Here is a 72,089-nt window from a genome sequence, read left to right as displayed (position 1 = left end):
TGTTTCCGGAATCCATGTTGATGCCTACAGAGTAGATTCTGGGTCTCCAGAAACGACATGATACGCGAGCAAAAAGCATGTTCTAAAATTCTATAACAGATGACCCTTCTTGAAGACTGGGACTACCTGTGCTCTTTTCCAATCATTTGGAACCTTCCGTTCCTCTAGAGACTTGCGGTACACGGCTGTTAGAAGGGGGCAAGTACTCTGTGTAGAATCGAGTTGGTATACCGTGCCTTCCTTCACACACGTCACCGGGACACACTACGACGCCACCGGCAACTCCAACGACACGTCCGAAACTTTCTCGCGGCCAAGAAACGCCGGGACTGGCGACAGACATACACCCGTCTTAATGCTACCCTACCTATCAACTCGTCTAAGTGCTGGTCAGCCTTCCGCCGCCTTACCGGATCTAACCACACTCCCCTACTACCCTCTCCTTCATGATAACCACACCTTTCCTGTTAACCTTAGTAAGGCCTACCATTTTGCTTCTTACCTCTCCGATATCTTTATCCTCCCTGACGATCCCCAGTTCAATTACTCCCTCTTTCCTGATGTCTGTGATCGAACTGACACCTCTGCCCCTCCCCTCGCCGCTGGCTTCCAGTACTTGGACAACATTACACACACCGAACTCAATGCCCCGATCACTACTCAAGATATCATATCTGCACTCAACACGAAACGCAACACCGCTCGTGGTCACGACCGTGTTACCTATCGTCACCTCCGTGAAGCTCTAGCCTCCTTCCTCTCCACCGTGGCCAAAGTATATAATGTGTTCTTGTCCACCGGCTTCTACCCCGACTTGCGGAAAAACTCCCAGATCCTGATGTTCCTCAAACCCGAAAAACCGCCATCCGTTGTCTCTTCCTACCGTCCCATCAGCCTTACCTCGGTCTAAAGCAAGGTCCTGGAATACATCCTCACCTGACGCATCCACCAGCATCTCCACCAGCACCGCCTCCTTCCTGCTGCCCAGTGTGACTTTCGGCTGTCCTTCTCTGCCGATGACCTTCTCCTTCACCTCACTCACCGCCTCTCTGAACAAATCAACTCCTGTCGCTCTGCCATCTTCCTCTCCCTCGACCTTGAATGTGCCTACGACCGTGTATGGCATTCCGGTCTCCTCTTCAAGCTCCACACCTTTGCCCTTCCAATTAACTACGTCCGTCTGATGGCCTCCTTTCTTTCCCACCGCCCTTCCTATGTCACAATTCATAACACGGATTCCTACACCTTCTACCCCTCCGCCTCTGTGCCCCAAGGTTCCGTCCTCTCCCCTCTTCTCTACCTTCTTTACATGGCGGACATGCCGCCGCCTTCACCTCCCTTACACCTTCTCTAGTACGCCGATGACACTGCCTTCCTTGCCTTCGCGCCCAACCTGCAACGCTCCCAGCACCTTCTCCAATCCCGTCTTGACCAGTTCACCACTTGGTGTAACCAGTGGCTGCTCAAGGTCAATCCTTCCAAGACCCAGGTGATCATTGTAGGCAAAACCACCCCATTATTCCATCTCTTCGATTTCTGTCTCACTATCTATGACCATCCTATCAACCTCTACCCCACCCTCAAGTACCTTGGCGTCACCCTTGACCATCACCTCTCCTGGACCCGCCATCTTCAGATGATCCAAGCCAAGGCACGCTCCCGACTTGGCCTCCACAAGCTTCTTTCTGACCGCACATGGGCTCTGGACCCCTCCACCATCCACCACACATGTAAATCCCTCATCTGCCCTATCCTCTGTTATACCCATCCTGCCTGAATCGCCACCCCTCCTACCTTCTACAAACCCCTTCAAATACTGGAACACCATGTGCTCCGCCTCGCCTATCGCATCCACCTCCCCTCCCCCACGCAGATCCTCTATAACTTAATTCCGTTCCCACACCTCCTCCTTTTCGTTGAATGGATACGGATCCTTTACACCTCCTGCAAACTTGATCCCCCTCACCCACTTGTCTCACCCATCCTTTCCCACCCCTGTCCGCTGCCACGCCTATACTTCCACATCCCTCCCGCTCTCCATCTCTCCACACTCCATACCCTTGCCCAAGGTGGCTTCCGCCAACTTCCCCTCCCTGATGATGCTTTCATCCCCTCCATCTACTCCTCCTACCAACCCTAATCCTCCCCTTCCTCCCCCTGTGTTTCTCCTCCAGGGCACCCTCTTTCCCTCCTCTCCCTCCTCTCCTGCTCCCTCCCACCCCTCCACCATCCCCAGGCTTCCACACACCCCCTACCCTCTCCCCTCCCCCCTTCTCCTCTCCCACTGTCATCAACCCTCTCCCCCTCTCCCTCCAACCCTCACCTCGTCCCTCTGGCAGGCCCCCGGCTTTTTCGTGTGAACGGTGCATCTTCGTACGCCAGAGATCGTCGCCAATGCTCGTGTTTGTCTTAGCGTCGGTGCTTCAGTGTCTCTCCGTTTGTGCTCCTCCGTTCACGTGTGTAAACTCTGTATTCTCCGTGGTGTACAGTGTTGAACGTTTTTATCCAAACAGTGCGCCCATGAACGACTGCATTTATTTTACTTTGTCTGTCTTCCGTTTTTATGCACCATGTTTGTTTGTTTTTATGTCTTTCTGTTTACTGTATGTGTTCTCTAGGGCCGAAGAGCGGCGAAGATAGGCAGCTGCCGGCTTACCTTTATTTTAAAGGTTTCAAAATAACAATAAAGAAAAAAAATATTGTCGACAGTCTTGTGACTCACTCTGAGGAAGGCCGGGCGATACGGTGCCGAAATATCAGTGGAGGAAATTTTATTTGCACTGCTGCAAGCCCGACATTTATTGGACTATCATATAGGTTATTTTGTATTTCTGTGTGTACAACATCAGTGTGGGACTTCAGTCTCTGAAACAACCGCATTAACTTGCAAACTTGGGCTGTGAATGGTTCATAAGGTGCAAACACGAATAATCGTATACAGTGAGTTTGATTTGACCTTAGTGGCGCTGTCGGCACAAACAACACCAGCCCCAACGACGGGCAGCTACACTCCTGGAAATGGAAAAAAGAACACATTGACACCGGTGTGTCAGACCCACCATACTTGCTCCGGACACTGCGAGAGGGCTGTACAAGCAATGATCACACGCACGGCACAGCGGACACACCAGGAACCGCGGTGTTGGCCGTCGAATGGCGCTAACTGCGCAGCATTTGTGCACCGCCGCCGTCAGTGTCAGCCAGTTTGCCGTGGCATACGGAGCTCCATCGCAGTCTTTAACACTGGTAGCATGCCGCGACAGCGTGGACGTGAACCGTATGTGCAGTTGACGGACTTTGAGCGAAGGCGTATAGTGGGCATGCGGGAGGCCGGGTGGACGTACCGCTGAATTGCTCAACACGTGGGGCGTGAGGTCTCCACAGTACATCGATGTTGTCGCCAGTGGTCGGCGGAAGGTGCACGTGCCCGTCGACCTGGGACCGGACCGCAGCGACGCACGGATGCACGCCAAGACCGTAGGATCCTACGCAGTGCCGTAGGGGACCGCACCGCCACTTCCCAGCAAATTAGGGACACTGTTGCTCCTGGGGTATCGGCGAGGACCATTCGCAACCGTCTCCATGAAGCTGGGCTACGGTCCCGCACACCGTTAGGCCGTCTTCCGCTCACGCCCCAACATCGTGCAGCCCGCCTCCAGTGGTGTCGCGACAGGCGTGAATGGAGGGACGAATGGAGACGTGTCGTCTTCAGCGATGAGAGTCGCTTCTGCCTTGGTGCCAATGATGGTCGTATGCGTGTTTGGCGCCGTGCAGGTGAGCGCCACAATCAGGACTGCATACGTCCGAGGCACACAGGGCCAACACCCGGCATCATGGTGTGGGGAGCGATCTCCTACACTGGCCGTACACCACTGGTGATCGTCGAGGGGACACTGAATAGTGCACGGTACATCCAAACCGTCATCGAACCCATCGTTCTACCATTCCTAGACCGGCAAGGGAACTTGCTGTTCCAACAGGACAATGCACGTCCGCATGTATCCCGTGCCACCCAACGTGCTCTAGAAGGTGTAAGTCAACTACCCTGGCCAGCAAGATCTCCGGATCTGTCCCCCATTGAGCATGTTTGGGACTGGATGAAGCGTCGTCTCACGCGGTCTGCACGTCCAGCACGAACGCTGGTCCAACTGAGGCGCCAGGTGGAAATGGCATGGCAAGCCGTTCCACAGGACTACATCCAGCATCTCTACGATCGTCTCCATGGGAGAATAGCAGCCTGCATTGCTGCGAAAGGTGGATATACACTGTACTAGTGCTGACATTGTGCATGCTCTGTTGCCTGTGTCTATGTGCCTGTGGTTCTGTCAGTGTGATCATGTGATGTATCTGACCCCAGGAATGTGTCAATAAAGTTTCCCCTTCCTGGGACAATGAATTCACGGTGTTCTTATTTCAATTTCCAGGAGTGTATATAAAGGCCGCTACCAGGCAACAGATCATCCGTCACCACACAGTCAGGTTCCGTGTACGTACTGTGCCGCCGATTGTATACTGTGCTACGAGTACTGGACTCTCTCTCTCTCTCTCGTGGATACTCGCTCTGGACATGCTTATTTTCAGGCATATTATGATCGTGCTTTGAATTGGTATCGCTACTCGTGTTTGAACTGTGTTTGTTGTATTGATTTATAATAGTTAAGGGACAACGCTAGCAAGGTAACTCATTCACCTGCTCGCTCTTGACCGGGTAACTTGAATATTGCGAGATTAGTGTGCGAATATTCTGGGAAATATCGCAATCATTGCAGCCAAAACAATTGTACCGTGAGAACACTGGAAGAAATTATTGTGGAAAGGTCGGACAAAATTATTGCTTTCCCTGTTTCTTTGATGAATATCACGCCGGTACATGTAATTGATCAATTGCAAAGAATGGAAGTATCGATTTACAGACACGACGTTCCCGTGTAAGCGTTAATTACAATCCCTTTTTAAATGTTTGCAGTCCCGCATTTCATCCTATGCCTATGGTTTTTGTGCTTACATAAATTAATAAAATAGCCTCTATGATGCTGCGGTTAATTGTGATGTCAGTAGTGTACGCTTTGCCAAGGAGCACAAAAACGTATGCCCCTGGGCGGTGACGAACCTGCGACCCTTTCAACGCACATCCGATCTCTTACCGCTGAGCCAAACATCGCTTTCCAAACACAATCTCGCAGGGACAATTAATGAGGTGGACATGATGATAGATGCGTATCAAACTTCCTTTTATTTCCTAAACGCTTTCCCATCTTGAGTTTCCACTTGGGGCACTTTCTTGTCTCGCCACACCCCACATGTACCATAAATTTGGAATAATTCGGCGATGACGAGCAGACGTCCTGTCCTTGTCAGTTAGATTTTGTCTAGAAAGACTTTGCACTTTCTTTACTCTTCGTGAACAAGATGCAAAAACTAGCTGAATCGCTTAAAGAACCTTTATCTACCTATTCATCTACAGATATGCTCTGCAAACCACTCTCAAGTGCATGGCAGACGGTACGTCCAATTGTACCAGTTATTAGGGTTTTCCCCCGTGCCATACACGTATGGAGCGCGGAAAGAATGATTGTTTAAATGCCCCGTAAGTGCTCTAATTAATCTAATCTTGTCCCCAAGATCCCTACGGAAGCCATAGGTAGAGGGATGTAGTATAGTCCAAGAGTTATCACTTAAAGCCGGTTCTTCAAACACTGAAGTAAGCGTTCTCGGGATAGCAGAGGTTGAAAATACTGCTTCAAATGTAAGGTTTTTTATACTTAACACACCATCGGTTCGGGCTCTTATATGCTCATCATCAGGTGTTATACTGAAAATAAACAAGAGACCGGAGCTAATAATAGTTTTTACACGCGGTAGAACACACAAAAAAGCAGAAATGGAAGTTCCGTATAACATTTTTAGAAACCATTGGTCGGGATAGGTGCGGTAAAACTCAATTCAATGGCAAAGTGACACCAGACAGTACTATGGACGGCTGCCTCGGTAAAGAAATATACAATGAACACCAGGACACTTACACTTTGTGTTCTGACCCCAAGCGCCGCGGTGGACGAGTTCAGGACGAGGTGTATCACCAGCGAGCGCAGAGTACGGAGTACGTAGACGAAGGGGGAAGCGAACTGGTAAATCAGAGTGGCAAAAGTAGTGCCATCTATTGACGGGAAGAAGAACGCGGGGACAACTAGCCCGGTCGTTCACTATTTAAATTATTGATTTACATTCAAAAAGAAAAATAGCATAACATAGAAAGTTACATGAAAAGCGTTAAAAGTACATTATGAGTGGTAAAGGAACATATTGAACAGGGGTAGTACAGAACTGTAGTGAATCTAACTGAAAGCCGGCGACCTAAAATTTATGTATATACCGTAAAACACAAGGAAATTTTTTCTCAATTCCGCGAGTGGCATACAAGTTTTTAATTTAGTGGGGATATATATGACGACGTGGAACAACGCGCCACCACCATGAGATAAAAGGACATACACATACGCCATTCCTATTAGAAAGCATCTCGCTACTGAACAAAATGGAAGGTAGCAAATCCTTACCGTCTAAACTGTTAAAACTATATAACAGTTAATAGCTAGCAGCAATAGCACTAAAGGGACACATTAAAAGTGGGATCAATTTAAAACCTGCTAACTAAAAGCGGACGACTAAATGATGCTTACATAAGATAAGACCTGAGACTTTCTATGTAACTTTTTTTTCGTTTTAAATATTAATCATTAATTCAAATTTTAAACGGATGGGCTAGTTGGCCCCGCGTTCTTCTTCCCCTTCAATAGATGACAATATTTTTGCTACTCTGATTTACCAGTTTGTTTCCCCCTTCGTTTACGCAACTCCGTGCTCTGCTATGGCAGGTGATACACCGCGTTCTGTACTCGTCCCCCGCGGCACACGGTGCCACAGCACGAAGTGTAAGTGTCCTGGTGTTCACTGCATGTTTCTTTACTCACACCTGGTGATGTGCATATAAGAGCCAGAAACCGATGATATTTCAAATATAGAACCTCTGCTATAATGCTCAGTTGCTGATGTTCTTCCAACAGAACTGTTTCTTGGGATAGTTTACATCTATCTACAAGAGTCTGACAGTTCAGTTTCTTCAACATCTCTGTGACACTCTCCCACGGGTCAAAAAAGTGTGACAATTCGTGCTTCCCTTCTCTGTATACGTTCAGTACCCTTTGTTAGTCCTTCTTCGTACAGGTCCCGCACACTTGAGCAATATTCTAGGATGGATCGCACGAAAGATTTTTAAGTTATCTACTTTGTAGACTGACTGCATTTCCCCAGTATTCCACCAATGAACCGAAATCTACCACCTCATTTACCCACGACTGAGTGTGGTATCAATCACTATTAAATATCCGCACCGAGGAGCGGCGCACTCCGTTACTCGCGGCAAGAAACGCAGCGTTGGCCGCATTTCTCCGTGCTCAGCTCGCTGGTAACATCGCAGGCCGCTTCAAAACACAGCGATTGGCCACCCATAACACTCAGTGACTCGCCGCCCAGAATTGACTGCGACCACTGCCGTCGGCTCCAATAACTATGGAGCGTCATTTAACGCCGCTACTGAGGTGTACAAGTTAGTTCTCATCGTGCTATGTTCTACTCCACAGCTCGGAAGTGCTACGCTGCGGTGGATCTGCTGTTCGATTTTGATTTGGCTGCGCTCTGGACTTATAATCCGAATGCTATACTGGAACTCGGACTTCAACATTCACTAGGCTTAGTATGTCAACGAACCTGTGATTTCCGCTGGAATTCTGCGTTTCTCTTGCGCTTCCTGGACATTGGTATAACCACCATAAATTTATATAATTTTCCATAAAGTGTTCATCTCCAACTTGGTGCTTGGTAACAGAATTATTTGTAGCAATGTTGTGTCAATTGCGTGCTTCCTGGTTATAATACAAAAAACGGCGGCGAATCAGCAACCATCTACATTGAAAGATCTACTCACGTAACTTATTCATCAGCAGGACGAGAATCAGGAGCTGCTACTGAACATACTCCAACCACTTCTTCAAAGCTTACTGCAGACGTAAGCAACATAGCAAGCGCCAGCTTCTCCTTCCTTTGATGAGGTTTTAGAGGACTGGGAAGCCTACGAATCGAGATTACTGGAGCATTCCAGATACTAACGCCAGCCTCATGAAATCTTTGTTTTTGCCTTGGACAGTACCTGAAATTTACCGGATACTGTGCAAATTGGCCCCCTTATCTAAGACCCTCCCCCCCCCCCCCCCCCCACTCCCCCATGAACCATGGACCTTGCCGTTGGTGGGGAGGCTTGTGTGCCTCAGCGATACAGATAGCCGTACCGTAGGTGCAACCACAACGGAGGGATATCTGTTGAGAGGCCAGACAAACGTGTGGTTCCTGAAGAGGGGCAGCAGTTTATTCAGTAGTTGCAGGGGCAACAGTCTGGATGACTGACTGATCTGGCCTTGTAACACTAACCAAAACGGCCTTGCTGTGCTGGTACTGCGAACGGCAGAAAGCAAGGGAAACTACAGCCGTAATTTTTCCCGAGGGCATGCAGCTACACTGTATGTTTAAATGATGGTGGCATCATCTTGGGTAAAATATTCCGGAGGTAAAATAGTCCCCCATTCGGATCTACGGCAGGGGACTACTCAGGAGGACGTCGTTATCAGGAGAAAGAAAACTGGCGTTCTACGGATCGGAGCGTGGAATATCAAATCCCTTAATCGTGCATGTAGGTTGGAAAATTTAAAAAGGGAAATGGATAGGTTAAAGTTAGATATAGTGGGAATTAGTGAAGTTCGGTGGCAGGAGGAATAAAACTTCTGGTCAGGTGAATACATGGTTATAAATACAAAATCAAATAGGGATAATGCTGGAGTAGGTATAATAATGAATAAAAAAATAAGAGTGCGGGTAAGCTACTACAAACAGCATAGAGAACGCATTACTGTGGCCAAGATAGACATGAAGCCCACGCCTACCATAGTAGTACAAGTTTATATGCCAACCAGCTCTGCAGATGACGAAGAGATTGATGAAATGTATGACGAGATAAAATAAATTATTCAGATAGTGAAGGGAGACGAAAATTTAATAGTCATTGGTGACTGGAAATCTGATAGTAGGAAATGGAAGAGAAGGAAACGTAGTAGGTGAATATAGATTGGGGGTAAGAAATGAAAGAAGAAGCCGCCTGTTAGAATTTTGCACAGAGCATAACTTAATCATAGCTAACACTTGGTCAAGAATCATGAAAGAAGGTTGTATACATGGAAGAGGCCTGGAGATACTGGAAGGTTTCAGACAGATTATATAATGGTAAGACAGAGATTTAGGAACCAGGTTTTAAATTTTAAGATATTTCCAGGGGCAGATGTTGACTCCGACCAGAATCTATTGGTTATGAACTGTAGATCAAAACTGAAGAAATTGCAAAAAGGTGGGAATTTAAGGAGATAGGACGTGGATAAACTAGACAGAACTAGACAAAACTGACAGAACCAGAGGTTGAAGAGAGTTTCAGAGAGAGCATAAGAGAACGATTGACAGGAATGGGGGAAAGAAATACAGTAGAAGAAGAATGTGTAGCTTTGAGAGATGAAATTGTAAAGGCAGCAGAGGAACAAGTAGGTAAAAAGACGAGGGCTAATAGAAATCCTTGGGTAACAGAAGAAATACTGAATTTAAATGATGAAAGGAGAAAATATAAATATGCAGTAAATGAAGCAGGCAAAGAGGAATACAAACGTCTCAAAAATCAGATCGACAGTAAGTGCAAAATGGCTAAGCAGGGATGGCTAGAGGACAAATCTAAGAATGTAGAGGCATATATCACTAGGGGTAAGATAGATACTGCCTACAGGAAAATTAAAGAGACCTTTGAAAAAAAGAGAATCACTTGTATGAATATCAAGAGCTCAGATGGAAACCCAGTTCTATGCAAAGAAGGGAAAGCAGAAAGGTGGAAGGAGTATATAGAGGGTCTATACAATGGCGATGTACTTGAGGACAATATTATGGAAATGGAAGAGGATGTAGATGAAGATGAAATGGGAGATGTGATACTGCGTCAAGAGTTTCACAGAGCACTGAAAGACCTAAGTCGAAAGAGGGCCCCGAGAGTAGACAACATTCCATTAGCACTACTGACAGTCTTGGGAGAGCCAGCCCTGACAAAACTCTACCATCTGGTGAGCAAGATGTATGAGACAGGCGAAACACCCTCAGATTTCAAGAAGAACATAATAATTCCAGTCCCAAAAAAAGGAGGTGTTGACAGATGTGAAAATTACCGAACTGTCGGTTTAATAAGTCACGGCTGCAAAATACTAACGCGAATTCTTTACAGACAAATGGAACACCTCATAGAAGCCGACCTCGGGGAAGACCAGTTTCGATTGCGTAGAAATATTGGAACACGTGAGGCAATTCTCACCCTACGACTTCTCTTAGAAGATAGATTAAGGTATGGCAAACCTACGTTTCTAGCATTTGTAGACTTAGAGAAAGCTTCAAATTCTGAAGGTGACAGGGGTCAAACACAGAGAGCGAAAGGCTATTTACAATTTGTACAGAAACCACATGGCAGTTATGAGTCGAGGAGCATGAAAGGGAAGCAGTGGTTGGGAAGGGAGTGAGAAAGGGTTGTTGCCTATTCCCAATGTTATTCAATCTGTATATTGAGCACGCAGTAAAGGAAACAAAAGAAAAAATCGGAGTAGATATTAAAATCCATGGAGAAGATATAAAAACTTTGAGGTTCGCCGATGACATTGTAATTTGCAATTCTGTCAGAGATAGCAAAGGGCCTGGAAGAGTTGAACGGAATGGACAGTGTCTTGAAAGGAGGATATAAGATGAACAGCAACAAAAGCAAAACGAGGATAATGGAATGTAGTCGAATGAAATCCGGTGATGCTGAGGGAATTAGATTAGGAAGTGAGACACTTAAAGTAGTAAAAGAGTTTTGCTATTTGGGGAGCAAAATAACTGATGATGGTCGAAGTAGAGAGGATGTAAGAGAGGATGTAAAATGTAGACTGGCAATGGCAAGGAAAGCGTTTCTGAAGAAGAGAAATTTGGTATCATCGAGTATAGATTTAAGTGTCAGGAAGTCGTTTCTGAAAGTATTTGTATGTAGTGTGGCCACATATGGAAGTGAAATATGGGCAAGAAGAGAATAGTAGCTTTCGAAATGTGGTGCTACAGAAGAATGCCGAAGATTAGATGGGTGGATCACATAACTAATGAGGAGATATTGAATAGGATTGGGGAGAAGAGAAATTTGTGGCACAACTTGACTAGAAGAAGGGATCGGTTGGTAGGACACGTTCTGAGGCATCAAGGTATCACTAGTTTAGTATTGGAGCGCAGCGTGGAGAGTAAAAATCGTAGAGGGAGACCAAGAGATGAATACACTAAGCAGATTCAGAAGGATCTAGGTTGCAGTAGGTACTGGGGAATGAAGAAGCTTGCAGAGGATAGAGTAGCATGGAGAGCTGCATCAAACCAGTCTCTGGACTGAAGACCACAACAACAACAACATCTAAACCTTCACATCTTATCTTCTGAAATATTCGTTCGTTGCTGACTAAATATCACCAGCGGAATACCCATGTTATTTCCTCCCAGGTAGCATTTTACCAGTGCAAGAAACAGTCCAACCAGACTCAGAGAGAATAGGCAGCAGAGTTTAAAGGCTTAGAGCGAAAATGCCATTTTGTTACCCCTAAAAGTAAGGAGGCCTATGCTGAAAAAATGATCAGGGACATGATCATCCGGGGTAGTCCAGACATGGATATCCAGCATGAGTCACTTCAACTCGAAAACCCGTCGCTAAACAAGGTTTCTGACTTAGCACAAATCTTCGAAGTGACCCAAGCAGCAGGCAAGAAAATGGAGTTATGGGTCGACATAGCCGCCGTTAATGTAAACACATCCGAGCCAGTTATCAGTGGTCACATTAGAGGCGATTTGGACGTCGTTACAGTACAGACGGGACGCCTTAACATTAACCAGTAACGTACTCCACCCTGCTCGAGCCTATCAAACCGATCTTGGGTACCGAAATGATTGGCATTATGTCTGGTTTCTTTTAAAAATCATCAACGTGAAGACTGTCCTGACAGATGGACCTATTTCCGAAACTCTTCTGCCAACGGACATTTAGCTTCTGTACGTCGTATGTCCCGTCAGGCAAGGCAGCCTCCTTCCTAACAGATGGATGTTAATCTGGTAGCCACTATACACCACCAAGAAGTGAAAATTGCGGAGAAACCAATTCAATTACAAGTAGACACCGACGCAGCTGTAAACATTCTGAAGTACGGTACCTATTTGAAACTTGGAGCTCCTCCCTTGCAAGAAACCAAGAGATGACCAGTGGCGTATCATAAACATACCATCCGAGTACGTGATCAAATCCAACTGCCAACGACATATCATAATGTCATCTGACACATTACTTTCTTAGTCGTTAACAGTGATTCTGCTGAGTACTTGTTTGGACTTGACCCTTTTTCAGAAATTTGGATTTTCAATAGATGATTCTGTGAATTTGGTATCTGAAGATGTTCCGTACTCGGATCTAGAGACACATTGCCAGGATTATGAGGACCTGTTCATTCTGGAACTCGGCATCGCAAAGGATTATGAGGCGCACATCGCACTGAAAGATAATGCTCGGCCTTGGTACTTCCGAGCCCGCGCCGTTCCATTAGTCCTCAGAGACCAAGTAAAGGAAGAATTGGATCGCCTAACTGCAGTTAGAGTTCTAGAACCTATTCCTTCTAGTCAGTGGGTTACCCCATTAGTCAGTGCAAAAGCCATCGGGGAAGATCCGCCTGTGAGACGATTTTAAAGTAACTGTCAATGCCCAATCAGAGATTGAGACATATCCTATTCCGAAGGCGGAAGAATTACTGTCAAAATTAAAAGTGGGAAACTTCTTTAAAACAGACCTAGCGGATGCATACCTTCAACTTCAACTTGATGCAGAATCTCAATAGTTCTTACACAGAACACGCCTCACTGGCTTTATCGTTCTAAACGTCTAATATTTGTTATAGCAAGTGTCCCCGCTATTTTTCAACTGTTTTTGGAACAATTGGTACTCAAACTGGATGGATGCATTAACTATTTAGACGACAACATCACTGTAACAGGGAGAACCACGGAGGAACACCTTCGCAATCTGAAATCTTTATTCAGCATCTTAAGCGAGGCTGGCCTAAAAAGCAGAAAAGAAAAATATTGTTTTTTTCAGCCTGAGATTGAGTAACTCGGCCGCTTCATTTCCAGCTCGGGCATTCATCCTCCGGATAAACATATCGAAACCATAATCGAACTTTCCAGACCATCAACGCTAAGGAACTTCGTTCCTTTCTGGGGAATATTTCGTACTACCGAATTTCTTACCCGCAGCAGCACCAGAAACAGCCCCTTGTGTCAATTATGCAAAAACGGGGTGCCTTCCCAGTGAACACCAGCGTGCGAGCGCGCCTTCCACAGGTTGAAATCCCAGCTGTTGGCAGCCCCTTGCTTCTTACATTTTGATCCAATAAAGCAGATAGTTTGTAACCTCTCCCTCACTTATCGACCTTAATGAAAGTGAAAAATTAAACCGCGTGTACCTAATAGAAATTTGGGAAAAGCAATCGTCACCGAAGTTAATCAAAAAAATGGTTCAAATGGCTCTGAGCACTATGGGACTTAACATCTGAGGTCATCAGTCCCCTAGAACTTAGAACTACGTAAACCTAACTAACCTAAGGACATCACACACATCCATGCCCGAGGCAGGATTCGAACCTGCGACCGTAGCGGTCGCGCGGTCCCAGACTGTAGCGCCTTAGCGCCTAGAACCGCTCGGCCACTCCGCCCGGCCCGAAGTTAGTCTGTCGGTAAAGAGGGAGGAAAGGGTTACATCTAAATGAAAGGAAAAATGCAAATGAAACTGGTGGAAATTAATTTTGAAAAGGGGTAAAGTTAATAAAGAAAGTAAATGTGCGGCCGTTACGTTAACAATTAACTAGCGGTAATTAGATATTTGAGATTTGGGGGAAATTACGGTCGCCAGCCCTATGTACAATTACAATAGTAACTGAAAAAGAAAGGTTATTACACATATAACTAGCAATAAAGCGTGGCACCTGAAGGTTGACACGTGTTGTGTGAAAACTGAATGTTTGTCAGAAGTAATAAATTTCGCTACACTCTGACTTAGTTTAGCAAAAGAATTAATAAAACCGGAAAATTGAAAGTTAATTTAGTGACTGAAATTAATAGTGAAATTTGTTTCTGAAGGACTACGGAATTCAATAAAATAAGGTTAGTCTTGGGCTACCTCAACAATCATTTAAAAAGCTACTTGAATCTACGAAATTTAGAAATAAGAGGTTTAACTTTGAACTTGAATTAAACGATTCTGAACAATTAACAATAGTAAAATTTAGTACGTACCAAGCTGAGCTGCAGTCACAGGTAAGCTAAAATACGGTAACAAAACTCGCACTCATAATTTGTGCTTGTGTAATCTAAATATTGTAGCCAGCTATGAATACCTTAACTGAACTTTGAAATTAAAGCAGTGAAATCGAATGATATTACTTTAATGCTGGCGTCTGAATTTCAACGACACTCGGGTTCATTCCGGAAAAGGAAGGGACCCTGCTTGGTAATGCAATTGGGACAATGAGCAACAAAGGTTCATGCTACGTTGCTGTAATTTAGTGAGAAAAATTTAACCGTTTGAAAAGCTGAGGTCTTCCATACAGTTCTAAAACTTTACGTGCTACCAGTCTTCCTTCTTGGTTGATTGAAGGTTTGAAGTCGTCGGTCGAGGAGGTGGCGACAGTCGCTCATTGTCAGCCGTCGCTGTTGCGGAAGCTGGATGTTGGCGCGCCTTCTTCTCGACACGGTCTCCAGCCGAAACGGGCTCTTGATGTGTGCCAACTAAAGCTTCCCGTCCGTGACACCGTGTCAGAAACTATCATAGCAAGTCGAGCGCAATTACATGCTGCCAAACCCCGAATGCGCGGCAACTCGCGGGAGCGTCACACAACACACCTGCTCCACTGCCCTCCTCCCTCTGCTCTGCCCGCGCTCCACGCGGCAGAGTTAACACTACCAAAGATCCAAACACTTTGGTTCTCCACACGACCTATCGATGTATTCGTTCGACAGCATAGTTTTCCCAAGGCAAGACCCAGCGTAAAATACAAATAATATTTACAAAACAAACCAATTATACATCGACATAGATGCATAAATATATATACAAATAGTAAAACAATCACAATATATAAAGGCACAGAAATGTCATATATTCAGGTAACAAAATAAGGAAAAAATTTATAGTACAATAGATGGAAATAGGAGGATATGAATTTCCGGCGATACAAATTCTTGCAACGGACGCATCTGATGACAGACGCCGTAGCGGTCCTGGCACACAGGGAGGCGGATGGCTCTGAGTCCCCTGTGGCCTATGCATCTGACTGACACCCAACGCAGGTACTCCCAAATAGAAAAAGAAGCACTGGCCATCATCTTCGCATTAAAGAAATTCCACATTTTTTTATGGCACGAAGTTTCACGTCGTCACAGATCGTAAACCGCTGATCTCCTTATTCACTCCGGCAGCAAAGATTCCAGACAGGACTGCTCACCGCCTCCAGCGCTGGGCGTTATTTTTGTCGCGCTACCAGTATGAGATTCACTTCCGCAACACGACTGAGCATGCCAGCGCTGATGCCCTCTCCCACCTTCCATGGAGACCCGATCCAGAGTTCGGTAAAGAAGGAATTCTGTGTTTTCACATCGAGGAGAAGCAGAAACTGCTGCAGATTCTTTTCCTATTACCAGCTCCCAGAAGGCAGACGCCACCGGTAACAACTAGGTACTCCAACAAGTCCAGAGTCACATACTTCATGGATGGCCCGAACGACAACCTCCCAAGGCTTCCGCGGAGTACTATCAGTTCTTTAATGCCCACCATAAGCTCATGTTGATCGATGGAGTAATTCTGCTCGATTGCAACGAGGGACGCCCACGAGTAGTCATTCCTTATTCTTTACGTCAGAACATCCTGCAACTATTTCACCAAGGTCACTGGATAGTATTCAGAACTAAACTCCTGGCTCGCAGGTTCACTTACTGGCCAGGCATGAACCAGGAGATTGAACGAGTCGCTGAGGCATCTCTATCCTGCCAAAGCCAGCACGCAGCCCCAAGACATTTACTTGCTTCTTGGCCACCATGTGCTCGCCCTTGGTGGCGGGCACACATTGATTTTGCCAGGGCGGTTTTTAATGCAATGCTGTTGATAATAGTTGATACATACTCCCGATTTCCGTACAATCTTCAATGCAATGGCACGTCAACCACCAACACCATCACAGCCTTAGAAAAAAATTTGCGACTGAAGGTCTACCAGAAGTGCTCGTAACTGACAATGGTCCCCATTTCCGTATCCAGGAGTTTCATGTTTTCTGTGCCCAGCATGGTATTCGCCACACTCCAACACCCCCGTTCCATCCACAATCTAATGGAGAAGCCGAGAGAATGGTCCATACTTCCAAAACTGAGATAAAACTCAGATGAAGAAATACCTCCAGGATCACTCCACCGATGCATCACTAACTTTTTTTTTAAACTTTTGCAGATCCACACCCATCGGAGACAAAAGTCCTGCGAAACTTCTCCATGGACGGCAGTCCCAGACTCTTTTGAGCCTGCTCATGCCGACGCCATGGCCAGCACCGCCACCACTGCCTGCTTCCAAGTTTCGCCCTGGACCTTGGTGTGGGTGAAAGGATTTGGCCGGCAACCAGCCTGGATTCTGGGAAAAAAACGTCCAGCACCGCTGCCGGAAGGGCTTCGGGGTGCAACTTCTGGACAGGGAGGTTCTGCGATATGCCAACCAACTTTATCCTTGACTAGTTTCTCAACAGCTTTTTCCGTCCCCCTCTCCACACCACCATTACAAGTCAGCTAGTTCCCATTTTACCCCATGCCACCCAGCCAGTGTAACACCAGACTTATACATGCCTTTTGTACGCAGCTGGCTGACCAACACCATACACCGAAAAGAGCGATTTACCCCAGACGTTGCCCAACCCCAGACGTTGCCCTTGCCACATTACGAGATGTCGCTAGGTCACCAACCACGAGTAACTCCGGATGAAGATGTAGACATGCCGCTGGCTCCTCCTGCTCCCCCTGCTCCGCTGCCGAGGTCCACACTGTACAACCTTCGACCCCGGTCGGGGCGTTTTCGTCCATATACTCCTGGGCTCCGAGTCACCAACGCCGCTGAGGACTCGCAGGAGGACCCCGTGGATGTGACGTTCATTCGCAGCAGATGCTTACTCTCTTCCCCAAGGGGGGAGCGGCGCGGTATGCACAACTATTAAATCTCCGCACCGAGCAGGTGCACGCTCCATTACTAACGGCCGAAAAACGCAGCGTTGGCTGCACTTCTCCGTGCGCGGCCCACTGCTAACATTCCAGGCCGCCTCCGCGCGCGCGCGCTACAAACCACAGTGATTGGCCACACATAAAACTCAGCGATTGACCGCCTAGAATATACAGCGACCCCTGCCGCCGGATCCAGTAACGATAGAGACTTATTTAACGCCACTACTGATGTCTACAAGCTAGTTCTCATCGGGCTATGTTCTACTCCACAACTCGGAAGTGCACCGCTGCGGTGAATCTGTTGTTCGATGTTGATATGGCTGTGTTCTGGACTTAGAATCCGAATGCTACACTGGAACTTGGACTTCAACGTTCGCTAGGTTTACAAGGGGAGGCCGCCAATTGTGAAATTCAGATTCGATTCATACAGCGCATAATAAAAGCTCATGGCCAGAGGTGTAATGTGGCAAAGCACCAAGATGCACTTCTCAGCCATTGTCGAGAAAATCGACAGTTAAAAGAAACTGTTGCAGTGAAATACCCTCTACGATTAATAATTTTCCACAGCGTCGTGGCGCAGTGGTAAGCGCTGTGGTTTGTAATCCGAAGGTCGCCGGGTCGAATCTCGCACCATGCAACTTTTTTTTTTTGGTATTTGTTTTTTGTAATTCAAATATATATATATATATATATATATATATATATATATAATGCATAATTGTTGCAACTGATTGCCGAGAAATATATATATATATATATATATATATATATATATATATATATATAATTCCCGACAATCAGTTGAAACAATTATGCATATAATAAGTTGTTGAATGTCGTTTGTCGTGGGAAAACTGGCGACTTCGAACATCATTATGTTTTCCGCAAACAAAGTTGTATTTCACAAATGTTATTAATTGTCTTCATAATGTTAACCACGTATAGTTAACGGAAGACGTAGAAACGATATTCCGAAACGAATACGTATAGCGTAAGTCAAACGTTCGAATTAGAATAGAGACCCCACGAACACAAATTCGCTATGGCAGGTATGAAATATAAACTCCGTTACTCGCTCGTTACACTTGAAGGACAGATGTTGAATGGGCCGAAACGAGCCGCCGCATAACAGCGTAGTTGCCTGCTAACTTCGAAAGAAGGTAGATGCGGTCCCTAGCGCAACTTATAACATCGTCGAAAATCAGTGCGGACGGGAGAGCTTTGGTACACCCTGTTAAAAAAACAGAAAAATGGAGGCGGTACAATTGGAGAGCGATCCGCCTTCACCAACATGCATAAGCAATTCATTAATATATATATATATATATATATATATATATATATATATATATATATATATATATATATATATTTGAATTACAAAAAACTAATAATAAAAAAAATTGCATGGCGCTAGAGTCGATCCGGCGACCTTCGGATTACGAACCCAAGCGCTTACCGCTGCGCCACGACGCTGTGAAAAGTTATTATTCGTAGAGAGTATTTCATCGCAACGGTTTCTTTTAACTGTCGATTTTCTCGACAACGGCTGAGAAGTGCATCTTGGTGCTTTGTCACATTACACCTCTGGCCATGAGCTTTTATTATGCGCAGTATGAATCGAATCTGAATTTCACAATTGGCGGCCTCCCCTTGTTAGTGTGTCAACGAACTTGTGATTTCCGCCGGAATTCTGCATTTCATTTGGACTTCCTGGAGATTGGTATAACCACCATCAACACATATAATTTTCCATGAGTGTTAATCTCCAACTTGGCGCTTGGTAACAGAATTATTTGTATCAGTGTTGTGTCAATAAATGAACGGTGATATATTTATTCTGTTATTCCTGGTTTTAACACTGAGCCTATGTGCTAATTTCAATTCATCTCCGTACAAAATGTTACAACCAGGCATTTGTCTGAGTTAACCGTTTCCATCTACGACTCATTAATATTATTCTTGTGCTCATAGGATACTATGTTCTTGTTAAATCCAGAACTTTACACCTCTGAATATTTAAAACAAGTTGCCAATCTGCACACTACATTGAGATCTTATCAAGATCTGACTGAATATTTATGCAACTTCTTTCAGACAGTGCTCCATTACAAATAACTACATCATTTCAAAAATTTTGAGGTTACTATTAATACTGTTCGCAAAACCATTAATATACAAAATTAACAGTACGGCTCCCAAAACATCTTACTGGGGCACACAAGAAGTTACTTCTGCATCTATTGATCAGCCTCCATTCAATAAACTGTTTGCGTCCTTCCTGCCAAAAAACGCTCAGGCCACTCACAAATTCGCTTTACACCCCATACTGTGCTTTTGATAATAAGTGTAGATGTGGTACTGAGTCAAATGGCTTTTGGAAATCAAGAAATTCTGCATCTACTTGACGGCCTTGATCCAAAGTTTTCAGGGTGTCTTGTGACAGAAGTGCAATTTGCCTTTCACATGATCGATGTTTTCTGCTGGTTGGCAAGGAGGAGGTTATTCTGTTCGAGATACTCACTATGTTTGAACTCAGAATATGTTCTAAGATTCTACTGGACGTTGTGGATACTTCAGACAAAGTTATTTGTCAGAGGCACTATGATGCAGCTGTTGTGAGGAGCCGTCATTCAGGTATACAGACTCTATTGAAAGAACATTTTAGACATGCCTATTTTGTTCAGTGCTATGCTTGTACGTTGTGAATGATTTTGGCCATAGTTTATTTTTTTGGGAAGATATTTAGGCGTCTCTTTTATAAACCTATATGCCTTTCTGTCTGAAGTACATCACTAGTAAAACGCAATGCAATGCAAAATAAGAGACAAAAAAAATAAATAGTTCTTGCTTAGAGTTATTTTCAACTCTAAGGCTTCCACGGCCTGGAGCCGTTTGTGTCGGTCCATGGTTTTTGTCGGTTCTGCAGCGATACAGTCAGCTAATATCGTACGAAATGCAAAACTGTAATTATTCAAGCTATTGAATACGTGGGTTCTGTTCTCATTATCAAAGAAAGTATACGGGCGATCAAAAAGTTTCCGTTTGAGGCCGTTGTTGCAGTGTCTATGCAATGTAGCGCGACTCCGCTGCGGGTATACAGGGTGGGCCATTGATCGTGACCGGGCCAAATATCTCACGAAATAAGCGTCAAACGAAAAAACTACAAAGAACGAAACTTGTCTAGCTTGAAGGGGGGAACCAGATGGCGCTATGGTTGGCCCGCTAGATGGCGCTGCTATAGGTCAAAAGGATATCAACCGCGTTTTTTTAAAATAGGAACTCCCATTTTTATTACATATTAGTATAGTACGTAAAGGAATATGAATGTTTTAGTTGGACCACTTTTTTCGCTTTGTGATAGATGGCACTGTAATAGTCACGAACATATGGCTCACAATTGTAGCCGAACAGTTGGTAACAGGTAGGTTTTTTAAATTAAAATACAGAATGTAGGTATGTTTGAACATTTTATTTCGGTTTTTCCAATGTGATCACGTACCTTTGTGAATTTATCATTTCTGAGAACGCATGCTGTTACAGCGTGATTACCTGTAAATACCACATTAATGCAATAAATGCTCAAAATGATGTCCGTCAGCCTGAATGCATTTGGCAATACGTGTATCGACATTCCTGTCAACAGCGAGTAGTTCGCCTTCCGTAATGTTCGCACATGCATTGACAATGCGCTGACGCATGTTGTCAGGCGTTGTCGGTGGATCCGATAGCAAAGATCCTTCAACTTTCCCCACAGAAAGAAATCCGGGGACATCAGATCCGGTGAACGTGCGGGCCATGGTATGTTGCTTCGACGACCAATCCACCTGTCATGAAATATGCTATTCAATATCGCTTCAAACCGCACGCGAGCTATGTGCCGGACATCCATCATGTTAGAAGTACATCGCCATTCTGTCATGCAGTGAAACATCTTGTAGTAACATCGGTAGAGCATTACGTAGGAAATCAGCACACATTGCACAGTTTAGATCACCATCGATAAAATGGGGGCCAATTATCCTTCCTCCCATAATGCCGCACCATACATTAACCCCCCAAAGGTCGCTGGTGTTCCACTTGTCGCAGTCATCGAGGATTTTCCGTTGCCCAATAGTGCATATTATGCCGGTTTACGTTACCGCTTTTGGTGAATGACGCTTCGTCGCTAAATAGAACGCGTGCAAAAAGCCTGTCATCGTTCCGTAATTTCTCTTGAGCCCAGTGGCAGAACTGTACACGACGTTCAAAGTCGCCGCCATGCAACTCCTGGTGCATTGAAATATGGTACGGGTGCAATCGATGTTGATGTAGCATTCTCAACACCGACGTTTTTGAGATTCCCGATTCTCGCTCAATGTTTCTGCTACTGATGTGCGGATTAGCCGCGACAGTAGCTAAAACACCTACTTGGGTATCATTATTTGTTGCAGGTCGTGGTTGACGTTTAACGTGTGGCTGGACGCTTCCTGTTTCCTTAAATAACATAACTATCCAGTGAACGGCCCGGACACTTGGATGATGTCGTCCAGGATACCGAGCAGCATACATAGCACAAGCCCGTTGGGCATTTTGATCACAAAAGCCATACATCAACACGATATCGACCTTTTCCGCAATTGGTAAACGGTCCATTGTAACACGGGTAATGAATCACGAAGCAAATACCGTCCGCACTGGCGGAATGTTGCGTGATACCCCGTACTTATACGTTTGTGACTATTACAGCGCCATCTATCAAAACGCGAAAAAAGTGGTCCAACTAATACATTGATATTTCCTTACGTACTACACGAATATGTAAAAAAACATGGGGGTTCCTATTTAGAAAAACGTAATTGATATCTGTTTGACCTATGGCAGCGCCATCTAGCGGGCCAACCATAGCGCCATCTGGTTTCCCCCTTCAAGGTAGACGAGTTTCGTTCTTTGTAGTTTTTTAGTTTGCTGCTTATTTCGTGACATATTTGGCCCGGTCACTATCAATGGGCCACCCTGTATAAGCACCGACATGTAGGCAAAAAATTAATGTGGCGTTCGTATCTTTTCGATGTGCATGGAGTAAATGTGGAAACGTGAACTACGGCGACGTTATTACCATATGCATCCAAACAAGACCAACGTGTCGATATTATTTTCTTGGCTGCTGAAGGAGAAACACTGATGGACATCCATTGGAGAATAAAGAATATGTATGGGGAAGCATGTCCGTCGAAAACCACCGTTGTGGAATGGTGTGCGACAAGGGCTGCTGCTGCTTCATGATAACGCACGTCCCTATATCGCAAATGTATCACAGAAGTTACGCCAGCACAAGTGGGAAACACTCGAGCACCCGTCCTATAGCCCTGATCACTCCCCATGTGATTATCACGCCTTTGGCCCCTTAAAAAAGTCTGGAATGGTCGACGATTGTTGTCGGTCGAGAATGTGCAGCTGGCAGTCACCAAATTCTTAACGCAGCAGGACACGGTGTTTTACCAAACGGGTGTATTCAGCCTCTTGCGTCGGTGGGACGATTGCCTCAGTGCTCAAAGTGGTGGACTGTGTGGCCTTCTAACGCAAACTGTTTGATCGCCCGCTTACACTGTAGTAGCGTACGTGGTAATAAATGACGAGCGACTGCACTCCCGAAACTACCTACTTTTTCAGATATGCTGTGGCCTGAGCTGTGAACAAGAATTCTTTATCAGCACGCATAGCTTAAAGAACACTTTCTGCCGATTTCTGACAGAACTAATGTCATTACCATCATTTTAAAAACAGGCAGCTGCCATATACCCTCAGACGTACTAAGACGGTGGTTTACGTCTCAAGGATGAAAAGGAGGGGCTACGTTTTACTGATGATTCCCTCTGGTTTTAGTGTCTCCATTGAATCCATGCACAAAACTCTCTTTCAGTAGACAGTTTCTGTTGACCGCTACCTCTCATTCTGCCCGCTAAGCTGTAACTGTGGAGTCGATGACTGCAGTAATCTTCAGTCATTTTAACGGAACGTCTAGTTACAAATTTCTGCATTATGAATTCCATGTCGTAGCTGGCGCTTGGTTATTCAAGAATACTATGTACGTGTTGAACATTAAATGTAAACAAACGGTGACGGACATGTGTCTATATCTTAAGCACGTCTATACTCTGAAAATCGCTATGAAGTGTACGGTAACGTTTCATTTTACACTATATTAACATTTCTTCTCATGTCATTCACGAGTAGAGCGTGGGAGGAGTAACTACTTCCACACCATTGTGCAAGCTGGTACGACTTTCTCGTGAGAGATGTGTTGATATTCTGCATAATTAGAGGAAACGAAGCTCATCATATCGCACCTATGGTGAGTAGAAGCTAATCATAAAACGTGAATACTGCCCAGCTACTGGGCGGAATTGTTTACGGAAAAATGAGACACTTGTGAACTTCTTTCGAAATTTATATTTTTACTTATGATTTCGAAACATTGTTGATTGTTAATTAATATACAATTATACGGAGATTGTTCTCAGGTGTGCAGTTTTGTCGAATAATTTTTGACTGATAGAACTACGTACGTTGTACCGGGCAGGAACTAAAAATATATGAAAATGTCATCCTGTGTGCCCCAAGGAAAAGTAACAGCTAATGTTATTAGTATACACAAACTATTTATGAGATACTGTCAGCAGCACTCATCGACTGTTCGCTGCCTATGACGTCTATCGGAAATTTTCTTTAGCGGATGATGATGCACAACGAATGAAATAATATTTCCATTTGGTTTACTGAATAACGGTTCTGTTTAAATGTCTATCACGGCAAGGTAATATTAGTAAACTTGAGGAGACGTATCTACGTTTAGGCTCGGCTCGGACACCACAGTACAGCCTGATATCTTCCGTATCACTATTGTACACGGTGTTTCAAAAAAATTCAACCGATTTTAGAAGACAATCTTATCTTTTACATGAATGAAGATAGAAACTTGGAATGAATTATAACTTACACATAGGACTACAAAATGTTTTATTTACAAAAGAACCATCAGTTTTTACAAGAGTATATCTATTAGATGCATGATCGTACAAGTTTGGGATCCATTTCATAATTACATTTAGGATCAATTTGTCATCTGTCTTTCACAAATGTTCAGTCATATATATGTGATCATGTCTCGAGTTATTGCATTCACTGCCGTTATTGGGCGTCGTCGCAATTCACAGAAAGGTTACTGGCAGGGTACCATATAGACGGAGTCTTTCACACACCCCTGCAAAATATAACGCGCTGTGAGATCAGGTGACCCCGGCGACCAATGATGAAATGCGAGATCCGTGCACCACTCACAGCCGTTCGATGGTTGAAGCATGTCATTGTTAAGTGCAGTGGTGCTCCATGCATCCGAAAAATATTTTTGGTATGTTCTCGCAACTGTGGAAAGAGGCAGATCTGCAACATATTCATATCTACATGTGATTTCTGTAACCGTCTTTTCCGAAGTATCAGTATTGATACCTTAGTTTTGGAAAATAGCAGAAGTATTAAAGGAAAGTAATGGAAAAAATGGAAGAAAATCTCTGTAGGTAAATCATTTGAAGAATTTTTTTAAGTTGACCAATAGAAATGTAACACACATTTCTGGAAATTCTAAAACACTGTCTTCTAGAATATAAAATCCAAAGAGAATGGAAAATTGGTTGGTTGGCTGATTCGGGGGAAGGGTTCCAAACACCGAGGTTATCGGACCCATCGTATAAGGGAAGGATGTGGAAGGAAGTCGGCCGTGCCCTTTCAAAGGAACCTGCCCGGCATTTGCTTGAAGCGATTTAAGGAAATCACGGAAAACCTAAATCAGGATGGCCGGACGAGGGTTTGAACCGTCGTCCTCCCTAATGCGAGAATGGAAGGTAGATCTGGTTACTCCCATCTCCAAGAAAACGATGGTAAAACGAGAATTTACTTCGAGAGTTACCAGTGATTTTCGGTTATTATCTTAAAAAGACGTAGGGCTGATTCGCAGTCAACGTTGTCTTTAAGCCCTGCTGATCGCCCAAGACTCGTAAGAGAACTGCCTGGGAATTTAAAACAGGAAGCTGTGTAACGCAGTCTCCAAATAGAGAAGTGGACCAAGGAAGCATTAAGAAAAGTAATTCACTTGCTAGGCAGGGCTCTGGCTTCAAATGCCCTGTCTAACTATAACAAGAAATGAAGCAGGCTGTCAGAGCTACGCGCACGATGGCTTATTGCAGAAGATATGCATTCGACTGAATCTTGGGTAATATCAGTCCCACAGACTTCAAAATCTTGATCGCTGTGAAACGTTCAGGCAGCACGAGAGAAAATAACATATCGTCCACTGTGTTTACACCACCCACAGGCACGGAAATAGTTGCTAAAATTTCAGGTACATTTCAAGATGTACACAACATACAGAGAGCTTCAATATGCTACAGCTGTACTAGTGCAGTTATTAAACGCTGTCAGTAACACACGTGTTTAAGCTGCAGTTCTTTTAAGATGATTAAAAATATCTGTCTAAAAATGTTATGTAGCACACACCACTGAATTTTAGACATCTCGTTTTAAGCATACCAACATAGAGTTTTTAATACCAATTTCAGGATACAAGTGTTCATAGCCGAAGAAATTGAACAGGAAGTAAAATGTCATATTGAAATGGTCCAGTAGAAGCCATTTCATAAATGTTAAGAGGAAGTCTCGTCCTAACATGTGAACAGTATCTGCTTCTCTGTCACGTTTCCGGCCTGCCGCAACGACACAGAGCTCAGGAGAAGGGAAGAGCAATATCTGTTTGTTTATTTACCCGTACACAGCCCGTTTTGTACCTGTTTTTCCTTGTACTTGTCTTGTGTGAATTAATATGGGCATGTCGCATGCGGCGCTAGTGTCGAGTGGGTTGCCTATTCCGTCGGCGGGTAGGGATCCATGGATGAGTGTGTCTGTACAGGGACATTTTTAAAGCGAAGTAAAGCTGCGTGGGTAGCACCGAGGGTGTTATCGAACTGGAGAGACCCTTTGGGGTTTTATTCAAGTGTATGTCAATGTCGCACCCTCTCGTTCATCCGCCACAGGAGGGCGCGAAGAAGGAGGGATGAGGAAGCATTAATTTTTTTTTTTTTTTTTTTTTTGCTTTGGATCACGTTCAATTTTCGTCGAATGGTTTTCAATGCTCCCTAATAGCTATACTATGTATACCAAAGCGCAGATTGCTACCACGCTACACTCCAAAGGGGTAACATCGCGTTAAATGGGGTTGCAGTCGCTTGCTGTCCTTAGAGAAGGGCTGAATCGCCCAGAGCGCGTCAGCAGTGTCAAAGGTTGTCAGGAATGTTGTCCCGTTGAACATCGCCCTGCAAACTGTCGTTTGTGACGGGGTGGTTTCTGTCACACCCTTTGTGACACCTCCTGAGGCCTTTTCAAATCTGTTCTGAGCAACAGTGTGTCAGAAATATTTTCCTCTGCCACCCGTAACAAAACTGCGTGATTTCATCGCTGATGGATGCGTTTCGGACCTCCCGTCTGCCACTGGTGTTTGTTGAGCGCCTCTATAACGAAATCGTCTACAGACGACAACGACCGTGTCCAGGCAATGGAGGAACTCAGTCGCAGCAATCACAGATTTTCCAACGATGAAGACGTTCACACAATGGTTCTCGAATGACGCCATGGCCAAGGAGCGAATTTCTATCGTTGACGAATTGAATTATTGCTAGAACGTTTCGTCCGTTGTTTACAGAGACTTAATTACCATATTGATAAATAGTGCGTAACTTACCAGTTGTAGTCCCCTCGTACACGAGTGCTTTCAAGCAAAATAAAATCCAGGACTTGACAACCAAGTTTTAAGTTACCGATATAGGAGAGTTGACATACAATCGAGTAGTTCATCAGATTACATGAAGAAGCTTTTGGTGTAAGTTCCCAATAATCTCCAAAACTATTGGTAATTGAATCACAGAGTGCTGATATTACCTTCTGGGATCATTGCTAATCTGAATGTAATATGTCCAACTGAGATAAAAGCTTCGTATTTCTTTACGTTCAGTTGCGTTTTCTCGAGTGTGAGGCCGCATGTAGAAAGTTTGGTGGTTTGTGATTAACGATCTACATCTTAAATATCAGTAACCTTCAGTCATATCGTATTCTTTCATAACCCAGCTGCAACCTGCATAACACGCATCAATATATTTCTTGACGATATTGAGGATAAACAGATGACAACTGTAAACTGTTCTTCATACATTACTGATTCTTTTTATGCGCTTTTTATGCACTGCTGCAGTTATGCTGTACGTTCTGATGAGAGTGTAGAACGTTTCATTCATGTATTTTTCTAGCCGAAGCACAACGCAGTGCTTTTAGACTTCCCTGTACTGATGATATTCATAACAATAATGTACTGAAAATCAGTGATCACAGCAAGTCTGTCTCAGAAAACGAGAAAAACTTGAGCAATACGATCTTCTGTTATATTTCATATTGAGAGAGAAAAGAGATGGAGTGAGCTTTCCACTATAGCCGCCTCAAGTCACACTTGCTGCCCGAGGAAACAGAAGCTCGCACAAAATTTTCCTTGTGTTGCTTATGCTTTGTCAAATACCAACAGCATTCTCAAAAAGTACGGAAATGAATGCTTTTTCTTTCGTATACACCACTCAGCTATTTCCGAAGGAAGACGTTGGTAATCATGATAACCTGTCTTAATTTCGTATAAGTGTTCAGTGCGGCGGGCAATGCAATAAGTTGCTATTCACCCAATTAAGACTCGCCACATAGCTTCGACAGAATGTTCCACAGTTTCCAAATTCCAAGTTGAATCAGTCACTTTGGAAACAAGCACTATGCCGTGGCCGCTATATTTTCTTTTTTCTGGGACTGCTAGTACAGGGAGTTGTGCCTAGGGGCAAGATGAGGATCACAAACAACAGCTGACTATAGTTACGGAAGAAAACATAGCTCGTATGGAATATTTAGCGAGAAGTGATACTTAAATAACACATACTGGAATATGTAAAACGCTCTGAGCATTCAATCGCTACAAATTTCGGAAATCTTCTAAGTACATTTCTACGTCTATGCCCGCCCGGGTAGCCGTGCGGCCTAACACACGGCTTTCCGGATTGGGGAGGAGCGCCTGGTCCCCACCACGAATCCGCCCGACGGACTTGTGTCGAGTCTGGTGATCCGGCCAGTCTGTGGATGGCTTTTAGGCGGTTTTCCATCTGCCTCGGCGAATGCGGGCTGGTTCCCCTTATTCCGCCTCAGCTACACTACGTCGGCGATTGCTCTGCAAACAAGTTCTCCATGTACGCGTACACCACCATTACTCTACCACGCAAACATTGGGATTCCAGGGATTCCACTCGTCTGGTGTGAGACGTTCCCTGTGAGAGGGGGGGGGGGGGGGGGGTGTTCACCGGGGGCCGAACCGTACAATAACCCTGAAAGAGTGGTTCGGTGTGGGGCGGCGGAGGGGTGAAGTGGACTGCGGTAGTCGTCGTGGGGTTGTGGACCACTGCAGCTGCGGCGGGGACGGAGCCTCTCCGTCGTTGCTAGACCCCCGGTCAAAATACAATATAATACACTTCTACTTGGTAGCAGCCCCATTATATTGCTGTAATGCAGTAGGGGGAATGGTTGGCGTTGAGAAATCGTTAAAGTTGCATGATCTTCAAACTGTGTTGTTTAAAAGAACTGTCACCTACATATTTATACTACTGAACACAGCAATGCTTCGCAATTACTAAATATGTATGGGTACGGCACTTGAGATATACGTCCTAATATATATCTGCTCCTTCTCTTTGTCCATCACCTCTTCCTCCTTCTCTCTCTCTTTTAACATCTCCTCCTTTGCTCCCACTTCTGTCTCCATCAACTCTTCTTCCTCCCTCTTTCTGTCCATCCCCTTCTAGGCGCTGCAGTCTGGAACCGCGAGACCGCTACGGTCGCAGGTTCGAATCCTGCCTCGGGCATGGATGTGTGTGATGTCTTTAGGTTAGTTAGGTTTAACTAGTTCTAAGCTCTAGGGGACTAATGACCTGAGAAGTTGAGTCCCATAGTGCTCAGAGCCATTTGAACCATTTTTTCCATCCCCTTCTTCCCCATCTCTATGTCCATTTACTTCCCCCCTCCCTGTTGTGTCTAGGAATTCTGCATACTCGGTTCGCTAGACAAACAATTAAATAGCTCGTATTAATAAGTTTTATTACAAATAGACATATACAATACTTAACTTTCATAGATCTGTCGCAAGCAAAGGGCAACGTACAAAATAATCAGTCTTTTCCAGAATAGACAAACACAAGTCTGTGCTACGTAAGGAGTAGTAGTGAAGAGCTACGATGCGTCACCTAACGAAGTGGCTAACGTTGAAGCTGCTATCGAAATGGGCTGACACCAGTCAGGCGCGGCGTTTATGTCCTCTTCGTCTACGGCCCGCTGCTGTCGCATTGTCGTCCTGGAGGGAGGTCGATCAGCGAGCGATTGGCTGACTTGTTCTCGCAGCCATCCCTTCTCTGTCGTTCCCAACTGGCGTGCCGGCACTGACTTTACGCCGTAACACTCCCTGTTCATTTCTTCTTCCCCCTCCCTCTGACACTGAACGCTGTTTTTTTGTTATTGCCAACGAAGCGCTGATTTGGAGCTGAGGTAATTAAAAATGAATGGATAAATCGATTGAGATCATTGTCATACGGGGTATGAGAGACCTCTCCTCCTGATGTATCTGTGAGGGTAGTAGCTTCAATGACAGTATTCCGCATAGTTTCAATCGGCCTAGCTGTCGTAGTTAAAACGGACTGCCAGGAAGAAAACGAAACAGTACATTTTCACACCACAGCATTTTCTTTCTCGTAGTCGTTTTTAACAGATAACTGTCAAGAACTTTTCTAGATGTTTGTTAATACAGTTAAACAACGACTTGCCATTTACGTATAGTAGTACAGATTATCTGTTTCGTAAGATCCCCGTGTCTGTTTTATGTTCATTGAGCGTCTCAGCTACTTTTCTGTTTTTCTATGTGATAAGTAACCTGTTAAAATCCAGTGTCTCAGGAGTTTTGAAATGACGATAACCACATTCTTCCCTTACAGTGTTTGTGATACAATGGTCACCTCGTAAGAATGCAAACCGACTGCCTCAGACTGATACTGCGTTCTACACTGTGGATTTTTTTTCCATATATGGTGAAGAGGAGGATAAAGGCAAGACTCCAGAGCTAGTTGCTGCCTGATGGCTACGTCTCTGTTCACATCGACTTATGGACAGTACAGTTCATCAAGACGTAAGGGGCTGATTTATCCCCCCTTGCCATCTAGATCGGTCTTCTAAATAATTTTCATTTCAAAACTTCATCATAAATGCAGGGATGTAATTTTGTATGTTTAGGCAATGCTGTCGCATGTAAGGTTCACATCTTAAGCAAATATTGCATACATCAGTTCACAGACGGATTTGGAGACAGCAGTTAGGCAAACCGAGTGGCGGAAGTACTTAGCGCAGTTGTACACAAAACATTACGCACCTTCAACAGGCATCAGCTCGCCTGTAGTCTTTACAATGACCTCCTGCGACGAAAAGAGATCCAAGTTTCTTCAGATATACCATATCTATCTGAAGCTACTTTCTGATGATTAGATCTAAATCTACATTTATACTCCGCAAGCCACCCAATGGTGTGTGGTGGAGGGCACTTTACGTGCCACTGTCATTACCTCTCTTTCCTGTTCCAGTCGCGTATGGTTCGCGGGAAGAACGACTGCCGGAAAGCCTCCGTGCGCGCTCGAATCTCTTTAATTTTATATTCGTGATCCCTCGGGAGGTATAAGTAGGGGGAAGCAATATGTTCGATACCTTATCCAGAAACGCACTCTCTCGAAACCTGGACAGCGAGCTACATCGCGATGCAGAGCGCCTCTCTTGCAGAGTCTGCCACTTGAGTTTGCTAAACATCTCCGTAACGCTATCACGCTTACCAAATAACCCTGTGACGAAACGCGCCACTCTTCTTTGGATCTTCTCTATCTCATCTATCAACCCGACCTGGTACGCATCCCACACTGATGAGCAATACTCAAGTATAGCTCGAACGATTGTTTTGCGATCGCGTAGAGCTACGAAACCACAGTGATACTGATTGCTACATTTCACGCGTAGTTCCAAATAATCTCAGACAAATTCTGTTCGATTAAGATGGCTGATATAATGAGCCAATCGAGGCACGCTAAGCTGACTGAGTGTTCGTGAAACCAAGAACGTATGCCTGCAGCGCTGTGAACATGACCGTTACATTGGGATACTTGAGTGCCTATTGCATATTTATCATGAAGGTGTAGAAGAAAGGGCAACACAAAATGTTGAAATAAATATCCTGGTTAATGTTCACGGAAATCGGGAGAAATCAAACGCCACATTAGTCCGTCGAAGGACGTCATTTCTTCGATCATTTGAAACACGCAAAATCACAACTTGTCGGACCACACAACACGGCATCAGTCAGTTAATGTAGCTAGGGGGGTATGTTGGAGTTGAGTAATGATGAATTCCAACTTTTGCAACTGGTAGGTCATTGCTGTCCTCACTGTTGATTATCAGTTATTAGCAAACCGTATTTAGAATCAATAAATATGTTCAACAACGATGCACATCGAGAAGAAATGTGTGAACAAATGAGGACTAAAAGCATGTTTATCACATAGCCCGAAATTTCCGTATTTTAAGATTTTTTTACTTTTGTAATGCATACACTATACAATAAGTAGTATTGCCAAGTAATAATACTCATGGAGGTGAATTAAAGTGTTTCCCACCTTCCTGTTACAGAGCTAGTACTTAGCGTCACTCTACAAACAGAAATATGTGATAATCTTTTACGGCAACCATTCGTAGGCTCTTTCATAGTCCGCTTCATACTACACTTCGACAGATTGTTACGTTGTGTTGCTTTTACCACTGATCTACGTTGCACTAATGCATGATTATACACTGGAGCCCCAAATAAACTGGTATAGGCATGCATATTCAAATACAGATATATGTAAATAGGCAAAATACAGCGCTGCTGTCGGCAACGCTTATATAAGACAACAAGTGTATGGCGCAGTAGTTAGATCGGTTACTGCTGCTACAATGACAGGTTATCAAGATTTAAATGAGTCTGAACGTGGTGTTATAGTCGGCGCACAAGCAATGGGACACAGCATCTCCGAGATAGCGATGAAGAATGGATTTTCACTTACGATCATTTCACGAGTGTACTATGAACGTCAGGAATCCGGTAAAACATCAAATCTCCGACATCACTACGGCCAGGAAAAGATCCTGCAAGAACGGGACCAACGACGACTGACTCAAGAGAATCGTTGAACGTAACAGAAGTGTAGCCCTTCCGCAAATAGCTGCAGATTTCAATGCTGGGTCATGAAGTGTCAGTTTCTACGAAACATCATATATATGGGCTTTCAGAGTAGAAGAATCACTCTTGTACCTTTGATGACTGTACCACACAAAGCTTTACACCTCGCCAGGGCCCTTCGACAAAGACATTGGACCGTTGTTGTCTGGAAATATGTTGCCTGGTTGGACGAGTCTCGTTTCAAATTGTATCCAGCGGATGGACGTGTACGGTTATAGACACAACCTCATGAATTCTTGGACCCTGCATGTCAGCAGGGGACTGTTCAAGCTGGTGGATGGCCTGTAATGGTGTGAGGTGTGCATATCTGGAATGCTTTGCAACGTTCTGTTCAGAAGAGATCTCCACCCCCTCATACTGATTTATGGACATCCCTGTAGGATTCATGGTGTCAATTCGCTCCAGCACTACTTCAGACATTTTTGAGTCCATGCCACGCCGCGCCCGAAAGAACAGGCACCATATCCATATAAGTATACAGGGTGTTACAAAAAGGTACGGCCAAACTTTCAGGAAACATCCCTCACACTCAAAGAAAGAAAATATGTTATGTGGACATGTGTCCGGAAACGCTTACTTTCCATGTTAGAGCTCATTTTATTGCTTCTCTTCAAATCACATTAATCATGGAATGGAAACACACAGCAACAGAACGTACCAGCGTGACTTCAAACACTTTGTTACAGGAATTGTTCGAAATGTCCTCCGTTAGCGAGGATACATGCATCCACCCTCCGTCGCATGGAATACCTGATGCGCTGATCCAGCCCTGGAGAATGGCGTATTGTATCACAGCCGTCCACAATACGAGCACGAAGAGTCTCTACATTTGGTACCGGGGTTGCGTAGACAAGAGCTTTCAAATGCCCCCATAAATGAAAGTCAAGAGGGTTGAGGTCAGGAGAGCGTGGAGGCCATGGAATTGGTCCGCCTCTACCAATCCATCGGTCACCGAATCTGTTGTTGAGAAGCGTACGAACACTTCGACTGAAATGTGCAGGAGCTCCATCGTGCATGAACCACATGTTGTGTCGTACTTGTAAAGGCACATGTTCTAGCAGCACAGGTAGAGTATCCCGTATGAAATCATGGCGGTGAATGGAGGAAGTACAGTACATACTGACGAAACTAAAATGGGCTCTAACATGGAAATTAAGCGTTTCCGGACACATGTCCACATAACATCTTTTCTTTATTTGTGTGTGAGGAATATTTCCTGAAAGTTTGGCCGTACATTTTTGTACACCCTGTATAGTTCTGGCAATACCGGCCATGACCTTCTTCTTCTGTGCGGATACACATATACTCCCCGAACTCTTACGGGACTTGGTAAGAATGTCTTCCACGAGTAATGAATGTGTTGAGGTGGGACGCTACGAATGTAGTGTGTGGACATACAAGGTGAGAATGTGGATCTCGCGTGAGGCGCGCGCGAGATAGTCCCTGCAGTCGCACTATCCTCTGTGCTCTCGGTGGCTCAATCTGGATAGAGCGTCTGCCATGTAAGCAGGAGATCCTGGGTTCGAGTTCCGGTCGGGACACACATTTTCACCTGTCCCCTTTGATATATATCAACGCACGTCAGCAGATGAAGGTATTACTACAATTCTAATTTTATTTAATTTATGGAACTGTGGTCTGTTGCTCACAACGCTTCTCTGGATTCTACATTGAGTTCGTCACATAAACTGACAGCCTACGATGTTCATCTTAGGCCTCCATTCTGTTAGTAAATTCGAAAGTGTGCCTGCACTCATAATGATTGTTTCTGGTGATCATTTTATGGTATAGTTATTCACTGTATGCCAGATATGTTAGTTCTACCTCTGCTAGACACTCTGTGACAATGTTCTCATTCATTCATTGTGACACCTGCAATATATAACCAAGTTTAATATATTTCGACGATGATTTCGTTTACAAAAGTCTGATTATGCTTAAAATGCAAGTAACAAAATTTACAATTTCAATAATTTTTAACTTCTAAAAAAAATTAACTTTTTTTATCCTACATCGTATTGGTATAACGTTACCTACTTTCTGGTTCACTATATTTTTCATCCATTAGGTATATATATATTTAAAATGGCGGAACTTTCATTTTAACAGAAATCTGTGACTTCTAAAAGTCCTTCAGAAGACGAGCCTGGAAAGTGTCGAAAACTAGTTTACGGAAATTAAAAAATATTCCGTAAGTGATTTGTAACTGTTGACTCTATTAATATACAGTCACGGTGTTCAAAAGTATTCGTAATGGATAAATTTAATCATCTATTTCTTATTTATTTATTTTAAATTACGTTGTGAGCAATTTCATTATACTAATTTATTTCTGGAATTGAAAGAATTTCTGATCACTCATAAAGCAAAAGGAACCTGCAAAGAAACTAATTAATTATGTCTGAGTCAGATACTTGCTGCAGGTGTGTTCTAACACTGAGGATGACGATTGCTCTAAATTATTAATGCAGACTTCGGTGGTATCCTACACTGTCTTTGCAGCAATGCTATTACAGACTTCGGTTTCCACGATAGTGAGCATAATTTTCTACCTCCAAATTACTATCTGACAAACGCTCTCTCTACAAAAGATCAGTTCTATGATTTGCAGAACTGAAGTACAAGTCCATCCGTTACGTCAGCAGATGCAAGTGGGTTTCTGAAGGAGATGTTGGCATTACAATATATGAATGATAACTCACAGTGGCTGATGTTAGGTGCCTATCTTCAAGCTACAAATACGCATATTTGCTTTGTGTTCAGTCATCGATTTTGGCCAAAAATCTTAGTTATTAAAGCAGTTGCTTGCTATCGATATTAACAGACATTTCGAAGATGCCGTATTAATAACGAACATATCCTGATTACTTGTTAAGTTTTGCTAATACTGAATCTTACAAGCCTCGTATATACCGAAATTTTATTGTGCCATCTCAGCAATTAGTCACATGTGTATCAAATTGCTGTTTCCCTGTGGTCACAACTGCAGATTTTCTTTTGTTATATCCTTTTCAAACTTATGTGAGGAACAACTGTTTCACATAGAAACCTGTTTCAATTACCGTACTGTTAGTTTACAGTTATTAGCAATGAGATGCACGTCGAATTAGTTTATACATCAAAGTTTACGTCTCAATGAGAATGGTCAGTAAAACGTTTTATAATACATATTCTAGATTAACAAAAATCTAAAGGTTTCGTTGAGCATCTGAGGATCTGTTCGCGTAGAGCTGAAATTCTTCCTTCGACACACATAAAGGATTCGTTCGGTTCATTTCCTCAAAGAAATCAATAAACACACTTTGAAGGCAGATATAGCACAACTGGTATTCTAAAGAAAGCGAAATATTTGGTTCCATACGTTGGCGTCGGCAGTCAATACGAGCGACGCAGCTGGGATCAAGAGAATAAATCCTCCAGCAGGAAGCAGGCGCAGCATCCCTGTTAACAGGGAGTCCTTCTAAAAATAAAACTGCTATAGAATCCCCAAACAGTCTGTAGCTACGACGACGGAAACATTCACGACCTCCGTACACTCGCGGTCAACGAGCTTATGTTCCCGCTTTTTACAAAGTTCGGTGTACGTAAATAAACCTCGAAAATAAATGTTGGGCGCTCATGTGAACTACCATAATTCTTCCACAAGGCCGTTTCCTCCGGTATATCCTCCATAAAATTGCATTTCCTTCGCACGATTTCCATCGTTTCCGCTTTGTGATTCATTCTTGTGTGTTGCGAACAAGCCAGAGTTTCAATTACACTAATGATCATTGTTAAAGTATATCGTTCTTTTGCTAAGACAAATGCTTCAGTAGTGTAAGTTTTCATTAACAGTGTGTAATTAAATGCTTGTTGTTGTTTGACAGCAAGGATCAGCTCATATTGAAGCTGTGCTGCAGTAAATATGTTAAACTGACTTCTAAGTGACCTGATTCTAGATCGTGGAGAGTATTCCATTTTTAAAACTGTAATGACCGGTAACTTTAGAACTGTATGTACCACACCGGTATCTCTGACTCAAAACTCTCGCATACTTAGATTCCCCTTTTGTTTTTCAGGATAATCTGAATGGGAGAATTACAGAGGAACTAAAATGCAGGCGTGTAGTATGTACAGAGGTGATACCTAACGCAGGCAGGAGAGCTATGATTTTCGAGGTTCTGTCCAGAAGTACTTATGTTAGGAAAGGCATGACGAAATTCATCACCGATATATCATCTCAAGGAACCAAATGGATGATATCTGAAACAATACGATCTTCCTGAACCAGTTCAATCAGACCTTAGAATGGTTCTTTAAGCAAGATCACCGCTGGTTTCTCCTTTAATTTTTCTGCTACTGAGGTAGTGTTTTCTCCAGTCCGTCATCTACTTTTCCTCGAGTTCCACGTGCCTAGGAGATGGGGTTTTGATAACATTCAGTGTCGCCCCACTCATCGACCCACGTCTTTTTTGTTTCCAGTGAACTTCGGTTCGTGTTCAGATAAACATGTAGCCTTCCTATAAACTCAGGAATGCCAGAGTGTTGAACATGATGTCATATTCCAACGACCTCAGATTGGCGTTCTTCTTCCTTACAGCATTAAATGATTATCATTCTCGTTTGAATTACATGTAAGTCGCTCATTGTACTATTTTTCTATTATCGACACATTAGAGTTTATAAATGATTTGGATATTAGAATGCCTTGTAATCAGTTTTACTTCTTAAACATAATTTTACATACTGTGAATTAAACATCTGCTGTACGACACTGCATAGCTGTTTTTCAATTTTTCCAAAAGACTCACAGATTTTGACAGCAAACGCGAATGAGGGAAATGTAATTCGAAAGACGGAACAATTAAAATCTTTGTTTCGAGCCCATTATTGATGCGCTTCATTTTCATTTCAGATGAAAATATATCATCCATCCTTAAACAGTACTGTTTGTTATGGTTGGGTATATTAATCTGCTATGCACTTAAATTGTTATTACGGATAATGCTATTATGATGACTTACCTGCGCCTGCCGTCTGTGGTTTCCTGAACATCCTCCAGAGCTTCATCATATGAGAACCCGTGAGTCCTGCAACAAAAAGAGGGGCTTTTACAATTCCTTGGCGCTCACATTCAGGTTTTAGTGCCACGTATTTTAACTTCTGATTAATGGCAACCACGTAGGTTCAATTAGAGGCGCCTTCTTTGTATCAATTTCGAAACACAAGAAGTCCTCTCAGTGGAAACTCACACACCGGTGGCTCGAAGCCAACAAAAGACACTTCCAGTTCAGAAGTACTAAAAAACGGTGCTGCTTATTTGAAGATCGGTTAGACAGTGACGTGGGAATATCTTCTCTTGCCACCGGCTGCGACAGAAATGTTAATTAGATGTAACTGGTGCAAAAGACTGTATAAGTGGCGCGAAAGAGTACGGTGAGCAACAAAACCATGTAGAAAGTAAGTTTCCAACTACTGACAATACAACGGTCTCGTTGGTTGATACAGATTGCTTGAGGCAGTATCGTAATGAAGAACTTAACAATTTTACGTCCAAGACGGTCTTTATGAAGTGTTATTTTAGCTACGTTTTCAGAGCCATTACAAGCTGCCTGGAAGCTCAGTTCGCATTTCATGAAAACAAGAAAAAGTATGTTCGGTAATTACGTAGTCGCCCGACTTATTACGTAAGCAACAATGCGTGAAAATGTATATGTTTCATAATACTGATTTTTTGGAAGGAATGAGTTCTGTACATTCAAGGTATACTACCTTTATTACTCAGTGTTCCATGACGCACTGGTTAAGACGTTCGACTCCTATTCGGGACGAGCGGCGTTCCATCCTGCATTTGGTTTTCTGTGGTTCCCCTAAATCACTTTAATCGGACGCCAGGATGGTTTCATCAAGGTGACGTTTGATTCCTTCTCCATCCCGGAATTAGGCCTCTGTTTATAATGACGTCGATCCACAGCGGGTTAATCTTTAATCTCTAAGTTTTCTTCCTCTCTCTCTCTCTCTCTCTCTCTCTCTCTCTCTCTCTCTCTCAAGGTAGTGGTTAATCTAATGTGAAGTAAAAAGGTAGGCAATGTTCATTCTCCGCTTAGTCTCAGATGCCACACGCACCCCTATAATGGGCAGATGGGCACAGAAACCCTGATTCGTTGTTGTTTTAGCCGATCTGCACATTGTAATGAAGAAATTTTCCCTACAAACAGACGTGGAGTTTGAGATACACAACTACCGATACACACCACGCTTATAATGTTAAAGAGATCAATAGCTGTGAAAGATCTGTCCGTATCTGATACTGAACTTGTAAGTAACAAGCGACAATGTTCTTCGGTCATAAATGAGAAAGGTGTTTTTAATTCAGTGCTGGTATGCCGCCATTTATGTGTGGAGGAACTTGCAGCATTGTCATCCCTGTTACTATGAGGATACGGATCTGAAGTTGCATTTCATTGAGAGCTGTGTTAATGACGTGGCACTCTTTCTTCGATCAGACGAACCCACACCGAATGTTTGAACTAAAATAATTCTGCATCAACTCTCCCATTTCGGCTGTTTTCTTGCATCTTTTGTGTGAAATGCAGTACCTAACTCTCTGATTGATACTGATGTTATATTTGAAACTACAAATGGAACTTGGGCAGCGCGTGTGGGCGTTTTCGTAACACGTGATACAAGCGTAATGGCTGACCCGTTACAGCTCGTCCGACGTGAACGAGTTGCAGTTTATATCAGGCAATAACTTGTGGATCATATACGACATTACGTTCACTGAAACACACACATAGGGGGAAGAATGTGATCTTAAGGTGCTGAATATCTGCAAATTTTAATATCAGCCTTCCATAAATAATTTGTTGAGGAAACTGAACTAATGTAACAAGTACATGTTATGAACTGAGCTCGATACATCTTCTTTAGTTTTACGTGTGCGTGCATGCGATGTATGAAAAGTTGTTTCACAGTTATATCGGTGAATAATATTTGACGTTTTTTGATGGTAACTGCTACTAGAATTTCACGATATTCCGGCACGTGTAAGTCACAGATTTTAAACAGTGCGTATAGCCGATTCCGACAAATAACAAACCAATAAAGATGGTCATGTGGAAGCAGAGCAACAAAGTTGTTCTATTTCAGCTGCTGTAACTGCTAGCAACACTGAACTGGGAATGTTAAATTACGCGTAAATCCCATTTTTTAGAAAAAAGTTGTCAATAAGCTGCAAATCACAACGGAGTAAGAATCTTTCATAACAAAAGCTACTTCCATTCAGATCAGTAAAACAACTACAGCACTATCGTTTGGGGTTCTTAATAATTGATATATGTATTGAAATGGCTCTTTCGTGACACGTGGTACTTTGGATTTATTTAACCTCTCGGACCTACTAGTGTCTTTCGTTGCTCGAATGCAGGATTGAATCAGTCGCTACGAATTTCACACTAAAGTCATCTGCAATTACACTTTTATTGTTATTCAGTCTTTTTCTTGTGCTGGATTTGTGCCACATAGTTATCAGCTCAGGACAAAACACAATCTACAGGTACTGACGTTTTTCGGAGCTACAGGTCTACTACTTTTCTTGATACTGAATATGTTATGGAAGTGGAAGGACAGTAACAAACGACGCAAATAGATCTTTTAAATCCGCAATGATCGTCGCAATCTTGAACGTACATAGAGGTACATTTTCTTATTAACCATAGATTCGTCGTCTACGCAGAAGCTACTATGCAAGTGTGTACAGCAGACTGCTTCTTCTGCCACTTTGATCTTTGCACTGGTGTTCACGCTGGAAGGACAGTAGACGGTACCTGAATTATCAAATAAGACATCACCTGACAGCAGTTATCGCTTAATGTCAGTTGATATTAAATTCGTTTGAAGTGTGGCATACTATCATCGAATATCTTACATTTTCAACTTGAAAAAAACATTATAGGCATCAAAATTTCGCCTGATGGCACGACCAAGTAATGCAAATATTCAGATACCGAAGGTGAGCCGTCTCTGCGCCGTGACGGTCAACACCTCTTTTGGAAGTAGCAGTCAATGCATGTATCTGGTGGTCCACACAGTTCACTGTAACATGTAACAAGTACGTAAGTTAAATATTGAGCGTTGTTGTTTTCCGCTTTGCTCTTAACAGCGAACTAGGAGTCTGTTTCGTATTATTGGCTCTTTGGGGCGAAATCTGATTTACTTTCTTTTCTATTACATTACTGGGTCAGTTGTAAATAGCTTTCTAATGTTTACATGCATGGCCTTTTCCGGTACGTAACACTTCCGTCGTGAAGTGACAACTGACATTTGTGTCAATGCTCCGGTAAAAAATTTTATCGGCGATCGTATTAACCACAGCCGCATCTTTATTCTGATTTTAACCTAAAGTTATTCAGATGCTGAGTTAACACTTCACTGTACAATTACTTTGCTATCTCTGTCCTACGAAATCTGAGACAACCCCGCCTACCCAAGAAACACATTATTAGCGGGGAACCAAACCTTCAGAGAAATGAGTCGCCAGCTCGAGAAACTCATCAGGGTACGCGCTGGAGAGAACGGAAATGCTAACATCGACGATGACTGTGTGTATTTATCCGAAATGAATTTGGTCCCGCTAATAGGACTCTGTTCAGCAGAAACTTCCGCATTCACTTCGCAAAGTCAAGACGAAAATGTAAACTGCGCATGACTATACATTATTCAGAGTTGCGGGAAAAGCTGCACGCTACTCTGTAGTATCAATTTTCTCTTGCCTTACAACGGAAACTGAAAAGAAAGTCGTCGTATTTTCGACCTCGAGTAATTTTTGTAATGACATACTCTCTCTACCCCCTGCAGAAAATCCTCACAACTATTTAGAAACTTCACTAATAATTCATTATCAAAATGAAAAATTTACAGTAAATACTCTTCAAAATAATATACGACAAGCTGTACGTGAGATTTAATAGTAATTTACCGAGAACCTAGTACGCTTTGTGTAGTCCTAAACTGCACATAATGCTGTTACATTGCATTATGTGAGCATGATGAACTTCCATTTACGTCGATTCCTTTGAGTGACATTGCGCTTTGTTAGGCACGGTCTTATTAGATTGCCTCCTCCAGCCTTAGAACCAAATCAGATGACTGATTTAGAGGAGGAACTAGAGGTAAACGTCGCACGAACTGTAAGAAAAAATCCGAGAACCAACCAGGTGACGGAGCCTGAAGCTTCGAGCTTGTAATCTGACACTTCTGAGCGGAACCACCAAACCACAATAGTAATAGCAACAAAACATTGACATGAGAACAGTTGGACAGATAGGCACGTGGTAGAGCGGGAGGAGCAGCTGAGACTCACCGCCGGGCGCAGTCGTGCGAGCGCAGCGTGGGCCCCGCCACCACTGGGGCGCCGCGCCGCGGGCCGGAAGCCGTGACAGCCGCTCTGCCGGCAGCCTTCACAACTACTCCGCTGCTACAAAAACACCACACGTGGCCTGACACACACCTCGCTAATTACACCAACCCGCTACCGGCCTGCCCACAAATTCTTCATTCCGCCCCTCACTCTGCGTTTCTTATTGCCGAGACGGGCACGACTGGACTACCGGAAGGACCTTACGATACGGCTCTAACTATCAGCCTAAACGTGAACTCTGCCAACCGACTTGGACTGAAGGAAGGTTAGGGTTTTTACGTCTGTTTGACATCTAGATCGTTAGAGACTGATGACAAAAGCAAATGGATAAGACTACGGCTGTGGCCTTTTTGAAAGAAGTAGCCCGGTATTCACCTGAAATCATATGAAGAATCCGCTGAAAGCCAAATCACGATGACGAAATGTTTTGGAAATCTGTGGTAGGGTCTTATGGGACCAACTGCTTAGGTCATCGGTCCCTAAGCCTACACACAACTATCTTACGGTATGGACAGCACTCACACCCATGCCCGAGGGAGGACTCGAACCTCCGACGGGGGCGCGCCGCACGGACCGTGACAAGGCGCCTGAGACCAAGCGGTTACCACACGCGGCCACGGTGACTAGACGGGTAATTGAATTCCATTTCTCCCAAATACGATTCCAGTAAAGTCTGAGTGTTCTGACGTCAGGAAACTCCCACCTCTCGTATCTTGTCCTCGAGTGGTCTGATAATTTGTAATATTTATTCTACTTATTCGTCCGTAGGAGGTGGCTGATAACAAATTACGAAGAAAAACTTATTTAATGCAAAAAGAAGAGGTCGACGGAAAAAAGTGCTGATGTACAACAGCGTATTTTGAGTTATTACATTTTATATGTTTGGTTAAATTCAAAGACATGAACATAAATACACTAAGACAAAGAAATTTATGTAGCATACAGTATTCTCCAGCGGTACGTATGGTATTACTTGTTACCAGCATATTGCGCATTCAAAAACATAAAAGATCAGACTAATTCTTACTTAAACGAACGTTAGCACTTTCTTCCGCCGACCTCTTCCAATCACTGGAGACATTGTTTTGTACAGTTTCTGTGAACAGATAGTAAATAATGAGTTCACTCGAATTATTTACATTTTTAACATTCTCCTCTATAGCTGGAATTTTCACTTCGATCAGAACCAGCTTCTACGTAAAAGGTTCAACATCCGGTGTTGGCAGGTGTTATCAGCAAAAAAAATAGAGTAAAGGCAATAGATGGCGTGACGCACAATTCCTGATCACCAGACTGTGCACAGTTGACCTTTTGCGGTGTACCATGGAACATGAGCACATTACATTGTTGTTATTAATCTGTCGGTAGAAAGTGGATGTTAAGCTCAGTGGTCTCATTGGTGTCATTAGATATGTGTAAGATAAGTGCCAGCACCTCTCGCATCCTTCATATCCATAACAACACCAACACAATACTACGTTGTATAATCATTCATTACAGTCACCCATAACAGATAGATCTATGCAACATATCAAATACACTTGGGCAAACGCTACAGACGGAGTCCTGGAAACAAAATAAGGAAGAAAAGTCTTATAAATGTATGCCTCATTTCTCTGTTATTGCAAAATATCATACTGCCTGTTTGGATTTGTCAGTACATTTGAATTGTTTTCAACACCATCAACTCATCAAAAATCAGCAAAATGTCTTCCTCTTGCTTTTCGACAACTGTGAGTTTCTAAGATCGTGGGATGTTGCATTCATTCTACTACCATCACACGGTGACAAGAGTTCGCACGTTACCATTACAGGTTAATAAAGCGTGTTTGAATATAGATGTCTGTTGTATAAATGAAATATTTTAAATGTTCTCAAAGCACAAAAATGGAAAGAATTCAAGTCAGATGAACGGGTAGGCCACGGATTTGGTCCTCCAGTACTCAACCATATCTAATGATAAGGGAAAGAACGGTTAGGGTTTAACGACCCGTCGACGTAGAAGAAAATAAATATGCGAAAACAACTACAGCCTGAATAAAACGTACCATTATCCTTATTGCAGAGAGACGCGTTGATTCTCTGATCGGTTCGTTCAACTCGTGAATCTGTCTTCCTCCATTCTCTCTAGCTTTTCATAGAATGTAACACGTCTTTTCATGGTATCACATGTTATTTTAGGACAGAATGAGCATATTTCCTTATTTGGTATCAAAATCCAGTTGCCGTCTTTATTCCTGATTGGAGCTAATATTTTTGCAGGATTCATATTTCTTTCTTTTCGAAATCTTCTAATGCCATCTTCCATTATGATAGAAGTGTTGTTTTCGACCTAGGGAGGACATCTAGCATTACAACTGTATTATAATGCCTTAATTTAACATCTTTAGAAAAATTGTTTTATAGTGCAGATACCTCACTTTTATCTATGCTCTTTTCACTTTTCAGTTGTGATTTAGTACTTTCTTTTTTCGCTTTTTTCATTTTTTTTCATCCGGATATTTAGAGCTGTCCATTTTCTTAATGTTCCCATACTTGAGTTTTAATATTCTTGGTAGTTTACTTTCACTAGTCGTGTATTCTGTGTTTTAAAAAGATATTTATGGATCTGTCACCTTTAGACGTTTTAATCTTTTCTTTGTATTCTCTAAGATTCCATCTCTTGTTACAAATCGTCTGCAAAAACCAAACAATTTATTGCTTCTTTCGATCTACCCAACTTCATGTAGCTATTAACTTTTATTTTCGTTCCTCTAATTTCCAATTTGTTATCACATTTTCCATTGCACAATGGAATAATAGTGATGAGAAATCGTCTCCGTGTCTCCTAATACGATTTGGAAGATACTAGAAGTTGTTCCAAGAAGATTAGCTTTAGATGCTGCGTTTTTAGGAATTTGTTTGGAGTTTTCCTATCTACTGCAAATTCCTCCATGGTTTTGAAGAGAGAGTCTCTGTCTGTCGAAACATAAGACTTTTTAAACTCAACAAATAATGGCAGTATCTTCTTATTTGGTATTTTCGTATCCTTAATTACTTGTTTAAGGTTTAGAATGTGTCCTGGGTAGTAATATGTGGTACCACTAAATACAGCTCGTACTCTACAACTTGTTTATCTAATTGAGGATTTAATATGTCCAGAAGAGGTTTCGATAAGGGCGCTGGTAGCCAGCGCAGGATACTGGGCCGTCTTCCGCAAGCGCAGCCACATGAAATTAACGTCTTACAGGGAAGCCGCAAGTCGACGCGACTCAGATTCCACACCGAATGTGTCATCGACTATAGAGATTTAAATTAATAGTCATTGTCTTGTTAATTATCTTGCCCTTACCATTATGTTTAAATGTTTTCCCGTGCTGAAAGGTTTCGATTTATTTTTAAAATTTTTAATTTTTACACAATCGTATGTTAGTTATTATTGAAACTTCCCCTTTTGAAAATTATAAATTACTGTGCCGGTAAACCTCTTACGTTGTTTGATTTTCAAACAGCTGAGCAAAACTGAACGTGCTCAGACATTTCTCTCTTTACTTATTCTGATCATCAATAAACTGACACACAATATTTTTAGCGCAACGCAATCTGACTTTCGATAATCCCTACAAAAGCATGGCCCTGACTAACAATAACCTATACCTTTCATGAATCACTTACCTCACAAAAATCTTCGTTACTCGAACTACTGCAATACAGCGAGCGCCAATACTGCCAGGTAAATAAAAGATTCGTACGGAAAGCATTAATTACTGATAGGCATAGTCAGCAAATGAAAGATTTTGATAGAGAACAAACAATGTATTTACCTTCATAATGTTCAAAAGTCATATATCAGTTCATGACATCCAGTCTCACAAATTTCCTTGAAGAGTGCTGATTTTGTCGAAGTTGCATACCAGATGTGGAAAGGCAGTTTTCATTTTTGTTTAAATGTTCTTTGTATCTTATAGTAATTTTTCGTTCAGCTTGTGCGATGTAGAACATATCGCAGTCGCTGCATTTAATTTTAGGTACTCTTGATTCGTCTTATTTCTAAGGTTTGTCTGTTTTATGCGTTATCTTCATTATTACTTTATTCATTGTGCAGAAGCTAGTTTTAAAATTAATCTTTTGTATTCTTCTACAGTTTCACATTGCTCTTTTTCAAAGAACCTCTGATGTGCCTAATAATTTATTCTGCTTGCTTCTTATTAAACTGATCGGTTTTCCAACTACTGGTTGCTTTCCTGCTGCTCCCGTTGTTCCAAGCTTTCTTTTTTTCCGTCTCAGTGCTCCTTCATATTTGTTATTCCACCATCTGTCCTTTCTTTGCTTGTTCTCTATAGCTATTTCAAATGCGATATGTTTAATCATTTGTGTAAAGTTATTGGCGGCAGTACTCACTTCCTTCAGCATGCTTAAAAAAACTTCATTCCTTTCCCTTCAAAGTTTCGTTATTAATTCTCTTTGATGTATTGGTTTATTTCTTGAATTTATGCTTTGTAATAAATCTCATATGGATCTTAGTTAGGTAGTGATATTAATCAACCTCCATTCCCCTCTTGACTCTAATGTTCTGAATTTCTAGTTAAGACATGGTGACGTGATCAATTTGAATATCTCACAATTTGGGGTTTGGTGCGAGCCATGTTTTTCGCTTTCTAGGCAGTTGTTTTTTAAGTGTGTTGTCATGATTTTGAGATAAAATGACTCGCATGTAACTACCAACCTTGAATGTTAGTGCCCTTGTGAGTTGGATAATTTCCAATGACTTTGCGCACTGATTTCTCATTATACAGTTGGGCATTAAAGTATCATGATTATTATGTTGTTCTTGTAAACTTTCGACAGTTTGTTTTCCAGACCTTCTCAGAAGTTTTGTACTTGGTCTCGGTTCTTCTTGTTGTTTTCACTGGTTGTTGTATGATAGTTGAATTTTTAGTAATACTTATTCTTGCATTTAATAGCTAAAACAGAAATTCTTTCATTGAAAGACTCAAAGTCAGCAACATTCCGGTTCATGTTTCTGTGAACTGTGAAGGCTGGTTCTAAAATTCTGAGATTTCAGATCGAAAGCCTGTCTGCCGATTTACCTTCAAAAATTAGATATTTCTCAGCATCCATTGTTAGGTCATTAACATACATTGTTTCTTGAACGGCTGTTAGCAGGATGTTGCTGCTGTTCAAAAAGTCTATCGTTTGCTTGAGTTTCCGAACCTTGCAGAGGAAGTTAATATTTACAGTTGCAAATTTATATTTCCTCTGTAATTTCAACTTTATATTACAAAGATTTTCAGATTCCCCAAAGTGTTTCTTGTGTAATGATGCAGGCACTCCTGAATACGAACGTCTGCTTTCACTCCTTTCAGGAATGGTGAATTGACCACCTGATTAGATTAGATTAGATTAGTTTTTCGTTACATAGATCCGTGCTGAGGAGATCCTCGTGGATGTGGAACACATCTTTTTTTTAAGCTGAAGTAACAATACTAATAGTATGAGTATATACAACACATCGTTTTTTAAGCTGAAATAACAATACTAGTAGTATGAGTATATACAATACATCATTTTTTTAGCTGAAATAACAATAGTAATAGTATGAGTATATACAATACATCATTTGTTTCTATTAAAAAATTCGTCAGTGTAGTAGAAGGAGTTGGCCACTAGTAAGTCTTTCAGGCTCCTTTTAAACTGATCTTTATCTGTAACTAAATTTTTTATGTTTGCTGGCAAATTATTGAAGACGATTGTTCCTGAGTAGTGGACCCCTTTTTGAACTAAAGTAAGTGCTTTTAAGTCCTTGTGCAGATCATTTTTGTTCCTGGTATTGTATGTATGAACTGAGCTGTTTGTTGGAAAAAGAGGTATATTATTTAGGACAAATTTCATAAAAAAGTAAATATACTGAGAGGCAGTAGTTAGTATACACAGTTCTTTAAACGTGTTTCTACAGGACGTCTGTGAATTTACTCCACAAATAATCCGCATTACACGCTTTTGGACTCTGAAAACTTTTGTTTGACTTCAAGAATTACCCCAAAATATTATACCATATGACATTATGGAATGAAAGTAGGCAAAGTATGCAAGCTTTTTCACTTTTATGTCACCTATGTCTGCTAACACTCGAATTGCAAATACAGATTTGTTAAGGCGTTTCTGCAGTTCTGTGTTGTGTTCCTCTCAACTGAATTTATTATCAAGTTGTAATCCCAGGAATTTAGGACTGTCAACCTCGTCTATCTGCTCTTCTTCGTACTTTATGCATATGCTGGGTGGAAACCTCTTACAGGTTCTGAATTGCATATAGTGAGTCTTTTCGAAGTTTAATGTCGGTGAGTTGGCTTTAAACCATTTATTAATATCCATGAAAATATCATTAGCAGATATTTCTAGAACTACACTCGACATACTATTTATTGCAATACTTGTGTCATCTGCAAACAAAACGAACTCTGCTTCTGGCAGTGAAACTGATGATAGATCATTAATGTACACAAGAAAAAGCAATGGCACTAAGATGGATCCTTGTGGGACACCACATGTAATTTCTTCCCATTCTGATGATGACTGATGACTTAATTCGCTTGTCCCTTGCACTGACACCCTTTGTTTCCTGTTAGCGAGGTATGACTTGAACCATTTTGCAGCACTGCCCATGACACCATAGAATTATAATTTATTTAAAAGGAAGTAATATTGTTTTTTTTTTCATCACACATCATACTTATCCTATTTATGTGATGTGGGTAGATATTTGGCTACCAGAGTTAAAAGTAAGATTGTTTGTTTTGGAGTGTTCTTTTACAGATGTCCCTAACATCAGATACAGATGCAGATCAAACACCACCCAATCTGGGAACAGATATGTTAAGAGTTTAATTTCTAACTTTCGTGTTAACTCTAAAAGCACCACCAGTTCTTCCGTTCCAGTGAACTTCGTGTCCACCTTTACTTCCGCTGAGATCTATTATTGCCAGCGAAAACTGCTCTTATGGGAGCACAAAAAAGGCGAATATACTTCTGCTTAAAAGACTCTCTGAAGACTGGCATACCAACTACCTGATTCTCCCTTCCTCAGCATTTTTAAAAATTTTCCGAAGAATGTTGGCAAGCGAACATATGCCTATTCTTTTTAACATGCAACTCGTCTCTCAGTCTCACAAGCTCTCCTAACTGTAATTCGCCAACACCTACTAGTCCGTCGCTGTAAGCTTGCCCACTCCCACTCTCTCATGCAGCCCAACTCATTGTCATTATCTCCTTGTGTTGCGGTAACTGTCATTGTCTCCTGTCTCACAGCCACAGGCTCCTTCCTTCTTTCCTACTACTACTGTCTGCTCTCACTGCCACTGCCTCCCTCTTGCTCTCTCTCACTGCTACTGTCTCATTCATTCCCTCCCACTGCTGCTGTCTCTTCTCACTGCCACTATCTCTCTCTATTCCTCGTTGTCATTGTCGTCTATTCTGTCTCTCATTCTCACTGGCTCTGTCCTACTCCTCCTTTCTCCTCCTCTTTATTGCTCTCTCAGAGACACCGTCTCTTTCACTCTTTCCCTACCACTGTTAGTTATGTCTCACTGCCACTGTGTCCCTCTCTTTTTCACTCGCTGCCTTTATCTCCTTCGGCGTTTCTATAACACAATCACTGTCTATTATCTTCCTGTATTTGTTAGTTTTCCGCCACTTTCCCACTGCCACAGTCTCCTTCTCTCACAGCGTAAAAAACCCGAATATGCTTGCATTCTAAAATTTTTAAAGGTGCTGAAGAAGGTAGAATGAGGCAGCTGTTACCACACTTTTCAATCAGAGTCTTTTAAACAGGAGCATATTCACCTCTTTTGTACTCTGATAGGAGCATTTTCCCACTGGTTCCCTTCTTTTCCCTGCTACAGCAATGCATGTCACTCATATGAAAAGATCTTTATGGGTCACTAAAATTGGATTGTTTACTTTTGTGAAATTCAAGTAACGTAAAACTATGTATAATTTTACATCTCGTACCGGATTTTATGTGTACAAAAACTTTGCATATGCTTCAGTGCTACAAGAAAATGGGGATCCCAAAACCAGATCCCGGAGACACTTTCGGAATATTTCTCCGTGCCACGTCACTCTATGAACCATGTTTTCGCTTCTTATTGGATTTTATGTGGGTATTTTAAGTCTAGAATCAGGGTAACTTTGAACCTCTTTTTCTCGGAAACAGATAAAGAGATCAAGAAAATTTTCGGTGTGGTTTGAGATCGGGATCTTAGGAATAGATAGTAAAAATTACAACCATTTGCTGTGCGTACCCGTCTTGGAATCCACAGATCACATCTAATGCAAAAAGAACCAACCGATTTGCTCCATTTGCCTAATCTGGAGGAAGTGTCTAATATTCAAACTTTGACCGTGTGGTATAGGATAGTTACAGTCATACAATCCCCCTGCTGGGTATACAAATGGTCCCCAGCCCGAGGGCTATCCAGAACAGTTGAACCTACCTTTCCATCACCAACACAGACCGTCGTATGAGCCCCGGAAAGATCCAGTTTTTATGCGCGGCATTTTGGAACTTATTAGGTAACGCATCCTGGCGCATACGATACGTTCTCGAGGAATATTCTGTGGCGATGTGTAAACACTTCTAGGCAGCCACGAATTGCGTGTCCATGCTAAGCATTATAGGTGCTGTTATCTACTGTACTTGACTGTACATTTTATGTGTTATTTTATTACTTGATTTGCAGTGGTATGCGAATGCCTTTATTTTGGCAGTCTTTTGAAACAGCAGAAAAAAAAGTCTGTTAAACTGTTAGTTGGTTAGGGTCGGGAGGTTTCATCGCTAGATTCCACCAGCGAAGAAAGCTGACAACACTAATGTTCAATGTACTCGTCACCCTCAAGCTTACATTTAGTATCGCTCGCTTCCGTCTCGGGTTTGTTTATCCGGCAGTGTCAGTTGTACGTTAACAGTGATACAAAGCAGTATGAATAGATTTCCTGATGAAGAGTTGATCAATAAGCACCTCGTGCACGGGTTCCCTGCATGCAACGGAAGAGCGGTACAACGACGCTCTGCTGAGCTGTACTGCACTGCAACACAGTACACTCCTGTCTGCAAATTTTGCAGACGTAACCACACTGCTGTGTATCACTGTTAACGAACAATTGACACTGCCGGAAAGGAAACACGAGACAGTACCGAGCAGTACCCAGTGGGAACTTGAGGGCCAAGAGTAAAGCTGGCATTTCTATTTTCAACAGTAATTACGGTGATTGAATGGAACAAGTTTGTTTGCAAGCAACACACACACCGTCTTCCGTCGAAATTTGTACTGTCACACATGTGTTTTTACAGCGATGAGGGCGAGAAATTTGGAAATTTGTGGTAAGTTCCTGTGGGATCAAACTGCTGAGGTCATTGCTCCCTGGGCTTACACACTACTTAATCTAACTTAAACTAACTCACACTAAGGACAACATACACACCCATGCCCGAGGGAGGACTCGAACCTCCGACGGGGGGGGGGGGGGGGAGCCGCGCCAACCGTGGCATGGCGTCACAGACCGAGCGGCAGCGTGAGAAATCAAACGAAGTGCATGTGCTCTGTAATGAGCCACATGAGATAAAGGGCCCCTCATACTGAAATTTTCAGAGAATTTTCCAGAACAAATTCCGAAATTTTGTTCACCGTTGTTCACCGTGTTTAGTGTCGAAATCTAACCGAATGGGATCCAAAATGACAGTGTTTATAAATGCAGTAGTAGTGTGGGTGCTGTCTGGATTCCGGTGGTAATAACCTCTGGACCGGTGCAAAGGCCGGGGGCGAGTATCGCGTTACGATCGCGCCGCACCTCTCCTCAAAGCCGTCTTTCATGCTGAGGCCCAGCTAAGCGCAAAAACAAACTTCCCGGGCAGCGCGCGACCGTCTCACATCGCCCTAAAGAACTAAATTACGTCCAAGATTAACATCTTTTGCGTTAACGCGCAGTGCTCCATGACAGTCGGAGCCCAATGGAGCCAGCGCTGATGCCGAGCCACCGTTCGGCACACTCATTACAACACGTTCCATCACCGTAGGCACGTCGACACAAATATGGCCATTAAAACAAGCAGCCATGTACTACACAAAGAGGTAACAGCTTCGATTTCACCTCAGTGGTCTGTGAGCGAAAACAAATATTTTGTCTGCAGCTTGTCAGGATGCAACTAATGTCTAATACATCAAATTATACAAGGTAAAACTGACGATGCTGGGCGCGAAAGGAGTGTGGTGTTGTCCGATATTAGAGAATCGACAGGTATTGGAAATAACAAGGTGACAGAGTTGAAATTACCTTCGTGAACTGTTAACTTTCCCGGGACTAGACAACTGCAAGTGAAAAAGACCATGTGACTATCGTAGATTCTTAAATTAATTTCACGATTCTCATGCAAAACTTTAAAAGTTAAATACTCATAAAATAATCAATCGTCAGAAATATTAGCAATAAACATACTTTTCTTTCTCTTTCCTTACGGATGGTTTAAGTATGTACAGAAACGTCCTCTATGGTTCTGTACGTTATTTTTCTGTATGTGTGAGATGAGCACTAGTAACCAAAAATGTGGAAGATAACCAGATACAGTCGTTCACAGAGCAGTTTACATCCCACATGTTTTATTCTTTCTGATTGTTCCCTATTTAGTTCGTGTCTTTTCATATAATTATTGTCAGGTGGCATAGTGTGAATCTGAATGACTTGTGAGGGTCGTTGGCGCCAGCAGTAACGACACTACGACGAGAGGAAATGTGGCGTCGCTGCAGGAGAGTCTTTAAGAACAACGCTCTTCCAGTGTGAGTGAACTGAGGAAGCTATCACAAGTTATTAGTACCAAAGGAAAATTGCTTTCAGGGAGCATATCAGCGAGGGAAAATTAAGAAAATTTTACATAGAACTGTGTATGGTAGCGTATATAGTACACTACAAGCAAAGAAGGACATTTTAGAAATGTTTTGTGTCACGTCTATGCAAAATCCTACAGCTATGCGAGAATAATTGTAAAATTTTACCAAACGAAAATCTTGTCATAACGATAAGAATAAGGGTGCTCATTAGAAATCGACAGAACTTAGCCTCAGAGTATTTAATAACAGGAAGAATACTCGTCGGAGAAAAACTGAAATGAATGTCATGTGAGACATAAAATCGGCTGCGTAGTGTGTGATGCAAACCGTGTTACGACTTGGCATTTTTCATGTACAGAGAGTTTTGTGAGAGATGGAAGTCTACTTAATTCCCTGAAGACCCAAAGATTTTGGATTAATACACAGACTATTAAAAAATTATAACGACATTACTTGACCACCCATTAATGTTTCAATACAGCTTCCTACAGAAATGTAAGTACTACCGTAAATTCAAATAGACTCCCTCACCTGACAGGCGCTGTGCGAAATTAGAGCTTTCGTTTCAGTTTCCTAGGCTTCAATCAATCTGCCACTGTTGCTTAAATAACCTTCCTTAATACATATAAGATCCATCTACAACACAGAAGAGATACCGACAGACATCCAGAAATGCATCATTGTTCCTATGCCAAAGAAGGCAGCAGCCACAAAATGTAAACAGTATCGTACTTCAAGCCTAATATGACAAGCATGAAAAATTCTCATAAAAATTATTCTCAAGAGAATTGAAGAGAAGTTGAAGGATTTGCTGAATGAAGATCAGTTTGGTTTCAGAAGGAGACTGGGAACAAGAGAAGTGAGTCTGGCAATGTGACTCCTTATCGAAAACCAATTACAGAAAGATAAACCTACTTATGTTGCCTTTGTAGAGCTGGAAAAGGCATTTGATAACGTTATATGGCAAGAGATGTTCAGAGTGCTGGGGAAAAGTGGAATAAAGTACAAAGACAACCGTGTGATACTCAGTTTCTGTAAAAATGAGGTGGCAGTGCCTAGGAATTACCACCAGTAACAAGAAGTAAATATTAGAAAAGGGGTAAGACATGGATGTGCTCTCTGTCCTCTTATATTCAACGCTTACATCCAGGAAGCTATAGAGCAAGTTCGAGAAACTACAGAGGTGGGGATCAAAATTAATGGTCAGAAGATAGACATGCTACGTTATGCAGATGATATTGCTATAGTCACGGAGACAAAAGAAGATCTAGAGGAAGTACTCAGAACAATGGAAAGGATTCTATGTAGTCAGAATGGAATAAAAATAAACAAGAAAAAGACTAAAGTGATGGTATGCAGTATGGAAGCAGAATATGAGCCTCTGAGAATGAGAATTGGAAAAGAGGAGCTGGAAGTGATAGAGAAATTTACCTACCTGGGAAGCAAAATCACAAGGGATGGTAGAAGCCGGAAAGAAATTTGGAGCAGAATACAACAGGCCAGGATTGCATTTAATCTGAGGAGGAACTTACTCATCAGCAAAATATGGAAACATATCATGAAAGATTTCGTTTGGGTATGGCTCTATACGGATGTGAAACTTGGCCAATGGGATGAGAAGAGAGAAGACGGCTAGAGGCCCTGGAGATGTGGCGCTATAAAAGGATGATGAAGATCAGCTGGAGAGACAAAGTAACAAATGAAGAGGTGCTTAGAAGAGTACAGGAAACAAAATCTCTGTGGAGGCACATCCAAACAAGAAGAGCCAAACTTGTAGGGCACATCCTAAGAAACAACTTCATTGGAACAATAGCAGAAGGAGCTACTGAGGGAAGGAATCGGCAGGGGCGACCAAGGATATCATACATGCAACAGATCATGAATGACGTTGGATGTAACACGTACATGGAAATAGAGAGGAAGACAGCCAGAGGAGTGGAATGACGCTCTGCTGCAAGCCAACCTCAGGGTTGAACACTAGAAGAAGAAGAAAAAGAAGAATACATATAATCTGACCACAAATGTGACTTAGTTAATTGCGTGTCAGTGAGTTATTTCTTTTACTTTCTGACCAATTCCAATATACTTAGCCCTTTAATACGATGAAGCAACGAAAGTTCCAGTAGATAACACAAATATAAAATATTTGACACAGAATGTCTACGCAAGATTTGAATGAAACCGTATGGTATTATCCCCCTTCCCCTCTCCCCTACACCCCCACAAGTACGCGCAGATACATAGGTATATGGGGTTAGAAAGAACAAATTCTATAAGTAAACCATGGCCACAGTATATAAATCTGGATTGGGAGCGATCAAAAAGTTTCCATCTGAAGGTCACAATAACCATTTGCGTACATGTCGGTGCTTATATACCCACATCGGAGTCGCGCTGGATTGCATACACACTGCAGCAATACATTCAAACGGAAACTTTTTGATCGCCTTTATGCTATATTTACATATTTTATATATACGCAGTATACCTCTGAGAAATAGTATATGTTTGAGAACAGCTGGCAAAACTTATAGCACAAAAATAACATACTTACATTGTTTTCACATAAAACGAAGTATTTTAATGATAAAGCATATTTATTGCATGTTTCCCCATTTTTCTATAACAAACAGCAAATATTACATACCTGAGGAGCGCTTTCAATGGCTGACCTTTAACTGTACGTGATATGGCCTACATAGTCTGGTTTCTTTTTTCCTGAGCGCCACAGTTCATGGACCTCGCGCAGCAAAGCGAGGATATGCCAGTATCTCGACGCAATAAATTTCGTAGTACGTCTAATTCAAGAATGCCGATCGATTTTCGATACTTGTCGCGTGTCACGAGTCACAGAGGTTGTGTTGAGTCTCGCTCCTGAAGCACCTCGCACTGTGCACAGTTTTTAGCTTTAAACACGATCACTGCTAGCACTAAACATCTACGCCAGGACGGTGGCAATAAATTATATACACTAACCTTCTAAATGAGTCAGTCTATGTTAGTGAAAAACGTATCAAAATCACTAAAACAGTTCGCGAGATCCAGACAGAAAAACGCGCCGGGGAACTTTAATTTATAATATAAAATGATAATGTTTGTAAGTACTGATTTCACCTTGCCTAAAATGCTAATAAAACTCTCTTACAGACGCAACGAATATGCGGTGAAAAATCCGTATGTGTTCGGTACTGATGGAACAGTCTAATTTTACACGCTATGTGACAATTTTTTCGATTTAAATCAACGTTGAAAAGGGCTCGGCACCTTCAAGAGCAAAAGCAATAGTAAGCAAAGAGTTCGTCAAATCAGAGGAAATTTCATAGTGCAGAAGAATTTTATGGATCTGCGCAAAATTTTAATTGAGCCTACATATTTTTGACTAAGCTACAGAAACCTCAGCTAAATGCATTCTCTCCAAATACGTAAGACTGTGCATGACCAATGAACCAACTACGTGACAACTAACTGTTTCATGGAAACGATGAGAACAGTTGGCGAGAAATGTCGTTGAAATATTTGGACTGAAGTTGTCGAGTCACGTGACTCGAGTGCCCTAAAAATATCGTTACTGATGCGATCACAGAGGACGGAGAGAAATTTCCACCATTACTGTTCAATAGCCATGAGACGAAAACTGTTTAGCATTACTCAGTTGCTCCACTGCTGAATGAATTCATGGAATTACCGTGGCCTAATAGTATTCGCTCCAAAAATGTCGAGCTGCTATTAACTGATGGGGCCACACACATGGGAAGAAAAATCAGCCAATGAATTACAGGTAAGCGATGCTAAAATCATTCACGCCATGTCGATAGTTCACATACTGCATTGTATAAGCAAGAAAATCAGACTGTCTTTTTGAATATTTATGCTCTAACCGTCAATTGGAAATAAGCTTTTACTGAACACCATCGAGATTTAAATTTGTACACTTGGATACGGAAGCAACCTGTTTCCTCGTCCTGTAATTATGACGTTCAGTAAGTGATTAACTGCAAATAAACGTTTTGCTGAGGCTTTCGAATTATTTTTTAGTGTAGTAAACCGGTTCACTACTATGGATGTTCTTAAAATTGACATTTTATGGCAGTTGTATTCTAACACAAATTTCAAATAAGACTTGCTTTACATAAAATCAAAGTGAAGGTAATCGAAAATTTAGAAGCTTCTAGTCTACTCTTGGCTGATGGCGTACGCGATGTTCATAATGCACTTGCAGCGCTCGATGAATACTCAAGACTGACAAAGTGTGAGTGAAACGCACTTCTCCGCATTATAAAACCTTGTTCTCCGACAATACTTACCCTTTTACGATTGGAAACCTAAGGATTGTGTTCATAACGCAGAAAATGTAATTTAGGGAATTCAGTGTGATTTTTCTAATTTCTTAAATTTTTTTTAAGTTTTATGAATGTACTGCACGAGGTTGGACCTTTAATAATAAATAAGTATTTATTTACAGCTCGTACGAAATAGATACGTGTTTCAAAGTTTTACTGACCATCAAACTAGCCACCAGCATTGTGTACAGCCTGTTGCCAGCGATGTAGAAGGCTTAGGATACTCTTAGCACTGCCAGTTGTGTTGACAGTTCGAACGGCGCGGTTTATTGCCCGACGAATTTGTAGCAGTTCTGAAGCGAATGCCATGTAGTGTTTCGTTTACTTTAGAAATCGATTTGAACTTACGAGGGTTTAAGTGGTGGGGGAGGGGGGGGGCAGTAGGTGATATAGCACTTGGCAACCCCGTCAGTCAAACAAATCAGTTATAGCTTGCACTGTACGTGCTTGAGCAGTGTCCTGCAAAATAATGATCAGGTCCTGCAGAAAGTGTCATCACTTCTGTCTCTAAGCTGGTCGTAGGTTGTGTTCCAAAAATGAACAGCATAGAGACAGAAGTGATGGCACTTTCTGCAGGACCTGACCGTCATTTTGCAGGACAATGCTCAAGCACGTACAATGCAAGCTGTCATTCATTTCTTTGACTGATGGGGATGCTAAGTGCTATACCACTTACTGCACTCCCCTGACTTAAGCCTTCGTGAGTTCAACTCGATTTCTAAACTGAAGGAAACACTTCACGGCATTCGCTTCATAACTGCCACAAATTCGTCGGGGAATACACCGCGCCGCTCGAACTGTCAACACAACTGGCGCTGCTAAGAGTATCCTACGCCTTCCACATCGCTTTCAACGGGTTATACACAATGCTGGTGACTACTCTGAAGGTCAGTAAAGCTTTGAAACACGTATCTATTTTGTACGAGCTGTAAATAAATAGCCGGCCGGGGTGGCCGAGCGGCTCTAGACGCTACAGCCTGGAACCGCGCGACCGCTACGGTCGCAGGTTCGAATCCTGCCTCGGGCATGGATGTGTGTGATGTCTTTAGGTTTAAGTAGTTCTAAGTTCTAGGGGACTCACGACCTCAGCTGTTAAGTCCCATAGTGCTCAGAGCCATTTCAACCATTTGTAAATAAATAGTTGCCACAATTAAAGTTCCAACCCTCGTATATTTTCAATGTTTTGGTGTATAGATAGATAAACAGTTCATAATTTTTTATCCATAAAAATCCGTGTACTCATGATGACACCGAAAAGACGCAGAAAAAAGTCACAATCTGTAGCCAAGTAGCCGGCCTGAGTGGCCGTGCGGTTCTAGGCGCTACAGTCTGGAACCGAGCGACCGCTACGGTCGCATGTCCGAATCCTGCCTCGGGCATGGATGTGTGTGATGTCCTTAGGTTAGTCAGGTTTAAGTAGTTCTAAGTTCTAGGCGACTGATGACCTCAGAAGTTAAGTCCCATAGTGCTCAGAGCCCTTTGTAGCCAAGCAATAACGAATCCCAGTGCAGCATATTTTGTATCCTTATTGTCAACGTTCCCTGACACTACCTGAAATATTCAGCGACCGCTTTCTGGTGTAGTGTGATTCACAGCTGATTTGTGTAAACTCTACCTCTCACGTAAAGGTACAATTAGGAATAAGAATTCTGGCCACGCACACTGGAAAAGTGAGGAAGCAACACAGTCCAAAATAACTTGGTCGTTGAAAAAGAACAGGATTTTGGTCATACACGAGTTTTACGAATATACAATGCGAATATATATATGAAAATCATTCTATCCTGTTTCGTGCCACAACAAGCTGCCTCGATAATGCAGACTTATTTTCTTTACCATGCAACGAACGTCTTCGTGTAAGAAATGCACTATCGACGTCAGTACTAAAGTTATTGATAGAACGAGTTCAGTAGCGATTGGGACGTTCTGCTTTACGTACAAATATAGTAAGATTTAAGAAAGGCTTCCGAAAGCCAGCAAAAAAGTTTGAACTGTACACATTTTTTCCTGTACTACGTATGAAAAATTAATCTCTGTGGACTGTTCGCTTATTTATTGCACACTCTGGAAGACTGAAGTAATTGTATTAAAGGACTTTTAAGGTTTGTGTGGGAATCGTTCTAATTCGATAAACAATCTCCGTCAGATCAGACGATAGTGTAGCTGGATCCTAAACAACAATGTACTCAATCTGTGCTCCAAATCTAAGTTTTAAGAGTGATGACTACCTCGATTACGCCCCAGTTACAGCAGTTAAATTCTCGAATGTAAAAGACATACTGTGTTCAGCCAAATTCTAAAGTACACAGACAGGTTATTATGAGAATGCAACAGTGAAATAAAAATATACGGGGTGCTTTAAACATTATAAAATATTTAACCGTAGAGCTCTATCAGATAAAGGTATACTGATCACAGTAGAAGAAGAAAGGGATAGCTTCAAGAGATGAAATAGCGAAGGCAGCAGAGGATTAAGTAGGTAAGAAGACGAAGGCTAGGAGAATTTCTTGGGTAACACATGAGATACTGATTTAACTGATGAAAAGAGAAAATATAAAAATTTAGTAAATGAAGCAGGCGAAAGGGAATACAAACGTCTAAAAAATGAGACTGACAGGAAGGGCAAAATGGCTAAGCAGGAATGGCTAGAGGAAAATGTAAGGATTTTGAAGCATATCTCACTAGGAGAAAAACAGATGCTGTCTACAGAAAAATTAAAGAGACCTTTGGAGAAAAGAGAACCACCTGTGTGGATACCAAGATGGAAAACCAGTCATAAGCTAAGAAGGGAAAGCAGAAAGGTGGAGGAGTACATAGAGGGTCTATATAGGGTGTTACAAAAAGGTACGGCCAAACTTTCAGGAAACATTCCTCACACACAAAGAAAGAAAATATGTTATGTGGACATGTGTCCGGAAACGCTTACTTTCCATGTCAGAGCTCATTTTATTACTTCTCTTCAAATCGCATTAATCATGGAATGGAAACACACAGCAACAGAATGTACCAGCGTGACTTCAAACACTTTGTTACAGGAAATGTTCAAAATATCCTCCGTTAGCGAGGATACATGCATCCACCCTCCGTCGCATGGAATCCCTGATAAGCTGATGCAGCCCTGGAGAATGGCGTATTGTATCACAGCCGTCCACAATACGAGCACGAAGAGTCTCTACATTTGGTACCGGGGTTGCGTAGACAAGAGCTTTCAAATGCCCCCGTAAATGAAAGTCAAGAGGGTTGAGGTCAGGAGAGCGTGGAGGCCATGGAATTGGTCCGCCTCTACCAATCCATCGGTCACCGAATCTGTTGTTGAGAAGCGTACGATCACTTCGACTGAAATGTGCAGCAGCTCCATCGTTCATGAACCACATGATGTGTCGTTCTTGTAAAGGCACATGTTCTAGCAGTACAGGTAGAGTATCCCGTATGAAATCATGATGATAACGTGCTCCATTGAGCGTAGGTGGATGAACATGGGGCCCAATCAAGACATCACCAACAATGCCTGCCCAAACGTTCACAGAAAATCTGTGTTGATGACGTGATTGCACAATTGCGTGCGGATTCTCGTCAGCCCACACACGTCGATTGTGAAAATTTACAATTTGATCACGTTGGAATGAAGCCTCATCCGTAAAGAGAACATTTGCACTGAAATAAGGATTGACACATTGTTGGATGAACCATTCGCAGAAATGTACCCGTGGAGGCCAATCAGCTGCTGATAGTGCCTGCACACGCTGCACATGGTACGGAAACAACTGGTTCTCCCGTAGCACTCTCCATACAGTGACGTGGTCAACGTTACCTTGTACAGCAGCAACTTCTCTGACGCTGACATTAGGGTTATCGTCAACTGCAGGAAGAATTGCCTCGTCCATTGCAGGTGTCCTCGTCGTTCTAGGTCTTCCCCAGTCGCGAGTCATAGGCTGGAATGTTCCGTGCTCCCTAAGACGCCGATCAATTGCTTCGAACGTCTTCCTGTCGGGACACCGTCGTTCTGGAAATCTGTCTTGATACAAACGTACCGCGCCACGGCTATTGCCCCGAGCTAATTCATACTTCAAATGGGCATCTGCCAACTCCGCATTTGTAAACATTGCACTGACTGCAAAACCACGTTCGTGATGAATACTAACCTGTTGATGCTTCGTACTGATGTGCTTGATGCTAGTACTGTAGAGCAATGAGTCGCATGTCAACACAAGCACCGAAGTCAACATTACCTTCCTTCAATTGGGCCAACTGGCGGTGAATCGAGGAAGTACAGTACATACTGACGAAACCAAAATGAGCTCTAACATGGAAATTAAGCGTTTCCGGACACATGTCCACAAAACATCTTTTCTTTATTTGTGTGTGAGGAATGTTTCCTGAAAATTTGGCCGTACCTTTTTGAAACACCCGGTATAAGGGAGATGTGCTCGAGGCCAATACTATGCAAATGGAAGAGGACACAAATGAAAATGGGATGCGAAATATGATACTACGTGAAAAATTTGACAGAACTCTGTAAGACCTACGTCGAAACAAGTCTCTGGGTGTAGACAAGATTCTGTTAGAACTACTAATAGCCTTGGGAGAGCCAGCCATGATGGAACTCTTCCATCTCGTTAACAATATGTATGAGACTGGTGAAATATCCTCAGATTTTAAGACGAATATAATAATTCCAACTGCAAAGGAGGCAGGTGCTAATAGGAGGGAAAATTACGGAACTATCAATTTGATAAGTCACAGTTGCAAAATGCGAGAGCTATTCAGAAAGTAAGGTCTGATTGGGCGCAAAATGGAAACGATAGTGAAAATTCGATGAAGCTTTGCACAGGTGTGTTGAGCAGTGTCTCCAGTACGCACGTCAATTGCGTCAGGTCGCTCTTTTTAGTCCTGCGCGCACAGTGAGCACGTAAATCTGCTTCGAAAATAGTGTCCCTGCCAAGTATGAGTACCAATGAGAGATTTCGCCTGATATCACGCAGCCCACATAACACAACCGCCATGTGTTTCCTTCTTCGTGACAATTCTTGGCCGCACTTTCCAGGGGCAATGAAGATGTTCCAGTAGCGTTTTTGAGGGGAAGTGTTTGGTGACTCACAATACAGACCATAATTAGTTCCCCTGAGTTTCATCTCTGCCCACATGAACCGCTGGCTATAAAATCAACATTTTGGCACAGACAATGAGCTACCGACCAGCGCAGAGAAATGATGGAAAGCACAGGTGGCTGCCTTCTGTGACAGAGGTATTGGAAAATTGATACAAAGATACGAAAAATGTCTCAGTCAAGGGGCGATTACGTAGAGAAGTAGCTGCTAGATGTAGCTAACTGTTGCAAATAAAACATTTTTGTGTTTTACAGCTGTTTCCATTTCGCGACCGATCGGATCTTACTTTCCGAATAGTCCTCGTACTAAGACTAATTCTTTCCAGAAGAATGGAAAAACTGGTAGATGCCGACTTCCAGGGAATATCAGTTCAGATTCCAGAGAAATGTAGGAACACAAGAGGCAATATTGACCCTACGACTTCTCTTAGAAGCTAGGTTAAGGAAAGGCATTTGTAGACTAAGAGAAAACTTTTGACAGGATTAACTGGAATACCCTCTTCCAAATTCTAAAGGTGACAGGGCTAAAACACAGGGAGCGAAAGGACATTTAAAATTTGTACGGAAACCAGATGGCAGGTATAAGAGTCGAGGGGCATGAAAGGGAAGCAGTGGTTGAGAAGGGAGTGAGACAGGAATTTAGCCTATCACCATTGCTATTCAATTTGTATATTGAGCAAGAGAAAAATTTGGTGTCAGAATTAAAGACCTGGGAGAAGAAAAAAAACTTTGAGGTTTGCCGATGACATTGTAATTCTGTCAGAGACAGCGACGGACGTGAAAGAGCAGTTGAATGGAATGGACAGTGTCTTCAAAGGAGGATATAAGATGAATACCAACAAAAGTAAAACGAGGAAAGTTGAATATGGCAGAGTTAAATCAGGAGATGTTGAAGGAATTAGATTAGGAAATGAGATCCTTAAAATTGTAGATGAACTTTGCTACTGGGACAGCAAAATAACCGATGTTGGTCGAAGTAGAGAGGATACAAGATCTAGACTGGCAACGGCAAGAAAGGTATTTCTGAAGAAGAGAAATGTGTTAACGCCGAGTACAGATTTAGTAGTCAGCAGTTCTTTTCGGAAAGCGTCTGTATGGAGTGTAGTGGAAGTAAGAAATGGACGATACACAGTTCAGACAGGATGAGAATAGGAATTTTTGATATGTGGTGCTACAGAAGAATGATGACGATTACATGGGTAGATCACGTAAGTAATGAGGAGATACTGAATAGAACTGAGGGGTGGGGGAGGGGGACGAAATTTGTGGCATAACCTGACTAGAAGAAGAAAACAGCTGGTAGGACTGATTCTGAGAGACACATTCTAAGACATCAAAGGATCACCAATTTACTACTGGCCGGAAGTGTGGGAGGTGAAAATCGTAGATGGAGACCAAGAGATGAATGCAGTAAGCAGACTGAGAAGGCTGTTGGTTGCAGTAGTTACTCGGAGATGAACAGGCTTGCACAGGATAGAGTAGCATGGGAAGCTGCATCAAATCAGTGTTCGTACTGAAGACCACAACAACCACCTCTTAAAATATTCAACACTTTTTTTACATTCTGTATGTGGAGCCCACAGGCAAGGCACCGTGAGAGACGGATGTCCTGACTTTATTCCCAAATTCCTATCGTAAGAATTTCCCAGGTGAAGCGATAGCAGCGGCAGTGGTGTGAGGTTTGAGGAAGTCGTGATCGAGGCGCCAGCTGGAGGCTGTGAGCTGATTCAGAGTCGGCAGCAGCTGTATGTCGGCCGGGGATACAGGAATAACTGCTGTGCTTCTTCCTGTGTTGTGATGGAGTTCAAGTATTTGTGTTGTGGCTTCCGCCTTGGTTTGACGTGAAGTGATGTTGGCCTCACTTTGGATTGTCAGCTGTTTTCACTCATTAGCTTCCTCCGAGTATTAGCTGCACTAGTATTAATACAGAAACACATGTTACATTGTTACACGCCCTACAATGGCCACATCACATGATATGCATAAATAGTCCTCCATTTATCAGAGTAACGTAAGTGACGCTGTTTTGGTACGGATTGCCAAAGCAGTTCAGTAATAACTGAGTCTTTTTGAAAAGTTACACTGCTGTGAGTACTGCAATACGTTCTATATCGGAGATGTCGTTAAGCTTCATCAAATTTTTCATGTATCCAATAACCAAATGTTGTGATATGTGATTAAAAAATTATATTCACAGATGAAACTGGAAGTTTCACCTGGACCGATCGTTACCAAACTGGTATTCCGGCATTTACACGCCATTGGAATTCGCTGGACAAAATTGCATTCTTATGTGAACTCATTTTCAGCACCTAAAAAGTCACTTCTACCGATGAAGAATAGAGTGACAATATGATGGTCACTGGGCGAGTCAAATGTAACTAGAATTTTCCAGGTGGAGCTGACAACATAATGGAGCCGATCGACCGCTACGGTCGCAGGTTCGAATCCTGCCTCGGGAATGGATGTGTGTGACGTCCTTAGGTTAGTTAGGTTTAATTAGTTCTAAGTTCTAGGCGGCTGATGACTTCAGAAGTTAAGTGGCATAGTGCTCAGAGCCATTTGAACCATTTTGAAGGTGACAACACAGCATACCCAAAGGCCGTACACTTGCGGCTTATCATCATCTTTAGACTTCGAAAAATTGATGTAGTTGATATGGGAGCATTATAATGACAGATCCACAGACTGGCTGCGCACTCCCCTGATCACACACCTACACAGCATATCTGGTAAATGATAGGAAGAGGTACACTTTCAAAGTAGCCTTCAGTCTTCATGAAATAAAAGAGAATGTATTTCTGAAAAGGCAGAAAATTGCTGAATATGACATTCTATGGCTGTCTGTTTCCATGCCACACCGACCAGATGAATGCATTCGTGGTTGTGGGGGTAACACTTCATACTGATGTTGATGTGGACATCTGTTCCGAAGAGTGCAAGTTTAATGATTTAATACCCGTTATGTGGCTCGAATCTCCTCAAAGTTTGATAAATATCGGAGTGATCCTACATGGTGCAAAACTGCCATTTCCGCCTGTGTTAGATGAAAGATGGTATAAGTGATTTTATCACATGCGACAGTCCCAAAGGGGCCGGTCGTATGCATGAAGCAACAACAAAAACAGCAAACAAACAAGTCATGTGGTCTAAGATGTGCAGAACAGAAAATTCAATGCACTGGACCCCGACGCCCGATCCATCGTGTTGGGTAGGTTTCGTCAAACCATCACTCTACGTCCACACAGAAGTGTTTTGGGGCCACATTATTCATGAAAAACATGGGGCATAGAATTGATAGGATCACGATTTCTAATTGTAAAGGCAGTATACTCCTCATGAAGGTCAAGCACATTGGCTGTGCATCACTGTATCAGCCATTTGCCAATCGTAGATGTCATCACACTACATATGGGATCCATATTAGTGTTGAAGAGCAACTGTAACACGGAATTTTTGTCCATGGATGATTGTTATGCTACTATGGTATGGTCTTATGAAGGAATCACAGGTAGATGTTTTCCTGTGGGTAAAATTTAAATACACCTAGCCGTCATACTCTTTGTAGAAGGTATGGATACAAGGAATAGTCATGTAAAATACACGTCATAGATATTTATCTTACATGCATTTGTTAGTGAGTTATTTAGTTAATTCTTTGTTCATCTGTGGATTATTCACTGTGTATTATCAGACAATTCATCTATGAGGAACAGTGCAGGAGTAATACCTTTGTCTGAGGGACTATGCTGTGATTTCGTGGCCTCAAATAGTCTTTTGTTATAAACTTTAACTGTAACATTTATAGAAATTTTGTCTTTTAATCATACATGAGCGACCTGTACAATTAAATAATTGAAGATTTGCTTACTTGCGGTTTTCGAAATATCATTTATATGGGTCTTTACTCTAAATTTTTGCTTTCTAGGAATCGATAAATTTTCATATACAACGCTTTATTTGTCCTTTGGCCTGGTAACTGACCACATAATGTTGTCCCACGTTCAATTATTTTTTTAAATACGAGGGGCGTTCAATAAGTAATGCAACACGTTTTTTCTTAAAGCACGTTGGTTTTGTTCTGGATTTCAATACGCCATGTTATTCGCAAATCTTTTGGCTGTAAAACCCAGTTTTTCAACTTTACCTCCGTTCAATGAGACGGCCTCCTGCCACTTCACTGGGAGGGCCTGTATTCCCACATGGTACCACTCTACTGGTCGATGTTGGAGCCAACGTTTTGATGCACCAATAACCTCCCCATCATGTATGTACTGATTCCTGCGGAGTACATCCTTCACTGGGCAAAACAGATGGAAGTCGGAAGGTGCAAGATCTGGGATGTAGGCTGGATGAGGGAGAACAGTCCAATGAAGTTCTGTGAGCTTCTCTCGGGCGTGTAGGCCAACAGAGACGTCCAGCTGAGCAGCGAGGAGTGTGACTGTGATCCGTTGATAATTTCAAATGAGAGTGTCCCCACGTTCTAACATTGTAGAAGTCACACCTGTTTGCGGCTGGCATGTACGCGGGAGGTTGGACTGGTTTGTGCGACCTTGTTGCGATGGTGACAAATGCCTCGCCCAACAACTCACCGTACCTTTGTTCACTGCCAGGTCTCCATAGACATTCTGCAAGCGCTTATGAATATCTGCAATGCTCCGGTTTTCTACAGAAATAAACTCAATTACAGCTCTCTGCTTGGGACGCACCTCCATTACAGACGCCATTTTGAAAGCTATGTATAATGGCACCACCTATCGGAACTTCGCGAATCCATAGGGACTGAAGTGGGAATATTTCACAATGTCCCGCTTTCTTTTTTTTTTCAAACAAAACTGATAGAGAAAAAAGAAGTGTTGCGTTACTTATTAAACGCCCTCGTAAGCATCAGCACAAAGTGTCTGAACTAGCATTGGAAAGTTGGTTCTGGGATGCAGTGCAACTGTTGTGAAAGACGGCTTCATTGGGGAGAATGAGGACGCGTGGGAAATGCTGAGGTATGTGAGACTCTTCCACAGTATTCCAGAGCCTGTGTATGAGACAGAAATACAGCTAAACAGTTTTTCAGTAGGGCCCACAATGCGGAGCTTGGTGGTGATAGACAAGAACTGGAAAAATTAAGGGGGCAGAAGGATAATAAGAGATGGGATACGAACAGGATCTGACAGCTTTGTCATTGGCACGAAAAATAGATTTACTGCACTACCTCAGTTAGAAAATGAAGAGTCTCCAGTAGATACAGGAATAGCCAAAGGACAGAAGACATTCAATAGGAAACCAGTGGTTTAAGAAAAAGTAAGAAAATGAAATAAAATCTTGCTGTCAGGTAGCAGTGATGGAAAAGATGTAGTCGAGTTGTTACATGAAGAACTAGGAGATGAGTACCAGATCACAAATTGTTTTCAAGTCAAGTGCAAATCCTAAATAGTAAATCAGTGAGAATTCTGGTGCAAATAACAATCATATCTGAAGGTCACACCCACACTTCTGGGAAGCCCCTCCATCTGCAAATGTATCTCAAACAACTGTGTGAGGTACTTCCAACATTAGGATGTAACCTGATACCAATTATGTCACGATAAGCCCCCTCTAAGGTCAGCCAAATAACTTGGACAGATGTGTTATTTACAAATGGTGGGAAAATAAATGCCCGTCCACTGTACCTGTTCTGGTGCAGATAGTGAACTAAGATGAAGTCAACCTCCCTCCCCCCCGATCATGGCCGATAGAAAGGCTTACAAAAAGCGGGAAAAGCCTCTTCTCCCTCCATTTCCTCTCTACACTAATATGAATCAAGTTTCCCTCCCCCCCCCCCCCCCCCCATCTGTTTTTACTACAAAAATTGCATTAGCTTCATCATTTGTACTTTGTTCGCCATAGTGAAAAGATCAAGTTTGTTTGAGATCAGGTCATAGATTTTTCTTTGTGAGTAATATCGAGTACAAGACAAATTAATTTCTGCTTCATTAACAACAATTTTTCAGAATTTTTTACAATTTATTTTTGTTAATATCTTTTGTTATACTGACAACAATTCTCAGAATTATTTTACAATACTTTGTTTTTGTTTTTATTAACAATAGTTTCTCAAAGTTTTTTTTTGAGTAAATTACTTTTCGTGCTTTGAATAGAAAACTTATAGTGATATACTTACCCTAATACTAGCAGGTACAGAGATTCTTCTTATACACAGAGAGAGATAATATGTACACTAATACTTTTTATATACAATTTAATCTTCCTTTTAGAACAATATTTTTCTCTATACAGTTGTCATTCTTTCATACAATTATAATGTTTGATACTCTGACATGGAAACAGGATTTTAATAAAACTGACTGGTATGACTAGCAGCAAGTGATGAAAACCAAACACACTAACAATGAACTCATCTGTGCATACACTATACATATACAATATACAGGGTGTTACAAAAAGGTACGGCCAAACTTTCAAGAAACATTCCTCACACACAAATGAAGAAAAGATGTTATGTGGACATGTGTCCGGAAACGCTTAATTTCCATGTTAGACCTCATTTTAGTTTCGTCAGTATGTACTGTACTTCCTCGATTCACCGCCAGTTGGCCCAATTGAAGGAAGGTAATGTTGACTTCGGTGCTTGTGTTGACATGCGACTCATTGTCCTCAATACTAGCATCAAGCACATCAGTATGTAGCATCAACAGATTAGTGTTCATCATGAACGTGGTTTTGCAGTCAGTGCAATGTTTACAAATGCGGAAGACGTTCGAAGCAATTGATCGGCGTCTTAGGGAGCACGGAACATTCCAGCCTATGACTCGCGACTGGGGAAGACCTAGAACGACGAGGACACCTGCAATGGACGAGGCAATTCTTCCTGCAGTTGACGATAACCCTAATGTCAGCGTCAGAGAAGTTGCTGCTGTACAAGGTAACGTTGACCATGTCACTGTATGGAGAGTGCTACGGGAGAACCAGTTGTTTCCGTATCATGTACAGCGTGTGCAGGCACTATCAGCAGCTGATTGGCCTCCACGGGTACACTTCTGCGAATGGTTCATCCAACAATGTGTCAATCCTCATTTCAGTGCAAATGTTCTCTTTACGGATGAGGCTTCATTCCAATGTGATCAAATTGTAAATATTCACAATCAACATGTGTGGGCTGACGAGAATCCGAACGCAATTGTGCAATCACGTCATCAACACAGATTTTCTGTGAACTTTTGGGCTGGCATTGTTGGTGATGTCTTTATTGGGCCACATGTTCTTCCACCTACGCTCAATGGAGCACGTTATCATGAGTTCATACGGGATAATCTACCTGTACTGCTAGAACATGTGCCTTTACAAGAACGACACATCATGTGGCTCATGCACGATGGAGCTCCTGCACATTTCAGTCGAAGTGTTCGTACGCTTCTCAACAACAGATTCGGTGACCGATGGATTGGTAGAGGCGGACCAATTCCATGGCCTCCACGCTCTCCTGACCTCAACCCTCTTGACTTTCATTTACGGGGGCATTTGAAAGCTCTTGTCTACGCAACCCCGGTACCAAATGTAGGGACTCTTCGTGCTCGTATTGTGGACGACTGTGATACAATACGCCATTCTCCAGGGCTGTATCAGCTTATCAGGGATTCCATGCGACGGAGGGTGGATGCATGTATCCTCGCTAACGGAGGACATTTTGAACATTTCCTGTAACAAAGTGTTTGAAGTCACGCTGGTACGTTCTGTTGCTGTGTGGTTCCATTCCATGATTAATGTGATTTGAAAAGAAGTAATAAAATGAGCTCTGACATGGAAAGTAAGCGTTTCCGGACACATGTCCACATAACATATTTTCTTTCTTTGTGTGTGAGGAATGTTTCCTGAAAGTTTGGCCGTACCTTTTTATGACACCCTGTATACATGGTCATTCAGAGTATGCAGTTGATCAACTTAGGCATCCATACACACACATACATACGACGAACACACACACACACACACACACACACACACACACACACACTGTTTTCAAATAAATGCCCTCACACACCCTGTCATACAGCTGAATAGTGTGAGAGTGGGGAGGTTTTTATCCCCTCTTCCCTCATCAAGACATGACAGATGATGTTTCAGTTCTTATACAGTGTGTACCACATGATCTCATGATCGAATGATTACCTGCTGCACCGTGTGTGGAGTTTGATATGGACTGCCGCCAACACTATCGAGCAGGCACTCATAGTAATCATCGATTGTTAGAGCCTCTGAGGCCATATGATGTTGTAAGTCCTTAACTTGCCTTTGGATGACACACGTGTTTGTATTATATCTGTACATTTCCTATGTGAGCCCTAGAAATTCCACAATCTGCGATTCATTTGACTTATCTTTCATCGGGCTGATGACCTAATTATGTCAAGATGTTATGGAATTAGGATTACCGGCTGCACATCCAAACATGTCAAATGCGTCAGTGTGTCACCTAATTATTTCAAGCCTTTCACCCAGTAGATAAAACTCTCTGTATCCATATAAAGTAACTTCAGACCAGTGAAGTTAGGTTTTATAAATTCACAGTGAAATCGGTACATGTGGAGTTTGGAAAGGTTAAGTGTGCACATACTCACACAAGAAGATTTTTGAACTGTATCGAAACATTAGCCATCTCCAGAGCAACTAATCCATGATTGAAGATAGTGGACTACTTAAAATTTCGCCTGGCTGTATAATCCTGTGTGTCATAATGTCCTTTCCAGCAGCAGACCAAGTGATTTTCCTGGTGGTTTCTTTAATTTTCTAATGATTTTCCGCAAACTGAATTTTTCGTTAATTTAAAGAATTCATTTTAAATCAACTCTACAACAGTGTTGACATTTATATACTCCTTGAACCAGGCATGCTGTAGCACAAGGGTGACAAGTGGTTCATCTGTGAGGTCAGGATCAGGCTTCTCCCATTCTCACACTATTCACTTGTGTGATGGGAGTGGATGGCTATTTATTTGTAAATAGTGCATGTGTGTGAATGTATGTGGAACAGTAGTATGGACCATTTGTCAAAGGTGTTTGTGCATAGGCAAGCCTGAATTTATTGACTACACACTATGTGTTTATGTGTACATATTGTAAATGTGTATTATGAACATATATGAATTAATTTTTTGTGTATGTGTGTGTTTGTGTGCTTTTATTCACCTTCTACTAGTTGTACCAGTAAGTAGTACTGAAGTCTCGTTTCACATGTAAAAGCCTGAAACATAGTGTTTAAAATAATGACAACAGCAAAGAAAAAATTTCTGCTGATGTAACATCAGCAGGTTGGGTTTTGGAAGGCATGACCCACATATCAGCAGAAATAGGAAAGGGGAATTCGCTGAGTTGGAAGCAGAATTCTTAATGGAGCACATTAATACTTCTGTACGTATCCCTCTAGTCACTGGTGTTGGGGCAGCAGATTTTCTTTAGGGGAAGCTTAGATTTTAGATAATCAGTATTGATAGAATAAAATACAACTAAAATTTTAAGCCTAAAACGTGAAGATGAAAAGAAAGTAAAAATAAGTT

Source organism: Schistocerca piceifrons, chromosome X (genome assembly GCF_021461385.2).
Source record: "Schistocerca piceifrons isolate TAMUIC-IGC-003096 chromosome X, iqSchPice1.1, whole genome shotgun sequence".
In the NCBI taxonomy this organism is placed as follows: domain Eukaryota; kingdom Metazoa; phylum Arthropoda; class Insecta; order Orthoptera; family Acrididae; genus Schistocerca; species Schistocerca piceifrons.
The sequence above is the reverse complement of the archived record's forward strand: the minus strand, read 5'-3'. Positions refer to the sequence as shown.